The sequence below is a fragment of the Simochromis diagramma genome, unplaced genomic scaffold (assembly GCF_900408965.1).
Source record: "Simochromis diagramma unplaced genomic scaffold, fSimDia1.1 OVJJ01000365.1, whole genome shotgun sequence".
Classification (NCBI taxonomy): domain Eukaryota; kingdom Metazoa; phylum Chordata; class Actinopteri; order Cichliformes; family Cichlidae; genus Simochromis; species Simochromis diagramma.
In genome coordinates, this window is record NW_024387230.1 from 357,556 (window position 1) to 429,097 (window position 71,542).

At 39.5% G+C, this 71,542-nt stretch overlaps 4 protein-coding genes and 1 long non-coding RNA gene across 7 annotated transcripts in view; 3 read left to right on the forward strand and 2 right to left on the reverse strand.

Moving 5' to 3' along the window:
• The first annotated feature begins 9,034 nt into the window (after positions 1-9,034).
• On the forward strand, positions 9,035-11,450 carry LOC120746879 (ladderlectin-like). 2 transcript variants are annotated; one of them, XM_040052389.1, is made up of 7 exons: positions 9,035-9,102; positions 9,183-9,247; positions 9,357-9,392; positions 10,304-10,413; positions 10,512-10,640; positions 10,876-10,981; positions 11,070-11,450. In XM_040052389.1, the coding sequence occupies exons 2-7, from the start codon at positions 9,190-9,192 to the stop codon at positions 11,150-11,152; spliced, it is 522 nt and encodes a 173-aa protein (XP_039908323.1). In that variant the 5' UTR covers positions 9,035-9,102; positions 9,183-9,189; the 3' UTR covers positions 11,153-11,450. The 2 variants fall into 2 exon arrangements, with proteins under 2 accessions (XP_039908323.1, XP_039908324.1); XM_040052390.1 differs by lacking the exon at positions 9,357-9,392 and having other exon boundaries at positions 9,042-9,102.
• A 6,774-nt stretch (positions 11,451-18,224) lies between these two features.
• LOC120746876 (type-2 ice-structuring protein-like) lies at positions 18,225-22,213 on the reverse strand. The gene is made up of 8 exons (XM_040052386.1): positions 22,191-22,213; positions 21,002-21,075; positions 20,827-20,914; positions 20,569-20,631; positions 20,186-20,292; positions 19,943-20,077; positions 19,741-19,849; positions 18,225-18,562 (listed from the first exon to the last, which is right to left on the reverse strand). Exons 3-8 carry the CDS (start codon positions 20,885-20,887, stop codon positions 18,486-18,488), a joined length of 552 nt encoding a protein of 183 aa, XP_039908320.1. The 5' UTR covers positions 20,888-20,914; positions 21,002-21,075; positions 22,191-22,213; the 3' UTR covers positions 18,225-18,485.
• A 5,863-nt stretch (positions 22,214-28,076) lies between these two features.
• LOC120746814 lies at positions 28,077-31,399 on the forward strand. The gene is made up of 5 exons (XR_005698941.1): positions 28,077-29,409; positions 29,932-29,971; positions 30,119-30,165; positions 30,478-30,522; positions 31,368-31,399. It is a non-coding gene; the product is annotated as an uncharacterized LOC120746814 (long non-coding RNA).
• A 13,094-nt stretch (positions 31,400-44,493) lies between these two features.
• On the forward strand, positions 44,494-51,742 carry LOC120746874 (ladderlectin-like). The gene is made up of 6 exons (XM_040052383.1): positions 44,494-44,534; positions 44,626-44,720; positions 44,959-45,041; positions 49,062-49,196; positions 49,278-49,392; positions 49,884-51,742. The coding sequence occupies exons 2-6, from the start codon at positions 44,666-44,668 to the stop codon at positions 49,949-49,951; spliced, it is 456 nt and encodes a 151-aa protein (XP_039908317.1). The 5' UTR covers positions 44,494-44,534; positions 44,626-44,665; the 3' UTR covers positions 49,952-51,742.
• A 13,263-nt stretch (positions 51,743-65,005) lies between these two features.
• Positions 65,006-71,542, reverse strand: part of LOC120746830 (butyrophilin subfamily 1 member A1-like) — a 9,769-nt gene continuing 3,232 nt past the window's right edge. The window contains exons 3-6 of one of the 2 annotated variants that reach the window (XM_040052329.1): positions 71,261-71,542; positions 70,888-71,037; positions 67,471-68,900; positions 65,006-65,101 (exon numbers count right to left, since the gene is read on the reverse strand). The exon at positions 71,261-71,542 is cut by the window's right edge and continues 6 nt beyond it. In XM_040052329.1, coding sequence (XP_039908263.1) covers positions 67,660-68,900; positions 70,888-71,037; positions 71,261-71,542 — 1,673 coding nt within the window. In that variant the 3' untranslated portion in view covers positions 65,006-65,101; positions 67,471-67,659. Of the gene's footprint in view, positions 65,102-67,470; positions 68,901-70,883; positions 71,038-71,260 lie in introns of those variants that run through there. The other variant, XM_040052330.1, reaches the window with a different exon arrangement.

The window sequence follows — 71,542 nt, forward strand, 5'->3', positions numbered from 1 at the left end:
ATCTTAAACCAGAAATAAAAATCTTGACTTTGGTAGAATGCATTAAATAGTTGTTAACTTAGCTACTGATAAGTTTGTCAACCACAGAGAAACCCTACCTCTTGCACAAGATGTGCAATGCTTTACCAATATTACAAGTCACACAAAAAGCAAGTAAACAAATACTGGCTAAATACTAGCCAACACAAATGTTGAGGTGTTCACAAAATGTTCAGTTTTTTCAATATGGCTACATATCAAAAAAGGGTCCATACCTTGCATTGTAATTTAAAGGAATAACAGCCTGGTGAGCAATTTTGGATAGTTCAATGAAAATGTGCTGAATAGCTTCAAAAGTGTACTTGTATTCCTTTGGAAACGTCTTGATAATTTCTTTAAGCATTGGTTGTTTTGATTTATAAACCGTCTGTCTGCAAGAAATGATTTAAGACTAGTTAGCTGACAAAGATTAAGAAGAAGAAAACATGACAAAAATGCTGTTTGGTAGGCAGTTTGAAGTTTATCAGAATATTGTAACTACAGGTAATGATTTATTACCGAACTCATCGGCACCTTTCAAGCTATCTGATGTATTGTTTCTATGCATCCCTGTTAAATTATTGCTGATATTTGATATCTTAAGTGTGGACCGCCATGTGTGTGATCTGTAGACCCGTCCTTGCAGGTATCTCTAAATAGAAGGTAAACTCAACAGTATTTTAATGTATTCACCGTTAGGAAGGAACACTATCTTCCTCTCTCCTTTTGGCATTTAAGTTTTGATCGACGTCTGCTAATGTGCCATACTGTTGAATGTACCTTTGAATTTCTTTTTGTCATTGTGTGTTTTAAATTCAACACCAAATATTCCACATTGTTAGTAGATCCAACATTTTATTTATTCACCTTTCAATTTTACTTTTTTTTTTTTTTAGTAATGCTTCAGAATACCAAGCACTCCTCGCAGTATCGCTCATCTTCAGAATCAGAATCTAGTTAATCTAATCTAATGTTAGGGTATTTAGTGTTATGTCTAACATGTAAATTTATCAGGGAAAAGGATTATCATTTGTCACATTCAGATACATAAGTTGTTAGCAGTAGAGCGGGTCACCTACTAACTGGAAGGTTGTTGGTTCGATCCCAGTCTGCTCCAGTCTGCATGCCAAATATCCTTGGGTAGGATACTCACCCCAAGTTGCTCTCCGATGCATTCATCGGAGTTTGAATGTGTATGAATGTTAGTTAGGTAGCACTGAAAACCTAGAAGTGTGATTGGGTGAATGAACAAGTTGTATAAAGCACTTTGAGTGCTCAGATGGAGTAGAACCAGTCCATTTACCATAGAAGACAATAAACAGAGGTAAAATTCACCAAGATGTATTTACCAGTCGCGATAGGAAAAGCTGCTCAGATTTGTCATGAACAAATTTGGGTGCCTTCCTGAAACACTACCCTTCAATGCAGCACAGTTTCAGTTGTCTGATAATAAGAAAACGACACCAACAGACTTTTGATTGTAGCAGCAATTAACAGAATTTCAGCATTTTTGAAGTTAGATTAAACTTAATTTCTCAGATGAACAGGATCAATGTCTGGGGGTATCAGATGGATAATTTTACTATTACATTTCAGGCTGATTGTGACTGACTGTCATCAGTCTTAAACATTTTAAATAATAAACTACCTGATAAATGTGCATATTTTTTGAAAAAAATAGCTTTTTAAAAGAGAAAACTACCTACTCCTAAAGTCTATTCAAGAGTTCATCCATGTCTTAGCATGGTACAGGTTCAACAGAAGGCTGATCTAAATTACCCAACAGGCCTGTGGTGGTGACATGAAAGAACTCCATACATATCTGTAGACACAAAAGCACCACAGAAAACAAACAAACAAACTAAAAATTTCACATATGTCCAATAATGATAAATCATTGGACCAAACCATGTCTTTGACCTGTTTTATTGTTTTCCAAAAATAATTTCAACTTCTGATATGTCTGACCACAGAACAGTTTTCAATTTGGCCTCAATTTAACTATTGAGCCAAATTATTTGCCTTTCTGGATTATGTACACATATAGATTTTTTTTTTTGCATGAGTTTTAACCAGCAATTGTGGATCGCCTAGTGAAATCTGCTGACACTATTTTCCTTGTAAGTAATCCTCCAATACAGTGAACAGAATGTTTTCAATGTAGCACTGCCTGACAGCCCAAAGATCATGTCTATGCAGTTTTTTTTTGTTTGTTTTTTTGGCCTTTGTCTTGAGCACAGAGATTTCTCTAGATTCTTAAAATCTATTGATGATAAACATAACTGTAGATGATGAGAGACTCAATCTATTTGTATTATTACATTGAGAAAAAAATTTCTAATATGATTTACTTTTAAGAAAATTGCCTCTCTAAGTTACTATTATTATAGAATATATCATGTTACTACCCTGTTGCCAATTAATCCAATTAGCTGCCAGCTGTTTTTTGTAGTACCACTGACTTTTCGAGCTAGATGTGTTGCTATTAAATTTAAGACAATTTGTTGTTTTTCATATAATGTTAAGTTTTCTCAGTTCAAGCATTTTTGTATGTTTCCTGTGCTTTGTTATGCATAAAATCTGGATTCATGAGTTTGGAAATCATTCAATTATTGCATTATGTGTATTTATTTATATAATCAAATTTTTTTTCTGTAATTAAACTTCCTTGGAACTGGGGCTGTCTAGACAAATGTCTAGACAATGTTGTTTTGTAACTTCTGTTTTGTTTGACAAAAGGAATTTCATCATAGATTTCATCATACTTTTTTTCAAAAGTTCTGCCTTTTACTTAAAAGTTTTATTAATTCTTCTATGACAGTAGTAGTTCTCATACTTATCAATTTCTCATATCTTAAATAACATTAAAAGTGAAATAACAAGCTATGCAATCCAAATTCAACATTTTAAAAACAACTTCAGGTATTCTGTCTGGTTCACTTTCATGAATGAATAAGGGAGTAGGCCTCATCTGGCCATGAAACTGCTTTTAAGGTAATTGTCCAATGAAATACGAACATGGGAGAAAATGGGAGACTGTGTATAAAAATGACTGTGACTGTGTTTTATCTCTTGAGTTAAAGCTAAAGTCTGTACTTCAGTCACATATTGATTTTTCGATGTACAATCCACTGTGGTAGTGTGCAGAGACAAAATGACAAGTGTTAAGTTTGTGTCTCTGTATCTACGCTTCGTGTTGTCTCTTTTGCTCTTTTGTTTATAGTTTAGTGTGCTTAGGTTGTGTGCCTAGTTTTGCTTCCCTTGTCTCGTCCTGCCTAATTAGGCCCAGCTGTTTTTCCCTTCTGTCTCCCATTTTCTCATAACTCTGCTGTGTAATTTAGCCCTCTGTCATCACCTGCTTATTATCGTGTCGTACCCTTACATTAGTGAGAGTACGACAAGCATTATGTGTTTCCTCCATGCTCCTGGTTCTAAGTGTAACTTTTTAGTTTCTTAGTCTCTAGTCTCTTAGTTCTTTGTTTCCAAGTTTAGTTTCCTTGTTTCCAGTTATTATGTTCTGTTGCCTGTATTTTGGCATCTGAGTTTTCACAGCACAATAGAAACTGCCTCTTCTTGTTCATCCCTCTTTTTTCCGAGTCTTGCGTTTGGGTCCTTTATCACAGTGAATCATGACACTTTCTGCTCCTGTGCAGAGCTGGTTTTAGAATTTAAATTTGTCTCTTGCCACATCTGCAAGGACAGAAACACCAAATTAAAAGACTTGCACTTCAGTAACCCCTCATTGATAATGAACTACACACTAAAGTAGCAAAGTCCAATATTTATGTGCTAAAACCAACTACGGCCGTTTGGCAGCTTAAGTTAAAATTTATGGTTAAGTTTTCCACTGGTGATTTTTTTTTTTTAGCAGACTCTTTGTATTTGTTTTGTTGTTGTTGTTTTTTTTTTTTCCTGAGTTTGTTTAAAATGTTCAGGCTAAAAAGCAGTCTAATTATTGTTAATTGTTCACAAAGTTACATGAACAGTACTCTGTACAACTTACATCCTTCAAGAGAAATAATTTAAAGCGCTAATATTTGCTGTCAAATACCCAAGCAGCACAAACACCAGTTATGACACCTATGTTGGTGACCATGATGCAGCAGCAGATTGAGCCAGGACTGGAAACTTTTTCCATCATCTCATCTTTGCAGATCTCCATTTAAAAAGCACCAATTACTCAAAGATAAATATTAGCCTGGATAATCTGATAGTATATAAGGCTTTTTTTATAAAGTAACAGCTAATGTCAGCTGAAAAACATGTAAGAGTAAAACTTCAGATCCTGATGTGTGTGAGGACATGGAAGGATTAGCTTTATTTCAGATTTGAGAGACACACTTTATATTTCATAGCTTGTGATGGTTCTGTTCTCTTTGTTATTACAGAAGCTGGTCTCAGATTCAGACCTCAGGACTTACAACAGTAACTGCAGCTGTTTTACTGATAAAGTTAAAGACAAACAGTCAAAGCGATTAAGCATCCATGTAACTGTGACTATATATCAGCAATAGTAGTTCAAACAGTATCTCAGTTTGGTGTTTCAAAAAGCTGCTGATCTCAGATCTTCACGGCTTGTTTTAAATACTGAACGTGCATGAAGAAGACACAACGTTCTCTCTAGCAGCATTAAATAAAACTTTATTTAGGTCAAAGGTCTTCACATGTATGTTGAACTAAAAACTATAATCTGGAATTATTTCACACGTTTTTTTGCCAATAGTGTGTTATTTACCATAACGTAATTCAGAGTCATTCACACCAGAATAACCAGAGAGGATAATATATATTGAATATATATCTTTCTGCAGGACTGAATCCTCTGAGGATTATCTGAGTACTTCTGAAATTACAAAGAGGATAGGTCTCTATCACGCTGTTCATGAAATCTTAGGTTATTCATCTTCTGGGGCAGGTCTACAGTGGAGCTTTGATGAGTTCCCAGTAAGGGAGTTGGTGGTGAAGATCTTGAGTCCTGTGTGATGCCTGCGACAAACTTCAGGCTTTCCTGATGTTTCTGAAACGATGCCTCTCTCAATGGGTCAACATGACAGCTGTGATGAAAGAAAGGGAGGAAGTTTCTCCAAACCTCTAGACTCAAGAATCCCAGCTTGGTCTTAATGGTCTCCCTCACTAGTTTCCCCCCATAGTGGATATAGCTGTTGGTTATCAGAATCAGAATACTTTATTGATCCCTAAGGGAAATTATTTTGGTTACAGTGCTCCAGTATAAACAGTAACACGGACAGACAATACACTAAGTACGGAATAGCACAATATATACAATGTATGCATGCATATGCACATATATACACATGTAAGTCACTTATTGATAAATAGCTGAATAAGAAAGAAGAGCATGTGCAAAAAGGGCGTAGCTATTGCAGTATACAGTGTGTTAGGTGGAGGAGTTGTAGAGGGAGATGGCCACAGGCAGGAAAGATTTCCTGTGTCGTTCAGTGGTGCTTTTCGGTAATCTCAGTCTCTCACTGAACATGCTCCTGTGACTGACCGGCATGTCGTGGAGTGGGTGGAAGGTATTATCCCACATTGTCTTTATCTTGGACAACATCCGCCTCTCCGACACCACCTTAAGGGAGTCCAGCTCCATCCCCACAACATTGCTGGCCTTACGGATCAGTTTATTAAGTCTGTTGGCATCTGCGACCCTCAGCCTGCTCCCCCAGCATGCAACAGCATAGAGGATCGCACTGGCCACAACAGAATCATAGAAAATCCTGAGCATTCTTCAGCAGATGTTGAAGGACCTCAGTCGCTTCAAAAAATAGAGACGACTCTGGCCCTTCCTGTAAAGTGCTGTGGTGTTTTTAGCCCAGTCCAGTTTATTGTCAATGTGTACTCCAAGGTATTTATAGTCCTCCACAATGTCCACATTGATCCCCTGGATTGAAACAGGGGTCAAGTGTTTCCTGACATTCCTGAAGTCCACTATCAATTCCTTGGTCTTTGCCACGTTGAGCTGCAGATGATTCTGCTCACACCACGTGACAAAGGAGTCGACCACAGCCTGGTACTCTGTCTCATCATCCCTGCTGATGCATCCAACCACCGCAGAGTCATCAGAAAACTTCTGAAGATGGCAGGCCTCTGTGCAGTGGCTGAAGTCTGTGGTGTAGAGGGTGAAGAGGAAGGGGGAGAAGACAGTCCCTTGTGGTGCCCCTGTGTTGCTGATTACCTTGTCAGACACACACTGTGGGAGACGTACATATTGTGGTCTTCCTGTCAGGTAATCAACAATCCAGGACACCAGAGAAGCATCCACCTGCATCGCTGCTAACGTATCACCCAGGAGGGTCGGCCTGATGGTATTGAAAGCACTGGAAAAGTCAAAAAACATGACCCTCACAGTGCTCGCCGGCTGGTCCAGATGGGTATAGGCACGATTGAGGTGTCAGGACTCTCACAAGAGACAACAGCGCTATGTGAAGAGAGAGGGAGGTACAGTGGTGTTGTTCTGGATTCCAGGCTGACTACAGGTGAGGTTTTTTTTTTTTGGGGGGGGGGGGGGGGTGAGAGCAGTCACTGCAGTTTCGAATCTGTTGAAGAACAAATTCAACTCATTAGCTCTATTCTCACCTCCCTTACCTCCCCTGCTGTTGGTTGGCCTGAATCCAGTGATGGTCTTCATGCCATTCGAAACCTCTCTCATGCTGCTTTGCTGGAGTTTCCACTCCAGCTTCCTCCTGTAATTGTCCTTAGCCTCTCTGATCTTGTCCTTCAGAAACACCTGAACCCTTCTCACCTCTTTACCTTAGTCACCCACAACGTGTTATTTGGGAAACAATGAACAGTCTGAGCTGGAACAATTGAGTCTGTGCAGAAAGTTATGTAGTCTGTGATACACTCAGTAAGCCCATTGATGTCCTCGGCGTGAGGCTCACAGAGTATCTCCCAGTCGGTCACCTCGAAACAGCCCTGTAGTTCCGCCAAGGCCTCCTCTGACCACCTCCTAATAAGATAAGATAAGATAAGACTTTATTGATCCCACAAAGGGGAAATTTTTGCGTCACCTCAGCTGAGGTACAGATATATGAAGGAAATACAAAAATACAAATAAGTACAATCAATGAAAAAAGTAAGATAATACACTATATACAATGGTAGCATACACAGTATGTGATTATGGATATAGTTGGAAATATGGAAGACATAAACTATATAGCTTGGAAGGTCATGGAAGGTCCATTATGCATGAAGTGGTGACTGTGGATGTTCACAGTGTCCAGTGACTTATGACATCGTGATTGAGGAGTTATAGAGTCTAACTGCTGTTGGGATGAATGATCTGCGAAAGCGCTCCTTCCTGCAGCGAGGGTGTTTCAGTCTCTGACTAAAGAAGCTGCTCAGCCCACTCACATACTCACGCAGTGGGTGATGTGGGTAATGCTCCTCGTGGTGACAGGTTCCCTCCTCACCCTTCCCTCCCTCCCTCCTTCCCTTGGCACATAGTGGGGGGTGAGGTGAATCAGGTTGTGATCTGACCTTCCAAGTGGGGGGAGGGAGGAGGAGCTGTATGCATCCTTAGCATTAGCATACAGTAGGTCTAAGATTCTCTCCCCCCTGGTGGGACAGTCTACATACTGTTTAAATGCTGGTAATGTATTGTCCATGTAACATGGTTGAAGTCACCCGAGATCAGAATGAAGGCACTTGGGTGCTGAGTGGGTACTGTCACATGCAGCTCTGGGGTTAGCCGAGGGAGGAACGTAAACAGCCAGCAATCTGACGTGAGTAAATTCCCTGGGCAAATGATACGGCCCGAATCCAACAGCACACAGTTCAATATCCGGGCAACAAAACCTTTCTTTTATTGTTATGTATAACAAAAACAGCAAGCCCACCTCCTTTCTTCTTACCACTACTGATGCTGTCCCTGTCTGCCCGAACAGTATGGAAGCCTTCCAAGGATGTGTTATCGTTGGGAATGTCCTGGTGCATCCATGATTTAGTGAAAGACATAAGACTACACTCCCGGTATTCCCTCTGACTCCGTACAAGCGCTGAGAGCTCATCAATTTTATTTATTAACGATCGCACATTTCCCATACGATAGACGGCAGACACGGTTTATACCTCCTCCTTGCTTCTAGCCTCCGCTGTCTCACCGTCTCCTTCTTTCTTCTCTTCTGTCCTTGACCTCTGCATCCCCGATGTGTTTTTCTCCAAATTTCAGCTGGTACGTCTGCAGGTCTGGCCAGCGAGTAAACAGTCCATGCAGTATATAGGTGTTGTCCCGTTCCTCGACAAAAGTAGCACTTCTGCGTCCACCAGCAGAACAGAAACTCTCTCAATCCACATGATTGAGGGAAAGATAATAAACAGATAAAAGTACAAGTAAGGAAAAAAAGCTAAACTAATGAGAAAAAGCAGGACTAACTGTAACAGGCTACATGCTGGTTGGCGCATGCGCACTATTATACTATAGTATAATAGACCTTACTACTATAATAATGTGGACTCTATTAAATGAAAAGAATAAATTACACATCTATGAAACCTGCAGCTACTGTCTTTATTTAAAGTTGTAAGTATTTAAAGTCCATGTTACCAGGCTGTAGAGTTCTCTGTTAGTGTAATGGATTTAAAACTCTTTAAATCTTCAATTTTATCTCAAAGGACAACATGATATTTCTTCCAGTTTATATTTAACTAACTGCAACAATATTTTCAGTCACAATTACGTTATCAAGGGGTGGCAATACATTCTTAACTTTTAGAACAGGAGGAAGACGTTATGCATAGTATCTTTTTAAATGCTGATAATGACACTAATTACAATGTATTTTAATATCCTTGATCCTTGTACTCTTTGAAACCTCTCTGTTGACTATCAGTAAATATCTGAAACCAAGTCAGCATGAAATCAAATTAGGGATGAGGCAATTGGGTTTTTGTTTGTTTGGTTGTTGTTGTTTTTGGTTAAGAAATAAGTTATTTCCTGATTTTGCAAGTATACAAATGTAAGAGTATATAAACACTAGTCTCGGAGCTGTTCATCACCTCTATGGTGGAAGGCTGAAGCTAGTGGCTCACACTGAAAAGAAAGAAGACCTTCTACAAAAGGTCTGGTACAAACTCTTAAATGATCTTATCTCCTTTATTTAAAGAATTGACAGTAGTTATTGTCTTCTGTTTTTTCACAGAGACACCATGAAGCTCCTGGTTCTGGCTACACTTCTTTGTGGATTGATGGTTCTGACCACTGCTAGTGAGTATTGCAGTATAATGTAAAGTATGTAAATATATGTCAGTATGTACGTGTTTAAATAATTCGTCACCATCTAATGTTTTAATTTGTTCATTTCTGCCACATGAAGATGTCGGCAGTGGTGCAGGAGGTTTAATTCCAACAGGTCAGTGAACATTTCCATATTTTCACCAAAGTTAATCACATTTATAAAAAAAAAAAAAGGAAAGCAATTGTGTTATGCATGATGAGTTTATAATAAGGAGGATATCTTTTAAGGAAACGCAGGTCAACAAAAAATATTTTAAAATATATAATTATATATAATACAGCAAGAGAGAGGAAGAGATATTATGAAATTTAAATTGCACATAGAAATAGAGTCCCAAAAAAAGAAAATAAAAACAGTCACAAGCCAGTTCAAAGACCTTTTAGATACATTAAAGTTGTTCATTTAGTATAAGTTGTATAACTATAAATACCATATTGGTTTGTCATTTTTCGGTTTAACAATTGCCTAAGTTTGAGCACAAGTCACATACCAGAAATGCCAGCCTAATATCAGCCTCATATCAGCCCTTCTGGCTATCAAAAAGTCGAAAGTTTAAATCCAAAGGTGACCATACTTTGCCACCATGCCCCCTCAGCTTTACCAGGACCAGAGATACTTGCAGATTCAGTTGCTAAAACACATTTCCATTGACTTTTTTTAAGTGATCATGTTTTGTTCTGTTCAGTTCTCTTTGTTATTGATTTTATGATTATTCCTATATTTATAATTTTTGATGAAACTTTGTGTTTGGAAATTTTACTGCCTATTACTAGAGTGAAAAGATTAATAACTACTAAAAGAAGATTGCAGCTGCATACATATAATTACAATTTATAACTGTAAGGGAATCAAAATGCCCTGCACATTTTCAGTCACTTAAACTACATAATATTTAATTGTCGAGATGGTATTTGTTTGTTTGTTTGTTTGTTTTTTTCAATATTGCATATGTCATGATTGAAAATAAAACAAAATATAATATCAGCTGGAGACACATGTACATACAGCTATTTATTTGTCACTAGCAAGGAGTTACCGGTTCAACATGTCCTCTGGTTGTCCTCATGGTTGGTCTTATTTCAATCATCGCTGTTTTGTCTACGTTCCAAGATCCATGAGTTGGGGTCAAGCTGAGGTAAGTTTCTCTGATTTGTATTGTCTTCAAAACTTGATTAAAACACATCTAGCCTAGTTGTGACTTTGAAAACCTCTCTGTGTAACTCTTTACTGAAGAGAAACTGCAAGTCAATGGGTGGACACCTTGCATCTGTGCACAGCAGCAGCGAGTACCGTCACATTCAGAAGCTCACTAGTGATCATGACTACATCGAAACTTGGATTGGAGGAACTTATGAATTCGAGGTACCTTTTTTTTATCAATACCTTTCTGTTTCTCTTAATGACAGATATGTCATTAATGAAAATACAGAAGCCACTGACAGATAAAAGCAGCTTAAATAATATTATGAATAATATGGGAGATTTGCCAGCTGGTTACATTCGTTATGTCAATTAAATAAAGCTGATTTGACAAGACTTTGGCTAGGCATGATCTTTAGGCCCGCCTGAACTGATGCTACCAATCTCTGTCTTCTAGGAAAAACTTTGGCTGTGGAGTGATGGGAGCTCTTTTCACTATACACACTGGTGCCCAGGAGAGCCTAGTGGTGGCAACCAGAATTGTCTCCAGATAAATTATACCCGTAATTCAGAGCTTAATATTTAACATGAATACTTAATATGTGAATGATTTTAAATGAATTTACTAATTTCTGTTTTTGAACTTTGCAGCTTCCAAGTGTTGGGATGATCTGTGGTGTGACTTACGTCGGCCATCTGTCTGTGCCAAGAAAAAATCAACACTCCTCGGCTGACACTGAAGCATGAAACTCCCATAAAAACACAAACTGATGTATAATAGTGTTTGTGTTATGCTTGCTCCTTCTTCTTTCATTTTCCAGTTACATTTTTTTCCCTTTCTTGGTAGCACCCAATCTAAACATCACAATTACAAATCAACAAAAGCTACATTGTCTTTTAGGCCTTGTGTCTTTAACAAGTGCAGACTAATTGTGTTACCACAGCATTGATCTTACAAAACTGTTGCTTCTTCTGTTTATCTCTTTATTTTTGCTGTTTTATGCAACATTAAAGCTATCAGTCAAGCATCTATCTGTGTTACATCTCTTGTGTTAAGGCATATACATATTTAGCAGTAGGGATGGGTATCGTTTAGGTTTTATCCGATACCGGTGCCAAATTGGTACTTTTGAAACGGTGCCGGTGCTTAAACGGTGCTCGAACCGGTGCTTAAAGAATGGAGAACACAAAATTGGTCCATAAACCTCTCATGTTCAGCTGGTTTTTGTAAAAAGATAACAATGTTAGCCTTTTCTGCAGCTATGGGGCATATATGGTATCACTCTTGGCTGGAAGCAGTGCTTAAACAATGGAAAAACCACAAACTTTGTCCAAAAACCTCTCATGTTTAACTGTTTCCCACTTTTTCTTTGGTCATTTTAGCCTTTTTGGCCAGGGTGAAGAGAGTATCTGCCATCAAACAAGAAGACAGCCGCATGTAGCTATGATGATGTTTGCTAGTTCACCTTACCTGCATTAATGTAATAACGTGTTTAGCCTACTCAACGTAAATTACACACGAACAACATCAAACTACTCACGCAGAGAAGAACGGCTGCTGCTGCATCATCATCCTCATCATTTCTGCTACACTGGCAGGGCTAGGGGCCAGGACTCTATTCTTCGGGTTTTTGGGGGATGTTGCTAACTCCGGGCCCGATAACAGGCAACCCACCCGCAGTAGATGTGCTCGGTGTGAGGTCTCGCAGCAAGCTATCAAATACGGCGCATTTCTCGGCTTTTAAAAAAAACGCTATGCGTCGCCAGGTGTTTCATTGGATTTGAGGTGTTACCTCCTTTGACAGTATCACAGTATCAGCTTAAAGCACTTGTTGCAGGCTGCTGAGTTTGCATATTTTGCTGTGAAGTACAGCCAGACTTTTGACCGCTTCGCCTTGGACATTTTTAATCTGTAGCTCTGCTCTAACAGAACGTACGTACCTGGCCCCGCCTACTATCCTCGGAAACGTAAAATGATTGGCTAGAAGTGTATCACAGCTCAGGAAAAAAAGCACCGAAATAAAGCACCGAAATGTGCGCTGCTTTTCGGTCTGGTTACTACCGTTTATGTCAGAACCGGTGCCATCATGGCACCGGACACCGGTACCCATCCCTATTTAGCAGTCATAATATGCATGTATTAAAACTGGGGAATTTAATATTTATCTGCATTTGCTGGTTCTATTATCAGTCTTAATTAGATGTCCTTCTACTCGAAGACTTTGGACAATTAAAAAAATATGTTGTCATAGGCATGACAGTTTGATCACCTTTTTGACCACTTTGTGGCTTCTATCAACAGTATTCCTAATAGAACAGCCACTTTTTAGGTGTCTCTGTACAGTTGAAGTAAGGTGAAACAAATATGAGTCTCTTCCTCTCTCTCTTCAAAAAAAAAAAAAAAAAAAATCCCCTCGCTTCTGTGGATGGTCTTTATCCTTCAAGCTCGGGTTCTCTACCAGATGCCTGGGAGCTTGAAAGTATCTCAGCTGTTCCTAGGAATGGGCTCTTCTGGACAGAGATTTCTGATGTTGTTCCTGGGATTTGCTGGAGCCACTTGGCTAGTTTGGAAGTCGTTGCTCCGAGTGCTCCGATTATCACTGGGACCACTGTTACCTTCACCCTCCACATCTTCTCGAGCTCTTGGTATTTCTCCAGCTTCTCATATTCCTTCATCTTCATGTCTGTGTCATTCGATTCACTACATCTATCACTACGGCAGTCTTCTTCTGTTCGTCTACCACCACTATATCCGGTTGGTTAGCCACCACCATTTTGTCCGTCTCTATCTGGAAGTCTCACAGGATCTTAGCTCGGTCATTCTCCACCACCCTAGGGCGCGTCTCCTATTTTGACCTCGGGACTTCAAGGCCCTACTGTATCCAGGCCACTAGGGTATACTATGCTGGCCATTTGGTTATGACGTTCCATGTATGCCCTGCCTGCTAGCATCTTGTATCCTGCTGTTATGTGCTGCATTGTCTCAGGGGCATCTCTGTCTCTCTCTCTCTGTGCAAGCTTCAATATCTGTGAGCACACCCCACTTTTCAGTTATTTATTTGTAAAAACTGTTTGGAGTCATGTATGATTTTCGTTCCATTTCTCACATGTACACCACTTTGTGTTGGTCTTTCACGTGGAATTCCAATAAAATTGATTCATGTTTGTCGCTGTAATGTGACGTAATGTGGAAAAGTTCAAGGGGGCCGAATACTTTTGCAAGCCACTGTGTGTGTGTGTGTGTGCATGCATGTGCACGCGAGTGCGTGTGTTTGTGTTTGGGGGTGCATTTGTGTGACCTCCTGCTCACCAAAAGGGTAATGAAGGCAGGAAGTTTACTAAACAAGAAAACAGAACCTTCACATAAGATGTACCTATAATAAAACACTACAGCCTCTCCCAACGACTTGCTCTGCTCCTAATCTACAGCTGCGTTGGAACAGAAATCGAGGGATGGAGAGAGCGTGCCAAGCTCCAACGGTGACAGCGCAAAGGGAGATCAGCGTTGGAATTATGACTCTGTAAACGGCACAGACACCAGGAGCCATGACCGTGACTGAGAATGACCACCAAATGCTGCTTCACTTTGCCATGCAAAGTACTTTGACACTCTGGAGAAGGCCTTTCCTCTGTATCATTGTTGTTGCCATTTGCATGTGAGAGCTTAGATTGTGGGGAAGATTAAAGATGAACAAAGGGTGGTGGGAGAACAGTGAAGTGAGGATACACAGTGTGAAACTCCTTTAAGTGTACAACAATGTTAATGTGATATACAGAATGTCAGGAAAGAAATTCTGGTATTAATGTGATTCTTTGATTTAAGAATCAAAGGGTGGGATTGTATAGGAATTTCTTTTACTTATGTATTAATCACATTATTTTATTGTATAATGCCTTGGTGCCACTGGATTTTAACATGTCTGACACCCATACTGTAAGACAAATGGTGGGGGTGTAGTAAGGAAGTTGGGGGAAGCAGACCACGCCACAGGAAGAGTCTTTTGTCTCTTTGAGGACTCTGGGAGGTAGCAAGGGAGTGTGAACCTTAAGCTGTGAAACAGCTGTGTACTGCCTTTCGTTCCTGGAGAAGGTATTTAACTGAGAGCCATGCTAGGCTCAGAGAGCCTCTGCTGACCTGCCCCGCGGTCATGCAGGCTCTCCACAAGCTTGGTTGTCTGTTGTCTTTGTGTGTTTGGATTAAAGAATGTTAGCTACTGCTCACCGCTCGTCTGCAGGCTTTATTTCATGGAAAACTTCCACAACACCATCTAACCAGATGAACAGAAATAATGTTTTGGCATAAGAATATTTGTTTTGTTTGTTTTTAAATTCCCCACAAAAGGTATACATCAGCTCTCTCATTGGTAATCCTGAGTGACTGACAGAAAGATGCAGAGTACATAGTTGTACATAACTGTATGCAACACTGTCAGTTTACACGCTACTGCTGCATGTACTTTGGTTAAGGGAGGAGTGATTGTAAGAAGCCAGTAGTATGTTGTACTATGAAAAAATATAAACATCAATATAAACATTGTAAGTTTGATGGGGAACTGCATGAAATGTCAGTTACAGTGGGATATGTTGTTATGGTGAGTACTGTGTGTATGTGTGTGTTTGTAGAAACACAGCTCCGTGCTGTGATGATGATTAAGTTACAGTGAGTGCTAATGTAATCGCCACAGACTGTTGATTATAAATCATGCAGTTATGCAACACATATTTTTTGTTTTTTGTTTCTGAGTGAGTTGGGGAGTATATCAAAAGCTTGAAGGCTTATTTAATTTTTTTTTCTATATGTTAATACTTTCTACATTGTAGATGCATACTGAAAACATCAAATATATAAAGCAAGATATATAAAATTATGTAACAAAGAAAAAAAAGTATAAATAACTCTGCATATGTCTTATATTTTAGATTCCTAAAGTAGCCACTTTTTGTTTTGTTGAAAATGTGTCAAACCTTGGCCTTATCTTAGTGAGCTTCATGATGTTGTCACCTGAAATGGTTTTCACTTCACAGGTGTGACTTGTCAGGGTACATTGGTGGAATTGCTTGCCTTCTTAATCGGGTTGTACGGGTTGGGACCATCAGTTGTGTTGTGCAGAAGTCAGGTAGGTACGCAGCTGACAGCCCTATTTGACAACTTTTATAATTCATATTATACATCGAAACTGGCTCACACGAGCACCGCCCCAGCAAAGGAAGACCAAGCGTCACCTCTGCTGCTGAGGATAAGTTCAATCAGAATCAGAATCTGATAAACTGGATTAATTCCAGCCATTTGCAATTAACTCATTCACTGCCATTGACGGCTATAGACGTCAATTGAAAGCATACGTTTGAAAATGGCTGGCAGTGAATGAGTTAAATTGCATGCTCATCCAAATGAGCTAAACCAGTGCATGATGGTGTTTAATCACCAAAACTGGAGAAGGGGTAGAGAGGGGATGGCCTAGGATATGAAGCAGGAAATGACTGTTGTGTATTCCGTTTACTGCAACAAAGAAACTGTATTCTGATTATCACCCATTTAAGCAGTAACTGTAACGGAATATAGTTACTCGTATTTTGTATCTTAAATACCTAACTCCATTACATGTATTTCGTTACTCCACAACAGAGATGGGCAGTAACACATTACAAGTAACGTGTTACTGTAATCTGATTACCTTTTTCAAGTAACAAGTAAAGTAAGGGATTACTATTGCAAAAAAGGTAATTAGATTACTGTTTCTTTCCTGTAAGCACACTGCATTACTGCGTTACTAAAACCATGATTTTTTTTGCGAGTGTGTCTCGTGACAACAGCTGTGTGCAGATCAACAATGGATAATATATCGAGTGCGGGAGAGAGTATGAGCGTGCAGCGTTTAAAGCGTGGAAGTACTGACCTTACTTTTGACTCCGTAAAAGGTGACAAAAACATTAGCGTCCGCTGTTCACTGCATGGGAAGAAAACTTCTTTTTACAGCGAAAAAAACCCCTAAACTTCCGAGCAAGCACCGAGTGCGCTACGACGTAATGGGAAATCCACAGAGAAACTTGCGGATTCTTCCACCGACCGCTGCGACACACCTGCACCAGGGCAAACATTCGCCTGCTTTACAGGTGAAAATAGAGCAACAGGACCGCTGAGTCTTTCATTTTATTTATTTTCTGCTGCGTTTTACTTGCATCTATTTGAAAGACTGAGTGTAAACACAAAAAATATTTTATGTGCTGTAATGTGCAGAAAATAGGTTTAAATGTTAAACAAATTTTCTCCAGTCAGAGAATGTTGCATATAATTTGATTTTTGCTTTATGCATGAAGTTAAAAGATTAAAACAAGTTTTAAAAAGAAACTTTTCCATTAGATTACATTTTGTATGATGGATTATGCAGAAAAAGTAGAATTGGGCTGAAAGATCTATCACTTTATCACTTATTCAGGTTGTAAATCATGTTTTTAAAAGTAACTAAGTAATTAATTACTTTTGAAAATAAGCAATGAGTAAAGTAATGGGATTCCTTTTTTGGGGAGTAATCAGTAATTAGTTACCGATTACTTCATGACCAATGGTCAAGTAACTTGACCAACACTGCTCCCCAACACTGCCGTGGTGTTCACCTGGCATAGAATTTCTCTCAATACCAGCTCCATAACTAAGAAGGCCCAACAGCATCTAAAAAATTCCAGTGGAAGCTGAGAACAGTCCATCTCCCTCCATTCTTTCTCACCACCTTCTACAGAGGGACTATTGAGAGTGTCTTGAGCCGTTGCATCACTGTCTAGTAGGGTAACCACACCATATCGTTTAGCAATACCCTACAAAGGATAGTGAGAACGGATGAGAAGATTATTGGAGCCTCCCTTCCCTCCATGACAGACATTTATCACACTTTAAATAAACTCATTTTCAGTGGTGCAGTTACTCAAAGTATAATTTTGGAAGTTTCCAGTATCACCATCAGGTGTCACTATGACAATATTGGTCACAGGGAAAGGTCAGCAGTTTTCAGTCCTTGATAACTCAAGATTTAACTGAGGGATAGAAAACAAAAAAAACCATGAGCAGTGATGACAGGACTTGGTGGCGATTATGACTCATTTTATAAAGCACATGTAAAGCATAGGAGGGTAATATAAATATTAGAGTGCATAGCCACAAAAACTCTCTTTCCATGTGCTACCATAAAAATGATGTTTCACAAGAGCAATGAATTACATTATAGCTGGAATCGTTTTATTTGAGTCAGTTCTGATGGACATTTTTTTTTTTTTTTTTAACATTCGAAAATGTAGTTTTTCCTCTTCACTATCACTCCTGCAAGCCTTACTCTAAAAACTATCCATTCACTTCCGCTTGGGGGCGATCATGGCTCAAGAGTTGGGAGTTCGCCTTGTAATCGGAAGGTTGCCGGTTCGAAGCCCCAGCTCGGACAGTCTCGGTCGTTGTGTCCTTGGGCAAGACACTTCACCCGTTGCCTACTGGTGGTGGTCAGAGGGCCTGGTGGCGCCAGTGTCGGCAGCCTCGCCTCTGTCAGTGCGCCCCAGGGTGGCTGTGGCTACAATGTAGCTTGCCATCACCAGTGTGTGAATGTGTGTGTGAATGGGTGGATGACTGGTTGTGTAAAGCGCTTTGGGGTCCATAGGGACTAGTAAAGCGCTATACAAATACAGGCCATTTATCCTTTTCAGGGTCGCAGGGGGCGCTGGAGCCTATCCCAGCTGTATAGGTGTACACTAAAATTACTTACTTCATGTTGTGCTTTGAATATAGTAGAACTATAGCTGTAACATGGAGCAACAGACCACCAGTTTCTTTCAATGCTTTAGTGTTTTAATTTACATAAGAATATGAAATACAGTCCACTTTCCAAAACAAATGTGTACATTGTGTGAAAGCATTCTTTTATTTTTAAAGACTTTCCAAACATAAAATCCTTCTGCAGTTTATTGTATGTGTCGTTTGATCCCTTATGCTGTAGCAACAGAACAGAAATACCAAGAAAGACTCAATAGCTGAAAAACACGTCAGTGTTTTTACTGATGAAGTGTAGGTTTGCATTAGTGATGAGATCACATGATAAGGCTACCACAGATAGATGGGAGCTTAGTCTCACACTTCATGTCATCCAAGCATCCTGCCTTTCCTTCTGCAAGAAACACACAAAAAATAAAACAGGAATCGGTCTCAAACAGTGACACTATGACTCAACGATCCTCTTTCATCAAAATTTATAAAATGTAACAAAAACTTTCTGAAATGAGGGGACAATTTTCAGCAAAAAAATGAGTGTAGCTAGTTGCTAAGACACAACTAAATACAATATTTGTCAACTTATTTTAATTAATTACATTTGGCTATATCATCATTGATGCATGTGTACACAGTTAAAAGCAGAGGACAGTTCTGTGGATTCAGAGGAATATGCAGCAGTGTTCACCAGCTACATCAGCACATGCATTGACAATATTGTCATGCTACAAAACGTATCCAAACCAGAAGCCACGGTTGAACTGTGAGGTACATGCCATGCTACATGCACGCTCCGCTGCATTCGCCTCTAGTGATGCAGATAGAAACAAAAAGGCCAGATATGATCTGCGTAGATACATCATGGAAACCAAGAGGCAGTACAGGCTGAAGCTGGAAGGATACTACAACAACAGGAAGGCTTTCCAGCGTGTCATTAAAAAGGCACACTTCATCAGTAGAGTGCCCCTCCCACCACTACAGGACATTTACAACAGTCGGGTCAGGAAAAGGGCTCACAACATCATCAAGGACCACACACACGCCCACAACACACTGTTCACACTCCTGCCAACTGGCAGACGCTACAGGAGTGTGAAAGCAACGACAATCCGACTAAAGAACAGCTTCTATCCACAGGCCAGCAGTCTACTGAATCACTAACTAGTTGTTGTTGATTATCTTTGACCTGAAAAATTGCTATTTTGTACATATACAATCAATACAATACAACTTCATACAATATAAACATGTTAATATTGCATACTCTGTAACTATCACCACTGTGACAGTGTTGCAACTACTTGCACTTTATTCTAAATTCCGTCTACACCCACAGATAAGCTACAAAGCCCTTGTTTTACTTTATTATCTTCTGTGCTATGTTCTACGCTCAGAGTTAAGTTTACTCTTTATTTTAGTTAGTTGATTATTTAGTTGTGTGAAGGGAACCTGCAAAGTAAGAATTTCATTGCTCTGCATCACCACTTGTGTTTTGCGGTGTGTATGACAACAAACTTCTTGAATCTAGCAGGTTTTTTTTCTTTTTTTTTGATGGGGGTTGGGGGGTAGACTTACCACCAAAAGTTATCTGCAAACAGTGGTGCTTATGTTTAGCTTCCTGTCCTCTGCAAAACTCAGCAAAAGCAGACACGCCCATATAATCACTCCAGGACCAGGAAGGATTCTGTTAAAGCAAAATTTAAAAAAAAAAAATTGCTAATTCATATTAATTAAAAATGCAATTGTTTCATAAACTGCTAGACACCATGCTATTTACCGCTGGAGTATTATGACCTCCAACCCAAAACTGTCCATAGCCACGTCCAGCACGTTGCACCTCCTTTTGAATCTCGTAAGCTTGACTGGCACTATACACAGATGCAAGCTGTCCTCCACGAGACTGACAGTTTCTCTACAGCGCAGACAAACAGACAGAATTAAGTGACCAAGAAATTTTACATCATTAATGTACTCCAAGCTTTCATAGTATACTTAGTGTAAAAATCAATATCTTTGTTACTTGAGCCTCAGCCCAGGTCATGTATCTTGGAACAAAGAGGAGGCACTGTTGACTGTGCATACTCCATCCATCAGGGCAAGATGGAACCCAGCCACCAAAAGGGTCCTCTGAGGACAAATGGACAAGAAATGTTGATATTGAGCTGCCAGTGAATAGTTAATCTGTTGTCACTCTTCATTTTTTGGCTTTTACGGGAAAAAACTAAAATAAATAAATATTGTTATATTGCATCTGTTGTAAATGGTTTCATTCACCAAATGTCTGCATCTGCATGGGCTGAAAATGTTTTTGGTTGCAGTTACTAATGTAGAGCATGTGCTGTTCTAATTTTTTACAGGTGGATCATCGAGATATTCATCCTAAAATAACCATCTTACATTCACCTGGTACAGGAGGAGCATCTGTCAAGGGTATATTACTGTAAACTGGAACAGTTGCAGGGACAGCTTCAGCCACAGACAAGAAATAAACAAGAGAGTTAACACAGTATCATAAATTCAGTACCACAAAGATAAAATGCTCATGAACAATTAACACTTAAAAAAATCAGACTGATTGAAACATCTAAAATCTGCTATTCTTCAATCACGTTTTGTATGTAAAATCTAAAAATATCTACACATTTGCCTTTAAATACTCACAAGAAACTTGGGCAAGAGCCATCATGGTGCACACAAGCAGAGGCACAGTAAGCGCCTTCATCACGGAGCCTTAACCTCTGATAAAGACCTAAAGGGGGTTTCATTTGCATTGGGTTTACAAACCAGTGGTGAGAACATTAATTTTAATGAAAAGAAAAAACTTTTGCAATGTTACCTTCTGTTCTTCTTTCTTGGTCTCAGTCTGCAGATCCTGTGTGGGGAGCTGAAGACTGCTGGTCTTAAATATGCCTGTTCACAGGGGGGGAAACAACGAAAGAGGTCATACATACTCATAACACACAAAGAAAGAAAAGCAAATATAAATTTAGCATGAAAAATGAACCGGGGCTTTTACTGGCACATAAACGCCCTTATCCTGTGTCAATGAACTGCCGGAAGATCACATGATTTTTCTCCAGCACAAGCAAAGTTCAGTTTATAATGTTCATGTTTATTCAAGGATTTATCAGTAAAGAAATTTGATAGATTTGTGTTTGAATATGAGACATGACCCAGCACCAGCCCTACCATCCACAAAGAGGCTTTATTATTTAATCCTGTGATGTCTGTAACTCTTTGTTAAAAAAGCAGCAGTTAGACACCCTGCATGTCTGTTTACTTTATCTTTGACCTTTTCCTCCAACTCCATTCTCTTAAATGTTTTCTCCCTCTTTTCTATTTCTACCCTGTCTTTCGCTAGTCTGGCTTATTATTGCAATCAACCAGAAAACCACTCTGATAACAGTGCACATCAAAAACAAACTATGAGCATGTACTGTGTATTTCTCTCCACTGTGAATTACACACAATATGTTTGTAGCCAATGCTTATAATAACAGACAGTCACAGTCATGACTTGCATGTGTTTAAGGTCCCCGTGTTGCATAAACTGTACTTGACAGCTTTTCTGAGTACCCTGTGTCACCCTATCCAGAAAAACTTCTCCACCCATATTTGCATATCCAGTATTTGATATGAGGGTGTCTGTTGGACAGTGTAGCAGGATGCAGCAACAGTGCCAAACAGCATTATAGTAAACAGTTACCCTCAAAACTGCAGATGATCTTTGGCGGAATGATTTGAAAAAGTTTATTTAATTGTTTCGAGGTTTAATTCACCGTGTTGGTTAAAGTTGATTTTTAGAAATAACATCTGACGATTACTCCCATTAAAATATAATCTCTTAGAGTAGAGTTATCTACTGTGAAAAGCAACTCCTTACCTTGCATTATCAAAAATAAACATGTCTTTGCATTTAGGTTGTGAACACAGATTAGGTTCAGCAGAATATGTGTAACCTATGACACATTTGGAAATCATTTAAATAAATTGAACCAGAGAGTAAAACTTGTAAAATAAATGACCTTGAGGATGCTACTATTTACAACAGATGTGTATACACAAATATTTATTTATTTTAGAACATCCTGTTCCCAGTCGCTCCAGCACCAGGTTTCTTTTTCTGTTCTTGGAAACACAAGCAGAGGAACTCTGTCACTGCCATGTATTACTGGAGCAAACACAGCATCTCACATCTTCACTCTCTATCACACACACACAGTAAGTGAAGAATGATTAAAGACCCCACTTGTGTGTGTATAGCCTGGAAATAACTAATTTTCAGTTCAAACATGCAATATTCTTATACACAGTCTTCAAATCTTAATGGATATGTATGAACATAGGGTTATATATGCTTCTAAAAGTATGTACTTTTTAGTACATATCAGTATGTGTTTATATATTGTATTTTTATTGTATTTATGTCAGTAAATGTCAGTATCAAATGTTAGCTAGATGTCAGTAAAGTGCAGATAACAGGTCAGATTTCTTAGCCCTCCAGATTAAAAGTGTAAAGTCCTAGTTATAGTGGCTGCTATAAGACATATATGTTTTAGTCAGCCAAGAGACACAAAAACAGTGCTGTGTAACATTACAGATTTTAGTATTGATCTGATACCAAGAAAATACAGAGGCAGTATTGTTGATGCCAGTACCAATACTGATACTCTTAACCAAAAAAAAGGCAGCTTGTACAGGAGAGCACTGTGTCATGATTTTTATTTCTATTTGGAAATTATGAACATATTTTAATGGCCACTAAAATCCTTCATTTTGAATTACAAGCTTCCAGGCAAACGTGGTCTGGTAGTTTGTGGCTGTAGTAGGAACATTGTTGAGCATCTGTGAGTAACGATGTCACTAGGGAAGCAACAACCGCCTGCTCTTCAGTGACTTACCGTATCAAAGTAGAAATTGCGATATAACCACACAAAGGTTCTTTCTCTAACTTCGAGTGGTTTAAATTCCTTCAATCTTACTACACTCTTGGTGTCTTCTCTCAGTATAGCAATCAACAATTGTTTCTATTAGGAGATCAGGTTCTAATCTAATCTTACTACATTATTAAAATAATTTAAGATGTTTATGTTTTTTTGGCATTCTTGTTTTCTTTAATTTTCTTAAACAAAAGTTAAAAAGAAAAGGTTTGCATCATGTTTGAGGTTGATGTCTTAAAATATCACATCAATAATGCAAAAATAAGGCTCTGGCTAGACAGCAGGGCTCTAACTGTTTAAGCCTTCAAAAAAAAAAGAAAAGAAAAAGAAATCATCCGTAACAGTAAACCTGAGAGTCTGATTTACTCATATTAATGTTCAAACTAGAAACAAAAAACAAACAAACAACCCCCCCCCCCCACAAATTTTACATTATGTGGCCTTGTAGCAACCAGCAAAACATGTGTTAAACATGTACTATAGCGTAACCTTGTGGAAAAACTGGAAATAGTTAAATCAGAAGCGAGCCCATTTAAGCTGTACTGATGTGTAACCCTACTGAAGGTTTATTAGCAAGAAAAGTCCCAGTAGGCCAGTATAAGATGATCTAGGATTGGCAGGAAGCCAAGGTATAAACATCAATAAGGAAGGACCACACCAGGGTAAACAGTGCACAAATTGTTATATTTGACACATAGCAGCTGCAAATAAATGTACTTAAAACAATAAAATAAAATGCTAAATATTCCCCCCCTCAAAAAAAGAATAACAAACTAAATTAAAGTGCGCACATACAGCTTTTCTCTGAGTCATATGTATGAATGAATAATGTCTGATGACTGATGGATCATTGGGACCTGTTCTGTTTGTTTAACTGTTGTCCTACCGCTGAAAAAAGAAAGTTTGTAGTCTTGCAGGTATCTGAAACTTTGATGGGAACGAAGCTCTGGATCCAATAAAACCTCAGCAAATCCTATCCACTTTTATCTTAATATAATAACTATAATATTGGCCATATCATATTTACACTGACTTTAGTCTCATGAACAACATTAACTAACTGTTATTTACTAGCTAATCTTAAATGACTGTTCAGTACAGAAATGAAGCCCAACAATCATGTTTTACAGTCCTGTGGTCTCAGCCTCAGATACTTATTAAATCACACAAAGCTTGTGTAGAAACAAACAAACAAATGAACAAAATATGTTCTCCTTCATTTCTGTCAACCACACGTTTCCAGCTATCATGGTTGCTAGGCGACCTGGGCAGCGCGACGGAGGCTAGACCGTCCCATTTCACAAGCCTCGCACTTCAGGCCTTAGCGGTCTTTGAGTACGCGGCCCTTGCGGACCGTTGAGGCTGCGTACTTTAAGGCTGCAGACCCTGAATTGGGATACAGCCTGTGTCTGAACTTCTCTGTGCCATAATGGTTCTGAGAACTACTCACATTTCTGTTATGGTGAACAGAAGAAAAGCACTTCAGTGTCCTTTATGATGTCCAGCTAAATTTGTAGCAAAACAGTTATGTATTTTATATCTGAAGTGAACTGAACAAACGAAAACAAATATTGAATCACTCCAAAGAAGTGAGGCATCAGCCACTTCCGGGTAGGGTGTAGTTTCAGCTCTAGAAGAGCAGTCAGCCATGTGTTGCGACCCCTGGCCTCATGTCGGTCCGCCTTCCTGTATGGAAAATCAAGTATGCCAGGAATCACAGGTGATTGGCTGGCCAGGGACTTATGCCCGCCAAACTTCATGCAGATTGGAGTGTGCCAGTCCACACACACCAATGGCTGCTGCTGCATCCTCGGACGCAGTGGACCAATGATGTGGCTGCCTGCTTTTACCTGGTGTAACAACCCTTATTGTGTTATAGCACCACTGGGGGGGAGTCTCCTAGGGGTGTGTGTGAGTATAGCTTGGCAGCCATTACATGCTGCTCGTGTTCTGTTCTCAGGATAGACCTCACCATTGTAACGGCCTGGCGCCGGCGACTACCGATCCCTGCACATGTATGTACGGACAGTGTAGAGCCGTGGAGACCTGGCTTGTGGTCTTATGTTGCTACAAGGAATAAAGGTTTGTTGTTTAATTTGGCTTCGAGTTATCTGGCTAACCTCCAAACCACATGCCCGCGGGACCTGCTAGCCGCTCCTTCCTCGCCAGACTGCTGTTACACTGGGAGCACAAAAAGCTGAGGATTCTTCAGTCGTGGAGGAGTCTTTGGTTTGAACAGACTGTGTAGGTTGTCCCTCCTGCCTCTGCCTTTGTGCTGGTGGCTTTTGAATCTCTGTTTTTGAGTTGCTGCCTGTGAGATGATTAGTGTTCTATTAGTGTTCTTGTGTTATTTGAATATATTAGTTGTTTGTTTTTTTGTTTATTTAAATTGCCTCAATGCCTAGTGCAGACCTTCCCAAAGTGTGGGGCCTGCCCCTTAGGGGGGGGCGCAGAGCCATGGCAGGGGGGGGAAAAAACAAAAAGGCTTGGACACTGCGGGGCGCCTACAGAAACGCAAGATGAAGCATTGCTGAATATGTTTTCAAACCAACTTCGTTCCAAGCCAAAGACTAGAAAATAAGGTGAAGCATATCTTCCCTTTGGCTTCACCTGCACAAGTGTCGAGGTACTGTAGGTCTCCCCTGCATAACTGCTTTTCCCTTCCTTTCCCTGCGTCGAGAGCAGCGCTGGGCTCTTCAAATCACGGACGAACAGTATCCCACATTCTTGATTTTTAGTTCACAAACACTTGTTGTAATGACTAACTACTCCTGACATTTTGGAGATGTTAGCTCTGTATAAAGTGAAGTTACAGCGGGATACAAATAACATCAGGCTGATCCTGCCACGATTTGTTCCCCCTGTCTAAATCACGGACTAACAGTATCCCACAGTTGTTCATGTTTTTGAACCCATTTTGCACAGAGAGGCATTTTTTGAAAATGTATTGATAGCAGTGTTGAATATTATTGCATAGGAAAAAAAACAACTACAGTAAAATAATTACACCGTGACGCCCCATACGGTAAAAAAATACATTTTTCCTGGCCAAAATATATTTCAAATATATGGTAAATATATTTTGTATTTGTGATGCTCCAAAAAATATATATTTTTGAAATTGAAAATATATTTCTTTCAAACCAAAATACATTTCAAAACATATTTTAGGGTGAAGAAAATACATTTCCAACCTTACAGTAGAATGTATATCAAAATATCCTTTATTTAAAATATATTTAGTGCAATAATGATGATAATGATAACAATACTAAAAGTAACATGTTTTATGCACATCTGCAAAAAACAGTTGGATTCAAACAAAACAGAGTCAAAGGTCTATCACGAATTAGGTTGTTTATTCATTTGCTTACAGTATTTCACATTACACAATATCTCACTATAATGTAGCGTTCATTGACTTTGAAATTATCTGTCAGTGATACAGTAAACAAGATACAACAACTGCTATGTACACTAGTTTTTGACAATATATACAATATACAAAGGAACACACTCCACTTTTTTGGAAATAGGCTCAATCTCCATCTCCCTCAGAGTTAAAAATGCAGTGTCTTCTTTCTAGATCCGTACGTTAATAGGACTCTGGAGCGTGATCTTATGGGATTGGGGCATAGCCAGGATTTTTGGTTGAGGCGCCATATTAGCAGGCCAAACAAATGCTTGCTGTGTGGTCGGTTGTAATGTTAGATTGCACTACCGACAAAGGAATAAGCTTGAAAACAGGCTCTCTTTTCATTGTTTCCTCACCTGGAAGCATCACGAGGGAGCTTATGTGTTGGATGTTACCAAAAGAAGGCGTCTAGCCTGGATAGCAGCTGCGAGACGAGCTGATATTCAGTTCTCTACCAGCCACAGATATCTGTTGGCGTGCTCCAGTATTTTCATTCAGGTAAGTTCTAAATAAGTTCATATTATTCTTTATAGCCTGTTAATTTTATTTTCAATGCGCTCTGAGATCATAGCACAAACTTAGAACAAACATGCAGAACTACCTTCTATTTAGAGTTGCTGATTATTTGGCATTATTGCAGCAAACCAGCCTATGAAATGAATGAAACAAATCCTGACTGGGTTCCAACACTACACATGGGGCACTACGAAATCTTTGTTTCAAACTACATGCTACATACCACCATGCCAATCAGATTACTTCTTCCATGTGTGGGTAAAAAGGTGACCTTCCTGGATAAGATGGCAAAGGTTTGCTGCGTTTTGGTGAACATGTGCCCCAGTGTGGTAGTAAAACCAGGGAAAAATGCTCTTGTTAAATACTCTTAAGTCTTGTGCTGTTTATGTAGTGATAAGTTTTCAAAAGAGACCGTAAATTACAGAATGCTCCTAGTGGGTGATATTATATAAATGCTGTCATGATTTTATGTGAACATTTTGTCATTTGTAAACTATACATAACATTGATTCTACATTGTAGAACATCACATCAGTTACAAAGTGCTTTTAATTAAAAATAGGCAAACATTTCTTTGTTTCTTTATTCAACTACATATTCAGTACAAGTACATATTCAGTAAATGCAAAGTATTTACATGGCCCCCTAAATTAAAACATTATGGGTTATTCAGAACAGAACTATGCTTGGAAAAATATTGTCCCATCAGTTGATCCAACTCCTCCACAGGTGGAACTTTTCTTTTTTGAGGATGGCTTCTTTTACCTGTCACAATGAATGGTCTGTTTATGTTTTGATTGAGAGCCTTTTTTTGGGCAGCTGAAGAGGAGAAGTCTATCTTATGGCCAACCTCTGGCTGTATCTTGGTCATATTACCAGGCAAAACCCATTATGCAGGTTCATCTGTAACAGTCCTTGTGCCACAAATCCTCACTGTTGCTTCTACATTAAACAGAAGAGCAGTGACATGGCTGCAAGTCTCCACGACTCCAGCCATACAGCTGCAGTGGGTGGCTTCAACCTTCCCTGTGATGCTCACAATGACCTGTGGCTGCGATGCTGCAATTCAGTCTATAAGAGTGCAGGACCTGAAACACACACAGACAAAGTTCATTTAAAGACAAGAACTTTAATAAGCCAAGGCCGACACAAATGTGTTTTATTTACTTTCAAATCCATTTATCATAAATGTAACAAATAAAGTGTTTTTATGTATCCATCTATAGAACGCTGCATGTTATATTCTAAATCTGCATGTTTCTTTTCAGAAACCTATCAGCAAAAAATGAACCTAAAGTATGTAATGCAAGGATGTAATCACTTTCAAGAGGGAGAAAACATAAAGTTCGACTTTAAGTGACAATGGACACCTAATATGACAAGCAGATTCTGCAGGTCATTAATCAATGTATAAAACTAAAACAGAATGTATTTTTAGTGACACAGGACACAAACAAGGAAGCAAGATGTGTAATTAGGATTATTTATAATAAATATGAATTAATTAAGGCAATTTCTTTAACCATAAAGAATAACTAAATCCTTCAGGACAATGTCACATCAATGCACTGAACTTACCATGTTATCCCTCTAACAGAGCCTCTACATGTTCTCACTGTAATTTCCCCCTCACGAATGAATTTTTGCTAGCACTAATGTGAATGTTCGGGGGAAATCAAACGCATTTTACTCACAGTACTCAAGCTGACTTACCTTTGCTTGAATGACGGCGTACTCACAACGTGGAGGCTTAAAAATAGCCAAATCTTGTACCCAGTCCTTGGTGAATTGGATGTGCGCCTCCAGAGATTTATAATTGCGAAATTGGTGCGCCGTGTATGCTCTGACTCCACAGACAAGGTATGAGAGTAGATCATGCTAAGTCAATAGCGGTTTGGTCTTCAGGGTTTCTACTCCACGGCTATATTTCATACGGTTCCACATTTCAACAATCAAGTACCGTCTCTTTGCATCTGGACACAATCTGTCTCTATACCGTCATTTTCTTTTGAGCTACGTTTCAGAATGGTTCGTAGCAATCTTGTTTTGATTCGTGGCCTGCCAAGATGGTGCTGTGCTCCCACAATGCATTGCGACATTACGTCTCTGAGGCGCGAAATCCGACAGCAAGAGGAACGGCCGGTGTTAGAACACCGGATACAGGAGACGGGAAGAAACAAGCCGATTATGTTCACGTTAATTAAGTGGTTGGAAGATGTAAAATCCTCAATTCTGCCAACTGAACATATACGAGATTTTAATGAGGATGAATAATTAGCCGGCATGGAGGAAACGGACCTTTATTTCGTGGAGTGGCGACAAGAAGCCAAGGCGGGTGGCCAGTCTAAGAAGCCTCCATCATCAAGCTAGCAGGTGCCTTTTCCCATATAACATTACTTTATTCCCGCTTATTTGGAACGGAAGCGTAGAGCTGCCACCCAGGCAAAAGAGAAATATAAGTATATCACGTTATAACGTGAAAAGTTTATCGTTCTAACAATATACTATCATGTTTGAACAACATGTTTGAACAACATTGCACAAAAAATGTACATAATTATCACGTCCGTACAATATTGTGCGAACGTGACAATTATGTATATTATAATAACGTGATATTATATTATACAAACATGAAAACCATAATGTTAGAACAATAAACATTTCACGTTATAACGTGATATAGCTCTATTTTTCTTTTGCCTGGGTGGCAGCTCCACACTTCCATAATTTGGTAATCAAAATATGTAACTTAATTAATTATATTGTGACGTACTTTTGCCTTTTCTTATTATTCTGCCTTCTCAGAAAGGGAAGAAATACAAATAAAACTGTTTACACTTGTTATATACAATAACTATCAAAACCTATTCACATTTAATTTGGCTTTCACAGAAATCCCACCTCTCCTTCTGGCTACAGAGTACTTACCAAGGTTAGAAACAAAGAACAGTTATGCTTTATTAATGTTTGCTAATTACAATGTTCCACATTTCCTTGCTTTTTAAGTAATTTTTAGGCTTTTTAGAGTTTTTGTTTTTTTTTTTTTTTTAGCAGTAATGTTTCTGCCTATTTATTTCAGCCCATGAAATCAAATGCAGATCTTCCTGATGTGAGATTTACATAAATGTAAGTAATTTTGTTTGTCATTGTCATTAATGTTGTTGCTGTTGTTGTTTTTGTGCAGTTTGCAATCATATAAACCTAGCAAGCATCAGTCAGCACAGTGACTAACCTAAACAGATTCTTGCTTTATTCACATATATTATATATAATTATATATACCTGCACATTGTACCTAGGGTTGCAGCCACTTGGCCCCACCCCATTGTTGTGACAGCCCTGATTGTACTTATACACTGCATCTGAACAGGGAACAGTCTGCCACATTAATGTATTTTTAAGTGACTTGTTTGTAATACATGAATTTGTTTTTTACAGATGTCAAAGTCTCAACCTCATGCTGCCCTCCCCCATCCTCCTAAAGTAAGTATTTGTTGTTGTAGTTTTTTATGTGGTGTCTGTGTCACATGCTAATCATAATTATTGAAATAACTGTTTTCTAACAGATTTTCCAAAACACTAGTTATGTTTGTTGTCATTCAGACCAATACTACTGCTTAGACATTGCTTAGTGGTCATGCATGTTTGACAAGCTCGTTATGATACCAAACCAGTAGGCCTATCACAATAATCGATATATCAACTTAACACACAATACATGTACATGACCTCAATAATTGTTGATGATGTAATTTATCTGCCATTATATTTACAAAAATAAAATATAATGATAACAAAACAATAACATTAAATAACATTGTTTTCTATTTGTTAGAAAATTTACTATTTATTCAAGTTTTTAAGGTATCTAATATTTTGATTCCTAATTTCAATGATCTAAATACTTTAAGAATTAGATGTTGGTTTGTCAATTGAAAGTGTGTAGATCTTGCATTATTATGGTGTTATATTATGATTATACATTCAAAGACATAAAATGGTCTTAAAATGACAATGGCATAACTTGTCACAATTGTTTATGTGGCAATATACCGACCAACAAAAAGTCGTTATCGTAACAGGCCTTCAAAACACACAGTTTTATGATTGATAAATTCAAAAAATAAATACATTTAATTTCTCTGAGATTCTCTAATATTCAGTTACAGTTCACAACACAGCTACCTGTACATGCAGTATTATACTGTAAATATAAATCTCTGCATTTAGCATCCTACTAGAAGAGTCACAGTTACTGCCTTTTTTTTTTTTTTTTTTTTTTACAAATACCTGTACTATTACTAACACATTTACTGTTTTACTTTTAGCCTGTGGATACAAATGCAGATTTCCTTAATGTAAGTTGTGCATTTTAATTACATCATGTTATTTTTATTTTTATTATTATTTATTTATTTATTTTATTTTACATTCAAATATTTCAAGCTTCTTGGTTAAAGAAGCTTGATTGCTAGTAGGTAAAGAATAGTTCACCTATAATTCATATTCCCAATTAATTTCTCACCTCTGATTGAATGCCTTTATTTGTTTTCCTTTTTTGACTATAACAAAACATTGTTATATGACTATAACAAAATATGTGCTAAAATACATTTCAAAATATATAAATATATTTTAAAATGTATTTTAGCACATATATTTTTTGGCCATTTTTTGTATATTTTGAAACATATTTCAAAATGTATTTTAAAATATATTTTTTTACCGTATGGGGCCTCTGCCTTTCTAAATGGAGGGACAGTAACTGCGTGTGTGTATATGTGTAAGCCTGTAAAACCTGCAGATAGTAAGATTAACAGTATTTTGTCTCTATCTGCTATTCTGCAATTCATCTCATGTAAACAATAACGTGGCGCACAACGTGGCGCACAACGTGGCGCACAACGTGACGTGAAAAAGGCACATACCTTTGACGTTGCGTGATGAACTCTGTATTCCTCGTTCACACATAGTCACGTCGGACTAGGTCGCTAGATACAGACTGGCCCTACATACTGTACCTAGACACATCACATTCTTTTCTCAACAAGCGGTGAGCATGGAAAGAAAGAACGTTGCACCGTATCACGTATAATTTGATTCACGTATACGTTTTTGTGAACGCCATTGTACACGAAGAGATCTTCACGGGTGGGGGGGCAAAACGATCTGGTCGATATGCCCCCGAAGGCCGTCAAGGCGCTACCGGCAGAGGATGACAGCTATGTCAGTGTTAGCACGCTGAACGCTATGCTGGAAGAGGAATGGGAGTTTTACAAAGATCTGATTCACTAACAGCAAGATAACTTTAAGACATTTGTCCAATTAATCATGGATGGAACTAACAAAAGGTTGGACAGCATTCTAAGGGATGTACAGGATGTTAAATCCAGCCTGCAATTCACGGATGGGGTTGTCACCGAGCTGCAAACTGAAGAGAGGTGCATTAAAAGCAAACTAAAAGAGTTTGAATCGGCGGTCAGCAGCATACGCGAGGAACACAGAGAATTAACAACCAAGATGGACTATTTAGAAAATCAATCGAGAAGGAACAACATTGTGGTGGATGGATTAATAGATGAAAAAGCAGAAACATGGGAAAGATCAGAGGAGAAAGTCCGACATATGCTGAAGAACAAGCTGGGCCTGGATAGTGACAGCATTCAAATTGAACGCGCTCACAGAGTCGAAAATACAATACATAAAAATACAAGGAAAATGGACGAGCCAGGCAGCTTGTGGTCAGACTACAAAGATTTAAAGATAAACAATTAATTTTCTCATCTGCCTAAAAACTGAAAGGTACCAATCTTTACATCAACGAGGATTTTTCAGAGTCCATCAGGAAGAAGAGGAAAGAACTGTTACCACAGCTGAGAGCGGCCAGAGACAGAGGTGATATTGCCGTCCTGAAATATGACAAATTAATTGTTAAACCGAGGTCACAGAATGCCGGAATTAATATTTAGACTTCAGCAATGTTGCCATTTGTAGCTGTTGAGATCGATCGGTCTGCAAATGTCGGATCCTATACTTATTCCCGGATTCTCCAGTAAAGATTTTTCAGTGGCTCATGTCAATATTTGTAGCCTTAAATATAAGATTCAGGAAATTCAGTCACTGTTGTCAACAAATACGATAAGTGTGCTGGCTATTTCCGAGACACATTTAGATGCTGCCTTTGAGAATAATGAATTTGAAATAAACGGCTATAAGTTGCATAGGAAGGACAGAAACAGATTTGGAGGGGGCGTAGCCCTATACATTAATGATAATATGGCAAGCAAACTACGTATGGACTTAATGTTTGACGACCTGGAAATTGTGTGGGTTCAGTTACACCCGCTCTATGGCAGGCCTGTATTAGCAGGTTGCTGCTACAGACCCCCAAGTAGTAATATGTTGTATGTAGATCGAATCTGTGAAATGCTGGAAAGAGTAACTGAGGAAAACAAAGACATGTTCTTATTAGGAGACTTTAATATCAATTGGTCAGCTCCTTCTTGTCCTCTAAGGAAAAAAATAAGTTCATCAGCGTCGGCTTGTTGCCTGTCTCAGATGATCACCATTCCTACCTGGGTCACGGTCAACACAGGAGGTCATAGAGATAGATATCAGACACAAAATAACACTGGATGTCCTTGAGTTCCAGATGCTGATAAAGTTGGGGAAACAACCTGCAATAGCAGTGGGTTACCAGTGCACAAAGCTGTTACTGGATAAGAACTGTCTGTAACAATTTTATTTCTTTATTTTTACAACCTTTTTATTTTCTTCTGAGTGCTTACTTTATCATTCAGCTTAAAAGAACCCCAAAGATAATCTGTGTTCTGGGTTGGTTAATTTAGCCAGGCTACACAATTTGGTACCAGGAGTGGGGTATCTGCAAAAGTGGCAGCTCAGCGATTTTGTTTTTTATGGGTTATTTTACGGTGCAAAAAAAAATAACTGTAGTGGTGGTCACCCGCGGCGCGAGGGATTGGAAAGGACCTGAAAGGACCTGCTAGCCATTGGGGCAGGGGGGCTGGGAGGAGATGTTGGCTGTCCGATTGGCCTCCCTGCTGCTGCGGAGCCTGGGACGGTCTGCTTGCCTCCACCCCGGGGGGAAGGGTAACATCTCTTGGGTCTGGGTTCTGTTTCCCCCTCTGGGGGGGGTACCTGGACCCGGGGTATAGAGTATGTTTGGGGAGTGTGATTGTGTGTACATGTCCATTTATGTCAATCCTTATGTTGGGTGAGTGCTGAGTGTTTGTATATGTGTGCATGAGGGTGGGAATGCATGTTTGTGTCTGTGTGTGCCTGTTTGTCTGTGTCTATATATCAGGTCGGGTCTTAGACTCCACCTCTCTGGGAACTCCCAGGCCCTCCAAGGTCTATCTCCCCTCACCAGGGGTCGGTGCATTGGTGGTTCTTGGTGTCCGGGGCTGGGCACTCAGGTATGTACCAGCTCACTCCCGGTGGCCACCTGGCGGGGCCTGGCGCCTGTTGCTCGGTCAGGCCTCCTCCGGGGTGCGGGGGGCCCTCAGGCCTCCGGCCTCTGGGCCTGCGGCTCGGTTCACTCTGGCACAGCTGGCTGCCGGCAGAACCGGCAGCCAGCTGTGCCACTCCCATAAGAGTGGCACGGATGCCTCTCCGGTGGTCCTCCTTGGGCTCTCGCACTCTGAGGCCTCTGGATGTCTGGGGCCTGGATCTCCTCCATGCCTGCTTCATGCCCTGGGGGACGGGGCTATGGCTCGCTACATCCTCTTGCAGACCATTTCATGTGGAAACCATTTGAATACAAGTGCGCTGATCCACACAGGTATGCACACGGGTGTTCACTGTTCGTAGACTTAAATTACACCTTTCTTGGCTGCTACTTCAAAGCACATTGTGCGCTGTCTGTCCTGCGTGCTGCACAACAACATTGAATATTTAGTATTTACTGCTGTTTACACTTAGCTAGATTAATGTGATGGTGTTGTGTTTAGTATGTTGCTTTGGTTTTTTTTTTTTTTTTTGCTTGTTTTCTATTCTTCTTCTCTCAACAGGTGATCCAGGAGATTTTTTTTCTCCCCCCCCTTTCTCACTGTCCCTCTCCCCTTCTGTTTTTCTTTTCCTTCCTCTTTCTGTAACATCTGGAAATAAAATATAATAAATAATAAAAACAAAGGTCGATCAAATGGACCGATACGGCAATGCCACGATGATCCATTTGGCAAAGTAAATCCATTGGGTATCCTTGTTGGTCTTCAGACAACAATTCTGATGGCTAAAGAACCAAATGGGACAGGCAAAAAAAAAAGAAAAAAAAAAGGAAAGGACCTGACGATTGGGGCCATACCAGAGGTGTGCAGAGGAGCAGTGGACAGTCTGTCCAGAAGAAGGCGATTTCGATCGAGGGAAGGATTCTTTCCAGAGGAGAAGAGGACATCAGTGGCACCTAGCTGAATAGACTGCTAAGGCAATTTCTGCATCCTGACCAAAGACTAATCTGGACACAGACATTTCATTATGTCAGACACAAACAGTGACGATGACCAGGGTTTGGCGGGGGCCACCGCAAGGGACCCTGTCACTGAGCTTCAGGCAAAATTGTCAGAACTGAGTAAAAAACATGACCAGGCTATGGCCAGGATAACTGCTTTGAGTGACGGGTCAAGTAGGTCATATGTATATCTGCCGCGAGAGCGACCTATTCAACCCTTTAGTGGGGATGCAACCGTAGATGGACGTTCTGTAGAGGAGTTTATTGATGAAGTACAGAGGGGTATCAGAACTAGAGGCTTGGGTAATGATGATCAGGTTGACTTCATTTTTTCCCTCCTCAGGGGTTCTGCACTTGAAGAGATCAAGTTATGTACTGGGGGAGAGCAGATTGAACTCGAAGAAATTTTTTGTTTTCTCAGAGAAGCCTATGGTGAGAGGCGCAGTGTAGCACAGTTACTGCAAACCTTTTTTAGCCGTTTCCAGCTAGAAGGTGAAGATTTCTTTGAGTACTCACACACTCTGTCCCAGATCCTCCGCTTAGCCCTTAAACAAAGGCCTGATGCAGTACGAGACACAAAGATGGCAGTTAGAGACCAGTTTGTGGAGGGAGTAAGAGACTCCACTCTGCGAAGGGAGCTTCGCAAGATGGTGAGGGAAAAGCCAGAGTCTACGCTTTTTGATGTACGTCAGGAAGCAATTGCTTGGTCTATGGAAGAAAAACCTAGTGGCACCAAAGTTGCCAGGAGCAGGCCCATATTAAGTGACAGTGCGGTTGCAAGGGATCAGAGCACCCGTGAAGCTCCAGATAGGTCATCTGCAACTCTAGATGAAATCCTTAAGGTGGTTTCTGAGCAGGGCAAGGCTATTGGGGAGTTACTCAGTGTGGTTCGGGAGAGTGTTACATCCGGAGAAAGGGCCCCTAAATGTGGGATTCCCAGATCAAAGTTCCAGTTCACTGATGATGGGAAGCCCATCTGTTTCAAGTGTAAGGGAGTTGGACACATTGCTAGGGAGTGCAAAACCCTTAAGCAAGGAGCTTCTCCAGTTTCTGTTCCTGGACCTGTTCAGGGAAACTAGCTACCTCGGTTGCCGAGAGCCGGACAATTCGAGGAGAGACTACTGGCTCAAAGACCCTAACTCATGAGAGATTTTTTGACAGAGCAGTTGGTAAATGTCCTGAAGTTGAAATTGAGGTGGGAGGGATTAAGGCTAGAACCCTTTTGGATACAGGGAGCCAGGTTAGCACCATCTCAGAGGCATTTTTCTGACAACACCTAATGGGTGAAGATGATGATGTAACCCCTACAGCTAAATAGCTTAAATTGACTGCAGCTAACTCATTGCCAATTCCTTATATAGGTTACATTGAGCTGGATGTGCAGGTCATGGGGTTAACAGTGCAGGAGTGTGGGTTTTTGGTAGTCAGGGACCCCGCCCCAGAACCCAGAGGGCCACAGGACCAAGAGCTAATGTCAGCTAAAGTTAAGGTGCAGGAAAATGATGTGGAACAGCAGGTGGGAAAAGGTGCCAGCAGACTAGAGGGATCCCCCCCTGTTCTTGTTGGAATGAACATAATAAAGAGATGTAAGGAGCTAGCCATTGCTAGTTTTGATTCAACTCTCGGAAGAGAGTTAAATGCTGCTTGGGGAGAAGCTTTTCAGAGGGTGCAAGCCTGCGAAGTATTAGCGAGGTCATCCACCGCCCGGTTAGCTGGTACAAATACTGTACACGTGCCAGCATCATCCGTGGCCACAGTATTTGCTAGAGGGCTTGGGAAAGTTTCAGATGACCAGACCTTAATGTTACTTGAGCCAACCAACACGCTCGTTCCCAGCGGTTTGGTTGTTGTTCATACTCTTGTTGAAACTGACAGGCACGTGTTTCCAGTTCAAGTTGTGAACTTCTCTCAGGAAGATGTGTGGTTGGCTCCCCGGATCAGACTTGGTGTACTTACTGTAGTGGAGTGTGTTGAAAATGCAGCTGAGGTGCAGTTTAATCGTATTTCTGCTGACCACGAGGAAGTGTCACTGAATAAGAAAGGGGCTAAAGAATCTGATGGTGAACTGAAATTGCTGATAGAGCAGCTGAGTATTAGTGGCTCCCAAGAGGAACCGACCAAATTAGCTGCACTTTTGGCTCAGTATGCAGATGTTTTTGCTTTCAAAGATGAAGATCTAGGTTATACAGAGAAGATCAGTCATGAGATACACCTAGTCAATGATGTCCCTGTCACCCAGGCCTACTGACGGATACCTCCAACACAGTACAAAGAGGTGCGAGAACACATAACCCAGCTTCTGAAAAAGGGTGTGATCAAAGAAAGCACTAGTGCCTATGCATCGCCCATTGTGCTGGTGAGGAAGACAGCCAACAGCTTGAGGTTATGTGTTGATTACAGGCGGCTAAATGCCAAGACCAGACGTGATGCCTTTCCTTTGCCCCATATAGATGAATCCTTTGATGCATTACATGGTGCAAGGTTTTTCTCGACTATCGACCTGGCAAGTGGCTATCATCAAGTGGCAGTTCACGAAAGGGACAGGCACAAGACTGCTTTTACAACCCCATTTGGGTTGTTTGAATATACCAGATTGCCCTTTGGTGCGTGTAATGGTCCAGCCACTTTCCAAAGACTCATGCAGGCCACTATGAGTGACTTAATCCTTCAGATTATGCTCGTGTACCTAGATGACATATTAGTCTACTCATCAACTTTTGAAGACCATTTGGCACGTCTTCAGACAGTGTTGCAGAGACTCAGGGAAACTGGGCTGAAGGTTAAGGTGGAGAAATGTCATTTTCTCCAATCTAGTGTACGCTTTTTGGGTCACCAGATCTCAGCTGAAGCTGTTTTCTCACTGCCATTTGTTGTTGAGACAGATGCCAGCAGTTTAGGACTGGGAGCAGTTCTTTATCAGGTGCAGGGTGGCAGGAAACGTGTTATAGCATACGCCAGCCGAAGGTTGAGAAATGCAGAGAGAAATGACAGAAATTATAGCAGCATGAAATTAGAGCTCCTCGCCCTTAAATGGGCTGTGTCTGAGAAGTTTAGGGGGTATCTCTTAGGCTCCAAATTCACAGTTGTGACAGATAACAACCCCCTCTGCCACCTGAACTCAGCAAAGCTGGGAGCCATCGAACAGCGCTGGGTTGCCCAGTTAGCGCCATTTGACTTTGAGGTGCAGTATCGTCCTGGTCGGTGTAACACAGCAGCTGATACCCTCTCTAGGCAGCCATTAGCAGGGGAGCCCCAGCCTGCAGGAGATGAGGAGGAGTTTGATGGATGCATATCCATCTGTAACCTAGTCAGCAGAGGGACAACGCTAGGCCTGGACTTAGTAAGTGCAGGTGTAAAATGTTGTCAGGTGAGGCAGGCCCGGGTCACAGCAGTTGAGCAAGACACCCATTTTACTGATTCCAAAGGGAATACACCCACTCTGCCAGGGTATTCTAAGGAAGAGTTGCGACAGTTTCAGAGCTCTGACCCTACTATCAAGTCCTTTAGGCAGTTTTGGGACAAAAAGAAGAAACCCACACACCAGCAGAGGAAAGGTTTGGCTAAGTCTGTGATTTCTCTGCTCCGGCAGTGGTCACGTATCATAGAGTTTGAGGGATTGTTGTATCGGGTCATTGAGGATGGACATTTGGCCCAAGATTCATGCCCCTGTCAAGCCCTTTTTGGCCACTAGACCTCTTGAAGTGGTTGCAGTAGATTTTAGCATGTTGGAGCCAGCCTCAGATGGACGGGAAAATGTGTTGGTGGTTACAGATGTTTTCACCAAGTTCACACAAGCTTTCCCCATACGCGACCAGAAAGCTGATACAACCGCTAAGATTTTGCTCAGAGAGTGGTTCATGAGGTATGGTGTACCAGAGAGGTTACATTCTGATCAGGGCAGAAATTTTGAAAGTGATGTGATACAGGAACTGTGCAAGTTATATGGGGTTAAAAAAAGCCATACTACACCACATCATCCCCAAGGTAATGCACAATATTATGCATATTATTAAATGCATATTATATTATATTATTATTATAATGCATATTATTAAAATTTGGGCTATAATGGTTGTATTGATGTATAGCAACTTGAAATGCTCCCAAAAATGGCTCCACAGCATGTAAAAATATAATATAAGCTCTGGCGGACTTGGTTCTATGGTAGGTCTTAAAGGGTTAAGCCCAACACTTGGCTGCACTCCGTAAACTCACCATCAGATGCAATTAATTTTTTATTCGGGTAATGTCTTAAAATGTTATGCTATAGTATGTATGTGTCAGGGCTCTGTGTGCGGGCAAGCGGAGAGGAGGATCCAAACGCAGGACTCAGACACAAACGTGAAACTCAAAATCCTCAGCTTTATTGCTGGTACAAAAACAAAACCTGAAGTGAACACGGAATATGGAGAACAAAAACACACAGGCATGATCTGAGGGTACGACACGACAGGGAGCACAGGAAAACACAGGGCTTAAATACACAGATGGCAGTAATCAAAGGATGAGAGACAGGAGGGGAACACACCTGGGAGAAATCACAGCTGACGAGACAGGGGAAACGTAAACTGAGCACACTCACATATGACACAGACCTTCACAATAAAACAGGAAACTCCGACACATGGAACCAGACAAGACATTGAACTAAACAGACAGATTCACAAACAGATGGGGTGACACCATAGACAGACAGATACAGACGCAGACTCAGAGGCAGACCGAATACAACACGTAGAACTCAAACAACAATCATGATAATAAACTGGAAAATGCTAATAATAAACTTAAAGTGCTGGGTCACCGACCCAGGACCATGACAGTATGTATGTATGTATGTATGTATGTAGGCTCCTGGGTGTGTGCTTGGAATGCCTATTAATATTAAGGTCAGGAATAATCAAGAAACTAGTGTTTCAGGGCAGGAATACTTGAATGCCGACAAGGCTTCAAGAAGATTTCTGCTAATCACGTTTTATGTTGTTGTTGTTATTTTTGTTTGTTTTCCCAAAGTTTATTAATGACTGATTTTCAACCAGATGTAGGTTTAGCATTTTTTATAAATAACATTGTGGTATCATTGTGCAATCTTTAAATGTATTTGAATTTTGTCATTTACGGAAAGTTGGGTCTGCAGAACACTTGCAAATCATTAACCTGTAGATTACACACTGTCCAAAACCCAGATTGTTTTTAGGTGTTGCCAGACTTTACAGGAAGGACACAGATAACGGTTGTTTTTTGGACTGTTTGTTGGTTCATCTTTGATAAATTGGCAGCTACACCAAGCTCAAAAATCTTTAGATTTAAGCTTCAACCCTGGTAACTGGATATACATATTGCACTGTGAACCACTAAACATATTTTTTTTAAACTATGCAATATCTTCATCTTCTTCATGATCAGATGAAATACACATAAGACATGAGTCCTGAATGTGTCAAGAAAGGTGGAATGGAAGATCAGGTCCACATGCATGTAAACTAATGACAGGACTGCTCTTACTATGGTAAAGTCAGAAAGTAATATTACTATAACTAATGTGATATGATTAAATATGTGATTAATACACGTTACCGTCCATTATATCTGAGAGAGGATAAAACAACTTAAGGTTCAAGGTTCTTTATTTGTCAAATGCATAGTTATACAAGTATAACACACAGTGAAATGTAGCCCGACATGCTCCTCGACATGTGCAAAGATGGGAGGGGGGGGTAGAGGAAGAACATTATATATATATGTATACATTGGGTGAATGTGCAGTAGTAGCAGCAAGCAGGTGAATTCTGTACATTAATATGAATAGACATCTGACTATTTTACAGAATAAACAATATAAACATGTTTAAAATTACAGGAATTTGGAATGTACAATTACTTAACGTCTATATGTATGTATGTATGTGTATATTAAATATACACATGAATTTATATTGAATATATTGTGTTTGCCTTGCGACCCTGGATTTGATAAGCACAAGAGAATGGAAGGATACTCTGACACACCCACTGGGCTGAGGAAAGAAGACAAGTGTAGTTACATTTTGAGGGTAAAATAATCACTTAAGGGTAAACTTGTGGTCACAGTGGCAGGTGAAAGAGAAATTGAAAGTGTTGAGCAACAATCCTACTAATAATAAATAAAATTGCTGATGCCAATAACATATACTAGGAACATTGCAAACTAAAAATAAATTGCAATCAGGGCTGGACTGGGACAAAAAATCAGCCCGGGCATTTTGACTAGAGACCGGCCCACCAGGTATTATCGGAAAAGCCATAAAGCCTTTAAATGAAAACAAATCAAATCAAATCAAATCAAAATCAAATCACTTTTATTGTCACATCACATGTGCAGGTACATTGGTACAGCACATGTGAGTGAAATTCTTGTGTGCGAGCTTCACAAGAGTTGTGCAAAATACAATAATGTAAACAAGCAAAATACAAGAATGGCTACATCTGAAACTAATAAATATATGTACAATATATAATAGTATATGCATTTCTGTCACAACAGCGTGTGTTGTGACAGTGATGTAAACTGTCCTGTTGGTATATGTATGATTTCTATGCATTTTACATCAGATAAAAACTTTGGTTGTAAGATTCAGATAATTTTTTATTAAAAGTGAGACATTTTAAATGAGAATAAGAAAGAAAAGTATTTCCTTGTGCCCCCCTTTCCCTGTTAATGCCCTACCTGGCCCCCTGGCAACACTTTGCTAGACCCGCCCCTGCACAGTTACCAGCTGTCAGCTACATAGAAAAGGATCCTGGTGTTATTTGTCTCTCAGAAACAGTTCATAACTTCCCTTCAACTCATTCATGTCACCTAAAAGGTAAACCTGTTTCTCCATCACCTGTTCAGCTCTGATGATTCAGTAAGGACATCTCCTGGTTTCATCTTCATGTTTCCCTCTCACCAGATAACCAAACCGATATCATGACCAGCAGCTTAACAGCTGTGGCTCCAGCAAACATCAGCTGATACTAGAAGGTAATATTAAATAAATTCTAATAACAGTTGATCAAGCTTAAACGTGCTGCTGTTGTTTAACGCGACATCCGCTGGTTTCCTCTTTCTGGCGCAAAGTGGGCGATAAACAAACAAGAGAGAAAAGCCGATCAGCTGATCATTGATCAGTTTCATGATTGAAGTGGCAACAGGAGAGGGAGGGAGAGAAAAGAAGAAAAGAAAAGGCAGCTGAAAGTGTAAAGACACAGAATAAGTGTACCTTCCTGTCTTTTTTTCATTCTAGCTGAAGTACGAGACAAACTGTGTTCCTTCTCAGCTCAATATGAAACACGTAATATTTTTTCTGAATACAGGGCGATTCCATTTTTATGGGATGTTTGGCCACTCTACTAACTAACCTTAAGAATAAAATAAAGTTTACTATCAGTAACATCATAACACCCACCCAGCTGTATAGAAACTCCGTCATGCTAGCTAGTAGCAGTACGAGTTATTGTAACTGAGTGTAAAAAGTCAGCACAACAAAATAAACTCCAGCTAAACTTGGTTTATATCTGACCCACATATAGTTCAGTTCAGTTCACCTGACACTCGGACCTGCGGCCGCCTCGGGTCTCTCCTCCTGCCTCCCCTTTCCCTCATCCACCTGCTGGCCTCTGTAGAAGCTCCACCATTGCCACCACCAAACAATTGAGGTTTTTTTTACACATCTGGCAGCATCTGGCCAATCCGCCATCTTTCATCTTTTATACCGTTACTAAATAAAAAAAAAAAAGTCATTGGCCCGCAAAAAACGAAAAATCACCATCGGCCCAGTCCAGCTATGATTGCAATAATAACCTGTCTGACCTTTAAGATTCTTGGCAAAATACCATCAAAATCAATGTTCATTGTTGATATCGGGAACAGAGAGAGGAAATGGGTTAAGAAAAAGAATACTAATATTAAATAAAAAAATATGATTAAAAAAAACAACAAACAAAAAACAAGCTTTAGCATTATTAGCTTAGAATAATGATCTTAATTTTGATCACTGGATATCTTTTTTTTTTTTTTTTTACATTTTGGGAACCTTTCTTCCTTTCTTGGTTCTTGTTTTTTTGTTTTTTTTGTTTAATGAAATTTGAAATTTAAATGAAGAAGTAAAATAGTTTTGTTGAAAACTGTGCTTTCTACCTCCTTACTGTGCATAGCAATAAACTGAATTCCCTATTGTAGACACATTCCGAAGCTCCATGTGAGAGGACCTAAAGTTGATATAGAGTAGGGCTCCAACGATTCATCGAGTAATTCAAATAATTTAAATATAAAAAGTTCTTAACACAAATTATTTGCTTCAAAGCGTTGTATAACGGCTTTGTGTTAATGCCAGTCTGCCAGTGTGTTAGACAACGTAAAAGCGAGTACTGGAGGTGTCGGAATCTGTTTACACACAACATGAAGCACAAAGAGGTAACAAGCTCAGGTTGAGTGAAAGAAAACGTGTTTCTAGCTTTCAAAACACCAGCACTTTTCCCTGTAATCACTATTAAAACCTTTACTTAGAAAAAGCCAGTGAGAGGCCTTCTTCAAACCACCTGATCAACAAACCCTGACAGAAAAGCAGACTTTGTAGCTGCTCCATCCACCGCTATTTGTTTTATATAGCAAAAAGAATCTGCAGTAAGCCTCCACAAGTCATATTAAAATATGCAGATAATCTATATCCTAATTAAAAAATAACGATTTCTTATTGTTTATGGTTCTGAGCATATTCTGTGTGTCATTATCAAATTTGGGATTAAACAAGATGTGAATTGAGGAAACATAGAAGGAAGACCTTGAGTTTCTGTGATTCACATGTTTACTTTTGAAAAACCAACAGTGTGGGATGTGCTGCCCTTTGATTTGTTGACCAATAAACTGATAAAAAAAAGGGTCATACACAGATGAGAAGACTTATCTAAACACAGATATGGAGATAAGTTAGTGTATATAAGATCCTTTTTTTTCTCTGGTCCAACAGATTCACACAGGAGAGCCACCGAGTGAATCCTTCTTCTGCAGGTTTACTGTGACTCTTTGCCCCAATTTTCTCCTTCACACTTTAACTCCCTCCATGATCATTAATAACTTTTCTGTATTTGTTCTTTTTAAGCTCACTGATCATATTCTTTGTCTCCGTCGTCTTCAAAAAGATGTTGACTGTGTCTCTGATTGTTTGTGCCTTAATTGCTCTGGCCAGAGCTGATGGTGAGTACAGGTGTTTAAGCTAATGTGCAAAACTCTTGACATAGGATTAAATCCTCACAAATTGGCTGTGCTCTCGTCAGGAAAAAAAAATAATTGAAAGAGTAAAACACTTCATGTGAACAGAGTCAAAGTAAATATGCAGAGAAAAGCAAGGAGGGAGCCTTATCATGATGACACAATATCATACAATTACTCACAATTCTCTGCTTGTTTTCACTAATTTTTCACCCATCTGCAGCTACTTGCCCTGATAATTGGAGTGAGTTTGGAGGTCGCTGTTTCCATTACGTTTCAGTACAGATGACCTGGGCTGAGGCTGAGGTAAGACAGAGGATTGTGATTCACTCAAAAATGTTGACACTGTGCTTAGTCTTTGGACACAAAATTGCCGCTTTAAGCCAACAGTTAGTTTGCTTACCCCAGTTACCCCAAGATAAATAGAGTCATATTCTGATGTTGGTATTTTCATGAACGCAGCTCTGCACTGAAAACTGCTTTCTAAACAGGCATATTTAGTGTAGAATTTGCTTGTCAGATCGTTCCATCTGACAAATATGCAGGAGTAATTTCAAGTAGAAATTACTCCTACATATTTTTACATTTCCCTCTCTTTAAATTGTGATATAACAAAGATTGAAGATGTATTAATGACAATTTCAGTAACATACTCTGGGCTTCATATTTTTAAAAAGGGGATTAAACGGTATTCTAAAAATCAGTTACATGTATTATGATTAATTTTATTAAAGAACAAAACACATCAATAGCATTCAGTAAGAAGGTTTTACAGATAGGTAGAGCTGTGGGGTAGCTTCTTGTCTGTAGAAAACTCTTTGATCATTAAGATGTGACGATAGTTTCAAAGTAATATAAATGAAGAGCGGCAACAAAGACTGAAATGAGAAATATATTACTATTTTATAAAATATCTCAATGCTATGATTTAGCTAAAATGATAGAATCACTGAACAAATTTAAAAGGTATAAATATATAATGCAGCAAGCCTGTAAACGAAAGTGCCACCACACTGCTCCTCTTCATGGATATACAAGATATTACCACCAATTTTCCTTATAGCCACTGTGGGACATTACTATTCATGGTTGCATCGTCCACGTCACAGGCAAGGAATATCATTACTGCCAAGAATCAGCTGAGAGTCAATCAGGAATTGTTCAGGCTTCCACGATGGTCCTGCCATTTTAATTGTTTCGGGTCACTTTTGCCGGTCCAAGCCCGGGTAAAGGAGCAGGGATGGAATTGTGACATTAAAAAAAAACAATAATTGCTAAAAGAAATTTAATTTGTAGTTCTAAATAAACTATTTAGGACGTTTTTTACTCACTTTATGTCCCTTCCACGATGTTATTTCTCTCTCCAACAGCGTAGGTTACAATTAGATTAGCATGATCAATTATGCAAATTAGGCGATGACGTCATTTAGCGACTTCTAGCGACTTTTAGGACAACCAATAGCGATTTTCCTTACTGAGGAGTTGGCAACACTGGTAAAGACACAGAATAACTCCAGCTTTGTGTCTTTTTCATTGTAGCTGAATTACGGGACAAACTGTTCCTTTTCACCTCAATAAGAAACGCGTAATATTTTCTCTGAATACCAGACAGGACGGTTGGCAACTCTAATAACTTATGAACAAAATAAAGTTCAACATCATTAACTTCATAGCACCCACCCAGCTGTATAGAAACTCCGTCATGCTAGCTAGCACGCAGTACGGAAAAGGTCAGAATAACGAAAATAAACTCCACCTAAACTTGGTTTATATCTGACCCAGAGAGACTGCAGGTCATAACTTCTTACCTGAAGTTCAGTTCACACTTGGACCGGCGGCCGCCTCGGGTCTCTTTTCCTTCTGCGTCCCTTTTCCTTCATCCACCAGCTGGCTTCCACCACTTGCTAATGTTACTGAATCTGTGGAAGCTCCGCGATAGCCACCACACGAAGTAACGAGTAACGACCCTATCTAAATCCCAGTAACGACTAACGCGTTCCTGATTTTGGCATAATAACTAGTTACCGTGCTCGTTACCACAATAATAACGTAGTTACTGTAACGCGTTACTTAATAACGCGTTAGTCCCAACACTGTATGTATGTTAGATCGTATTGCAGCATTAAGTACTGTTCATCATATTTTAATAAAGATACAAGTATGCACCTTTGATATTAAAGAAAATTCTCTGCACTTTGAATTTTATCAATAATCAGTTATACATTATTGAGCTATGAAACCTTGTGAAAATACTTAATTAATAACAATAGGCTTATCATCAAGACATAAAGACCCCAATGAATTTGAAAGTTCTGCTTTTGTCTATAAGACAAAACTTATAGACAAAAAGTTTTTTACTTGCCCTAAAAATCTTAGAAACATACAATCTAACCAGATATTTACTCTGAATGACATTGCCTTGGCGTCCAGTAACTCTGTAGGATCTCATGTAGGATATGATAAGGGTATGTTTACACACACAGTAAGCAAATGTGTAGGACTTAATTGTGCAATATCGTTAACATTACAAACACCCTTATCTCAGAGTGATGTTGAGTAGCTAGTCCATGATTTTATTTTTTATTTTTTTTACTTCTTGGGTTTAGAAGAGGCTATTCTGAAAACTCCTGAAAAACCTTCAGTTGATCCAAAACACTGCAGCAGTAGTACTAACATGAACTAGAAAGAGACACCACATTTCTCCCATATTAGTTTATTTTCGTTGGTCCCCTTTTAAATCAAGAATTGATTTTAAAATCATTCTACTCGCAAGACCTAGAAAGAGGACACGTTACATCTCAAAACTTCTTAGCACCATTTTATCCATATTACTAACATGGAGGCAGAGCCTTCTACTTTCTATACATCTAAAAACCACAAACCAGGCGAGAAATTTGGGTGTAGTGATGGATGCAGACCTAAACTTAGAAAAACACATTAAGACAATAACAAAGTCAGCTTACTATCACCTCAAGAATATTTCAAGGATAAAAGATCTGATGTCTCAACGGGACCTGGAAAAACTAGTCCATGCATTCATCTTTAGTAGGCTTGATTACTGTAACAGCATCTTTACAGGTCTACCTAAAACATCAGTCAGACAACTACAGCTCATTCAGAACTCTGCTGCTCGAGTCCTCACTAAGACCAAAAAAGTGGACCACATCAGTCCAGCTCTGAGGTCTTTACACTGGCTGCCTGTCCGTCAGAGGATAGATTTTAAAGTTCTGATGCTGGTCTATAAAGCTCTGAATGGTTTAGGACCAAAATACATCAGTGACCTCCTGACCCAGTATGAACCTTCCAGATCCCTCAGGTCATCTGGATCCGGTCTTTTATCAGTTCCCAGAGTCAGAACCAGACACGGAGAAGCTGCATTCAGCTTTTATGCTCCTTATATCTGGAACAAACTCCCAGAAAGCCTCAGATCAGCTGAAACACTCAGTTTATTTAAATCCAGGTTGAAGACTCACCTATTCTCAGCTGCATTTGAATAAAGCACCAAATCCACACTTTTAAGCTTAAATTTCAAAACTTACATTAACTACTGATTTTATATACTGTTTTGTTTGTTTGTTTGTTTGTTAAGTGGGTTTAGAGCTCTGGGTAGCTCCCCAGCTGGGTCTAGACTGGGTCTAGAGAGTTAGTTTGTTTGTTTGCTTGTTTTAATCAATTTTAAATCATGCTTTTTATTTGTTTTTGTTTCTAATGTCTCTGTAAAGCACTTTGAATCACCTTGTTGTTGAATTGTGCTATACAAATAAACTTGCCTTGCCTTGCCTTTCACTTAGCTATGAGTTCTCTAGAGCTTTGTTTGCTGTGCTTTTTTCTTTTGCTAAAAACATTCTGATAAAAGCTAAAGTACTAATTCAACTTCTTTAGTCAAATAAAAGTGAAAAAGTACAGGCTCTGAATGTACTCAAAGTAAGAAGGTAAAAAGTAACTCTTTGAAGAACATTTCCACTAAATATTTTTTTTTCTGCAAAGCTAACTTAATCTTCTGTTATAATAATAAAAAATAATGTTAGTATATGTACTTTGTTACTTCCACCTCTGCAAATAAACACTCCTTACAGAGTAACTGTGACTTTTTTTTAAGCTTTGACATGCTAGTAGTGTACAAATAGCTTACTGCCAGTGAACTTGCTAAAGAGCTCCCAATAAATGCAACCAGATTGAAAGTGTGAAAAATTACATCTATGATTGAGTTGCCAAATTGCAGATAAGTCCCTTTGGTCCAGATATTTATTTCAAGTAGCCACGTTTTTCTCCAGCAACCATCTCCTTTTGAGTTTCTGTGTGTCTTTTTGTTCATCTCCACTGTAGAAAAACTGTCAGGCCATGAAAGCAAACCTCGCATCGGTAAACAATGCTGAAGATAATCAAAACATTCAGAAGGTGATAAGAGCTGCATCGTTGAATGCCACACGAACATGGATTGGAGGCACTGATTGCCAGATGGTAATTTATCCAAATAAAAGCTGATCTTAATGAGAGAAGGACACTTTGAACTTTTAAATCTCTGTTTTATTTCATCTTTAGAATGATCTCTGGCTCTGGAGCGATGGCAGTCAATTTTTATTTTCAGCATGGAAACCAGGGCAACCAGACAATTGGGAAAGTAACGAGGCTTGTATAGAGATAAATCATGGAGGAGGTAATTCCCTAAAACATTATTTACTGAAATGTCTGAGCTGTCTGAATAAACATTGTAATGTGGCAAGTCATAAATGATAACTAGCTGTTTAAATCCTAAAGGGGACTTTACTAGTGCATTCCACAGTCTCTCAGATTCCCCAGCACTTGAGAGACTTCAAAACATCAAGTAAAGCTAAAACTCAGATGATATTGATAACGACAGCAGGTTAATTCCATATATATTAGTACAAGTAAAAGGTTTGAATAGTGACGCTAGGTGGATGCCAACCTAGGGGCTGTAGCCGCTAGGTTTCACTTCTACTATACAGAGATAATGAACTGGACCTCTTGACTATGTTGAGTTTATAGACTTTACGATTGTCTGTTTATTAATAATACTAAAATCAACATTTATTACATTTGCATTACTTTCTTTAAAACAAAGAAAGTAATTGCCAGTTTCAGGTCTACAGTTGCTCTAACTGTCTCCTGTGTTTTTTCTGGTCACAGAAGGAGGCAAATGGAATGATGTACAGTGTTCCTCTCAACGTCCATCCCTGTGTGCCCTTACTCTGTAAATGATGCTGAGCCGATGCAAAGAGTTGCTGCACCCACCAGATTTTGTGTCATCAGCTTCCAGTATTAGAAGGCCTTTTTTTGTTTTCTGGTTCACTGTAACAGCAAACAGGAACTGGATTTCCTATTAGTCCTATACATTCTATAATGTTAAAGTGAGACCATGTGGACAAACATGCTACATGTTTCCTTCTGCAGTAATAAATAAATAATGACTAAAGATAAAACATTATTTTAATTCTGTTTTTCTTCCAAAGTAAGAGTAGACCTCTTGGGGATGACATTACAAAAGCAAAGTATTTTGTATGAAGACTCGTAACTGGCATTCAGCAGGGCAACATAGCAGGTGATGAACTGGGTCATACTGGTCTTTTAACACTTTTTTCTTTTTTTTGGCTTTCCTGCATTATCATAGAAACAAGAGTTTCTTCTTTCTTTATAGTGCCATGCACAATATCCATTGTAGGAGTAAATTCCAGCAAAGTGCACTTCCTTTTACAGTCGTGCGTATCTGCACATCATTTTTGGCATCCACCAAAGGAAAGGGGAAAAAAAGCCTGTTGCACATTGTGTCAAGAAAGTGTTAATCCTAGAAACATTGCAAAACATTTCCCAGCAAAGTGGGTGATCTGTGACTTCTGTGCAACCAACTATCCCAGATTGCATTTCGTCCAAAACTCAGATGCACCATTGGTGGAGGATAGCGGCTAATACTATGAGTAAAGTTTGAAATATTACTGCTTCTGCAACACAAAATAAACATATTTTCAGGTGAGACTGTAAATGTGTAAATTTCAAATATCTGCTTGATTTATCAAGACATCACATATTTGCAAAATATGTCTTGTTTATTTCAGTGTTTTACTTGTTCCAGAACAAATCTGTTTTGTTGAGATTACAGTTAAATGAAAACGTCCAGGCATGAAGCTTAAGTCTTACTTGGAGAGCTGTTAGTATATTTTGAAATCAATTTTTCACTCGTTGTTATCTCCTGATGTAAAAATGCGCTGTTCTTATTTTAAAAGCTGACTCTGAATTAAATTCAACAGAAATATTTTAATCCAGGAGTAAAACATTTTTACGGGGAGCAAAAATGGCATGTTACTATATGGAGAACCTGAAGACTGCTCCAGAAATGATCATGTAATGTTATCTGCACATTTAGCACTTTAGCATCTCCTAGTGGTTAGCTTGGATAGTGTGGTCAAGTGATTTTTTTTCTGGGTTGCTTTCCTTTAGAGACACATGAGTAGGAGGAGGCATGAGGCCATTTTAGTACTGGCAATTGCACAGTGGCTGTATCCAGTTCACGGTCTGCAGCCTTAACAGTCCACAAGGGCCACATACTCAAAGACTGCTAAGGCCTGAAGTGAGAGGCTTGTGAAATGGGACGGTCTAAACAACACGTTCTCACTCCCAACTCGTCAAATGTGTGACGCATGGTCAGGCTCCCTCTGCTTCACTTATGGACGCGCAGGGTACCCCCCTCACGTCGAGAATTGACCTGCAGGGTCCTCTCATTGAATACTATAGAGCTCCCTAAACGTTGCTTATTGACGACAAGAGATTGCCGCGGAAGAGCCTGTTGTCCGTATATTTATATATTTCCAAAATCACATTGTAGTGACGTATACAGAACACAATAAATTATATAATGTAAACAACTACCTGAGAAACAGCAGATACAGCAGAGAAATTAATTATAGGCTGTTACTTTTGTATCGTTTATTGCATTTATGGAGGGAGTGATGTATGCTGGGTAATGGCACAGCTAGCGACTGGGTGACTTTATTCACCCGCTTCGGCTGTTATCAGTCCATACAATGGGCGTTATTAGCACAAATCAGTCCCATAGATATGGGCCATCTCCTGCTAGATTGTTCAGAAGGTTGTTCTCATCCATCCAGATGGAGGATCACTAACAGGAGCGTGGAAGACTCCAGAATCCACTCTGGCTGGAATCCGGTGGATAAGCAGTGTGTACAGGTAAGACCGTTTAAACGGACAGCATTTATAGAATGACTATTAAAAGTCAGCGAGTGTGAGAGAATGACACTCTAGCTATTCTGCAATTCATCTCATGTAAACAATAACATGGCGCACAGCGTGACGTGAAAAAGGCACATACCTTTGATGTTGCGTGATGAATTCTGTATTCCTCGTCCACACATAAACGCAAAAAAGGAGTTTAAAAATTCTCCGTTTTCGGTGATTCGAAACGACGTTTACGTGTGGACGAAACAGCTGCGTTTTCAAAAACACCCGTGTAGGTGCAGCATAAAAGAGTTAGTAGTTTATTTTATTACTACCTGTAATTTATTGCAGATTACTTGTATTTGATTAATTGTTTACTAAATGTTTGAGGTGTGAAATAAACTGCAATGGAGCAAAATATGGGTGTGTGTGTTTGGAGGATGTGTGCGTGTTTGGAGGATGTGTGCACGCGCGCGGGGGGATGGCGCGAGCATTTTTCTTGTAAAACAAAGGGGGGCCTAGCAAAAAAAGTTTGGGAACCACTGGCCTAGTGAGTCATTTCAATAACAGTTTTCAGTTGTGGTAATAAACCTTGAGTTTTTTTAATCTGGGCTCCCTTATGTTACCTCCCCTATCACCTAGCAGAGTCGGGGCGTAACACAATGTAAGGTGAACAATGTTTTAATTAACTGTCTTTATCACTAAGGATTATCATGATTATGATAAGGAAGAACATACTGATAAACATTGTTACCACTTTCTACCTGATACAGTATCAGCTAACAAAATCAAGATGCCTATGCCCGGCTCCTCATAGTGGATTTGGGTCTAAACTTTTACATGACCATTGAATGTCAGCTGGTGCTGGATGTGCTGAGGAGCTGACGTCGCTTTCCTGCATAATTACATCAACTACCTAACGTGTTAAACTTCAGAGATGGAACAGTAACGTTTGTGAAATTATATCTCATTATCAAGGATATCTATATTGAGTCCTCTTAAACTGAAATTGTTTCCTTAGTGCTCATGAGTTTGCTATGCATCGTCTTGCTTATGTAATATTTAGTTATATATAGTCATAATATATAGTTATCTTTTGTTCACTGCTTACCTTTGTTAGGGTTTTTTCCCCTTGAAATCTGTCTTCATGTTTTCTATTCTGTGTGTAACATTCGTTGGTGCAATTCTGGCTTTGGTCATATTTTGAGTTCTCTTTGTGCTTTACTTTAGTATGTTATACTTTGTTCTTGTATATGTATACAGACTGTTCACACTTCTGCCCTCGGGACGGAGGCTCAGAAGTGTGAAATCCAGAACATCCAGACTCAACAACTCCTCCTTCCCCACTGCCATCAGACTCTTGTACAGCTGACCTAGTTTTGAACAGTAATAATAATTTTTTGCACATCAGGTTACCCTGCATATAAAGCCAGCATATTAAGCTATAGCTCTTTTGCACACATCTCTGTTTCACACTTTAATATTTTGTCCCCTTTTCTGTCTGCTTCATTTATTTATTTGTACTATTTGTATTTACCTGTTCTATTTCTATGCCACATCTGGCCCGATTATGGTTTGGTTTTTGTGGCCCAGGCTCATAGAAAACTGGACTGGATATCCATCCAGGTTGTACACTCAGAGCTCCTGATGACCTCTATACTGTCAGCAGCAGAGTGACTGTGGAGACTGCAGGTAATCTTACTGCTGTGTCTCTTCAGACTCCAACCAATGAACATCAACCATAGCAAAGAGACACATATACATGTTCCAGCTAAAGTTCATGCATATCCTAATGTAAATTCTTTGGAAAACCTGGACAAGTTTGGTCAAATTATATATGAGCTATTGTACATTAAAATTAAATTTCAATTCACTCAGTTTTGTTTTTATAGCACCAAATCAGAACATCAGCTGCCTCAAGGTGCTTTTTATTGCTTTTTAAGGTAGAGACACCTGTGGAAGAGAGCATGAGATTAATAATGACAAATGATGAAATGCAGATTGGTAGTGAGTGATAAAGGTGAGTGAAGAACAAAGACTAAGTGCATGATTGGAAGCACCCAGCAGCCTAGAACTATTGCAAGCTGTTGCCACTTCAGATGATTTCTCCATGGTCATCGGTCCTTGTGAACTACACTTCTACAGAGTCCTCTATGTTGCATTGTGCATAGTATTTCTTGCTATAGTGACATATTTTGGCTTTTGGTCTTCATCAACTGCAACTTTAAAATGATGTTTTTGGTCTGGGCTCCCCCATGAAGGAACCTTTTAAAAACAAGCGTGTCCATGCTCACAGGTGTACACACGGGTGCTAACACACACAAACTACACCCTTTTTGGCTCCTACCTCAAAGCACACTGTGTTCTGTTGATCTTATGTGCTGCACAATAATGTTTAATATTTAGTATTTACTGTTATATTCCCATATATCATCATGATGTTGTTTATTCTATTGCTCTAGTCTTCTTCTGCTTGTTTTCTCTTTTTTTCTTTCTCAACAGGTGATCCAGGTGATTGACATATGTATTTTTTGTCTGCTTATTTTGTTGGTTTTTGTTTTTTGCCCTTTATCACCGTCCCTCTTCTCCGCTGTTTTTCTTTCCCTCTTTCTTTCCCCCCTTTCTTTTCCCCAGTCAAGTCTGTCCCGTATTTAGCAAGTGAAAATAAAATAAAATAAACAATAAAAGGTGAATCAAATAGACCAATATGGCAAGGCTGGGATGGTCAATTTGGTAAAGTAAATCCGTTGGGCATCTTTCTTTGCCTTTAGACAATAATTCTGATGGCAAAAGAGCCAAACGGGACAGGCAAAAAAAAATTAAAAAAGATCTAAAAATAGACTGTGGACCATCGTATTTTATTTCTGTCAATGTTCCAACAGCTCCAATGAATACTGTTTCAGCGCCATCTGAGAATGTAGGTACGAAAATACTTCAATAAAAGGAAACAGAATACAACTAAATAAATACAATTAAACATATTCACACTTTTACATGTATTTGTATTTTCTTGTTTCTCTGTTGTCGTTTTTCACAATTAAAGAACAGTTTAGGCATCTAATCACTTGTTCTTTTATTTAAATGTAACTACAAGGGAACGTGTAATATTTTAATGTGGTTGTACTCTAACAATGATACCATTCGACAGAAGTAACATGGTATAAATGATTGAAGCAGGTTTAAATTGTACGACTTAAAAAATTCTGCACAGGTATACATGTCAAAATAGATTATACATATGATTTACAATGATGAGTACTTTCAAATTATATATATTTCTTATTATTTTGACAATTGTAGCAGTTAAGTAAAGGGTTTTTTTTGTTGTTGTTTTTTTGGCTTGCTTTGTTTTAACTGCTCCTGTCATATTTCCTGTCAGGTCCTCAAGATGACCTTTACTCTGACATTGTAATCGCACTGTCTTTCCTTTGGTTGGAATGGATGACCATGAACAGGCTGGTAAACGTGTCTCAAAACTTCTACATTTCACTCATATGAAGCAATTTTCATCTCTGGCTAAATTTGACTGTTTTTTAGATGAATGTGTGATATTTAATAATGGTGATTATGTATAAATTTGATTTGAATGATTCACACTAACAGTTACATTGTTCTCCCATTTGTCATAAGTCTGTATTTCAGTAGTTATTATTGCATAAATAGATTAACTACAATGCTTAAATTATGGAAAATGTCATTTTGGATGGCACTGACATGTTTGTGTGTATCTGTCTGTGTGTGCAGGTACAACTTCAAGCCAGGACACAGACTGTACAAATTGTTGCATCTGTTGCAGTTTTAACACATTTCTGCGACACTGCTGTGATTCTTTATCCATTTTACCTGCTGCTTTTTGTGAATTATGCTTGTCATTTGCCTGTGACGCATGCCTGGACTAATTTCTCTGTTCTTTATTTTAAGTTAGGACATCCCAGAACTATAAAGTTTTGACTCTTTGGATATTATGGAGATTACGCCTACTGTGCACTTTTCCATTGCTTTCAAGAAGACGACATATTGCTGACTTTCCCTATACTTTGCCCATTTTTTCCTTTATCCTATATAATGTTTAGGTGATGTCTGTTATTTTCAAAATTACTTTCTAAACCGGGATGTCAGTGTGAAGTGAATGGCTGTCTCTTTTGCCTGTGAACTGTTTGCGATAAATTCTGAGTCTTACCAAAAAACAGAAAACAAATGGATCTTTTTTTAAATAGATTGTTCATATTCAACAATACTATAAAGTACATAGTCAAGGTGGTATCACACTGAAAGTGTCATTCATTCATTTATTCACAAAGACTCTGAGATTTAATGCTTATTTATTATTATTATTATTATTATTATTGTTATTATTATTATTGTTGTTGTTGTTATTATTATTATTACATTTTACATTCCAAGTGGAATGTAAAACAAAGTGTCAGGAGAGAAAACCATTGACTAAGCCTCCAGATAAATTAACTGTGCAGTCAAAGGAATTTATTTTACAATATCAAACTGGTCCCACAAATTTGTCACTTTTATCTTATCTCTCCTAAATTCATCTAGCAAAAACAGCACTAATCCAGCAGCCATTCACTTTTCAGTGGCCAAATGGCAAGGGGTACCTGCCGCTGGAGTTACACATGAGGTTCCTCAAATGATCAGAATGCTGTTGAGTTTTGGCAATCAGGTGTGGGAGACCTAGAACGATCATGATTACCGGTATGATCAGTATACTTCTACTGGGTCAGCACTGGAACATACATAAAGAAAAGAAAACTCACTTGTGGCTATAGGTGGCTCTTTCCTCCTTGCTTGCTAAGGATTATTTGGTACATGTGTTGTGCTGTCCTGGAGCATTTAATTTGTTTGTGCAAAGTTTGTGGTGGGAGTAAGAGGACTAGGTAAGTCTGGGGTACCCTGTACATTTCCACACGTAGGATGTTTTCTGTTAAATACTCTAGGTAAGGAGGTTGGGGCCACACATACAATACAATTTTATTTATATAGCACATTTAAAAACCAGAGGTACGCCAAAGTGCTTCACAGAATCAATTAAGAGCAATAAGAGATACAAATACAAACATACTGACAGGTAGGTGGGAGACATAACTATCCAATATACACCAGGCACGGTAGGCAGACAGTAGGCACAAGCCAAAAGGCTGAAGGTTAAATCATTATAAATGATTTAACCTTCAGCCTTATTTTTTAAATCATTATAAGCTTTAATCAGAGCAAAACGATAAAATACAGTACCCTTACAAATGCGGGCTGTAGGAAGCCGGGAAGGCTAGGCTAAATTAACACATTTTAATCAAGATTTAAAAGACTGAATTGAATCAGACGTGCAAATAGCTCAAGGTAGATATATCCAGGTATACCTCTGGTCTTAAGCTGTGATCTCGTTCGCGCCAGGAGCATTTGGCCTGCTGATGTAAGCACTCTCCCGAGGATATAAAAGCTGAGGAGATCAGTAAGATAGCTGGGGACGGTATGTTTATAATTTTAAAAGTGAACAATAAGATTTTAAAATCAATGCGATATTTAATGGTTAGCCAGTGCCGGTCAGAGAGAACTGGAGTAACAGACCAGTAACCTACCAGTCCCAGTTAAGAGACGTGCAGCAGCAATTTTGAACGAGCTGCAGTCTGTGAACATGGGCAGACTGGAGACCAGTATAAAGGGAAATAGAGTAATCTAATCTAGATGTAACAAAGACATGAATACGTTTTTGAAGGTCCTTATGTGGTATGTAGGGCTTGGTCATAGAGATTAGACATAATTGAAAGAAACTAGATTTAACTACAGAGGACAAATGTTTGTCCAGCTTGAAGGGACTGTCCAAGACAACACCCAAGTTCCTCACAGCAAAGGCCCTAAATATATCGGTGAGTTCAGCCTGACCAATGGGACTATTGAAGATTACAATTTCCGTCTTCTTATCATTGAGAATGAAAGAATTGCTCAGTATCCAGAAGTGCTGCAATGATGATATGACATCCTCAGCCAGTTCAAAATAGATTTGAATGTCATAAAAATGAAAAGAAATACTGTATTTTTCAAACATTCGGCCCAAGGGTAACAAGTATAAAGAGAACAGCATAGGACCCAGCACAGACCCCAGACTGAAGTTTTTCCCCGATGTTGTTTGCATCCAAATAAGTTTGAAGTTGTATTGTTTGTGAGTTGATGATTGGGGCATTTTTCCTTGTCTTTGTTTTCCTCCTTAGTAAAGCTCAGCTACGTTCTGGTTTTGTGTTACTCCTCCTGCCAGCTAGAGGGGTGTAACATTAGTAATTCCCAATTGTATTATGCCTAGGTGGATGGGAGTAAATATATGTGACTGTGTGAACATTGTTCAGTTATACCTGACAATGGCTACTATAATTCTGTGAAAAATCATTTTTTTAACCAATCTTTTCTCCTGGCATTGATTCAGATGTCCACAACTTTCTAAATTACCAGTTTTGATACATATCAGAAAGTTACACAAGTAACACAATATATCAAGATTAATTGTTCATTACTTGTTTCATCTGAAAAAAAAAATACAATGGATAATGTTCATCTTGGTCTTTAGAAAGACTAGCTGGTAACTGTCATGATCCCTGTGTCTGCCCAGCCGGCTCAAATAGGCTACAGGTATTTGTTATTGTTTTTATCCCCCACTCTCTCTCTCCTGTCTCTTTCTCACCTGGACAGAGCTCACTGTGGGCTCCGCTTTTAGCCAACACACCTGCAAGAGATTGCTCACCTGTGGCTCACTAACCTGCCTCTCCCAGCCACAATTTAAGACAGTGGCTCAGTCCTTCTTGTTGCTGGTACATTACTCTCGTTAGTCTTCCCTGGCTCTAAAACTGTGTTGCCTTTGTGGTTTTTCTAGTTACGATTGTCTCATCTGTCTTATCTAGATTCCCTGGTCCTGTCCTTGTTCCCGGTGCCTGCATTAGTTGAATGCAAGTGTGAATCGCAAGAGTGGAGTGAAGTGGAGCATGGCAGAAGAGGATCGTGTGTCAAATTCCCCTCACCATTCCCCGTGGAGCCTTGGACCCCCTTTCCTTCCCTCACCTCTTGTATATAGTCACAGCAATGAGTGTTATGAAACAAAAAAGAACGAAAAACAAGAATAGACTGTCCACTTTCACTCTATGATGCAAGTGGTTCATGGTTTGCTAGCTGAACTGAAACTAGAAGATCCACCTGTTAGCTGCAGCATTAAGGTCGATAGAGCACTCTCTAAATGAGGACTGTGTGGAGGACTGCTTGTTTGACACAGGTGCACTGTTGATTCATGTCCCAAAGAATCTGGGGGAAAAGCAGCCTAGGTACTTCTGTTGCATGAGGAGTAATAAGTAACTGAGTTAATGATAGAATGACTTTGAATTGAACTTTGAATGAGGCGATCGTGGCTCAAGAGTTTGGAGTTCGCGCAAACAGGTGTAGGATTAGAGCTCTGGGTAGCTCCCCAACTGGGTCTAGACTGGGTCTAGAGAGTATTTTAAATTCAGGGAATTTAAAATAGAAAGTAGCTCGTCCACAGAAGGACTGGTAGCTCCCCTTACGATAAGGGTTCAGATCGCGCGAACAGGTGTGAAATGTGTGTATTTAGTTAGTTTGTTTGCTTGTTTTAATCAATTTTAAATCATGCTTTTTATTTGTTTTTGTTTCTAATGTCTCTGTAAAGCACTTTGAATCACCTTGTTGTTGAATTGTGCTATACAAATAAATTTGCCTTGCCTTGCCTTGCCTTGTAATCGGAAGGTTGCTGATTCGAGCCCCGGCTTGGACAGTCTCGGTCGTTGTGTCCTTGGGCAAGACACTTCACCCGTTGCCTACTGGTGGTGGTCAGAGGGCCTGGTGGCGCCAGTGTTCGGCAGCCTCGCCTCTGTCAGTGCGCCTCAGGGTGGCTGTGGCTACAATGTAGCTTGCCATCACCAGTGTGTGTGAATGGGTGGATGACTGGTTGTGTAAAGCGCTTTTGGGTCCTTAGGGACTAGTAAGATGCTATACAGGCCATTTACCATTTGAATTTTAAAAATTGTTTCCTCTGTGAAGATCTGGCTCTTACTCCACATTGTTTGTCCTCCATTTTCCACAGAATCCTGGGGAAGTGACGTCCCATTACGCTTTTTATTGACTTTGTTAACACAATTATAACAGAAAACAATGCTTTCTATTATTGTAATGAATTTGGGCTTGGAGGCTTAAAATCCTTAAACCTCAATCCATTGCTACTAATGCAATTTAAAGATGAGTCAACTGAAACATTTGAAGTGTAGATTCCTCAGTGTGTGTAAGGAAAAGCCATTTGCAGGCTTGCAACAGTTATATGTTTAACAGTTAACAGTTTATATGTTTTAAATTTGATAAATAATTAAGCATGGTACAATTTGTTAAATATATTATGTCGAAGACTTAACGGTAGTCTTACTAATAATGTATTGCTCTCAAACCGCCCAACAGAAGGCCAACAATGTATTGTATCCATCGCTGTAATTTTAAGATGCGTACATGTTGAAAGATGCAGGAATCATTCACAAAGGATTTACAGAACACTGTTAAAAGCAATACATATGGAAATTATAACAGAGTATAACTTAAAAATACATAGAATTTCTACTTAATGGAATGACCTGACAAGCTAGAACATATCCATTTAGTTTCTTTAGGTCCGCTCAGACAGAAAAAAAAAGTTTTCAGTGCAGAGATGTATATAAAAACACAGCAATACCAATACCGATACTTTTCAATAAATAAGGCAGATGTGTCATTGAATTGCTAAATAAAACACTAAAAGTGTTTTTTGTGATGTTTCCTTTTTTATTATTAAATAGTTAAAACCCAAGACATAATTAGGATAAAGAATTTATTTATAAATAAATAAAAAAATGCTTTATTATTGTGGCAGGTCGTGGTCTGCGATGTTGCTGCAGGTGAGATGGACTTACCTTCACGGCATCTACAATCATGCCTCGCGGCCTTAAAACCTGTTCTCTGCTTGTGCTGTTGTTGTTTTTGGTGTTGATGTGTACTGGCAGCAGGAGAGCTGCAGCCGTTGAATGTACGGTTACAGCAACCGTGTGATTACTGTAACGGTGGACAGCGCGCGGCTCGGGGTAAGCCGGAGGCTGGCGCGCCAGCAGGACCTGCCAAGCTGGAGACTGAGGTCAAGGTGCGCGGGGGTCCTGCCATGCCCGAGGGTGGCGTGCTGTCCGCTTCGTCTTCCTCCAACAGATCCCGGCACGCTGCATGGTCCTGCGTGCCGGCCATCTGCCCAGTTGCCTGTGAGCCCCAGCTCACTTCCATGCCGCCGTTGCTTGCCAGATGAGTGGCCACCAGGCCAGCTCCGGGGCTTCTGCTGGAGGCGCGGGCGACCGCCAGAGTGGACACTTGCCCGTTGCTGGGCCAGGGCATGGGGTGCCGATGGCCCGGGCCAATTCCCTTGCCTGCTCACGATGGGGGTATGTGGCGGGGCGTGTTCTGCGATGCCACTGCAGGTTTGGTGGTGGTGATGTGTATGACTGGCAGTGGGAGAGCTGCAGCCGTTGAATGTACTGTTACAGCGACTGTGTGATTATTGTAAGAATAAATGATGCTGCAAATCATGAAAATCTTTAAATAAAACAAATACTGTTGATAAACTATAATACAAAAATTACAATTAAAATTCTCAACAATAAAAACAACTGGTAAAAATATAATTAATATGTAAACAACTTAACAACCCCCAAAGTGTCTAAGTCATGTGAGTGTCAGCGCAACACCAAAACATAAGAGTGGGGGAGAGGGAGCAAAGTGTTCCTGCTCTTCGCTGACACAGGAGCGGTGAGTCCAGGGATCTGGCTGTTTCGTCTTTGCTGAAAGCACAGTGTTTTGAACGAGCCGTACTCAAAGTAAAGAATCGCTCTCACCAGACCAGTATCGATCCGATGCCGACTTGGTATCGATACTATCAATATTTTGAATGACCCGCCCACCACTAGGAAAAACTTACATTTATGGAATTTGGGTAGTAGTGTAGATGCCACATCTTCCAGTGTTACATTTTAAGGAAGGCACCATCCTCAGTCTTGTCACACATTCCCAAAGAAATAATTCCACAAAACTCTGTCGAAGCAGCTGAGAAAAGTTACACACCCATGCATAATCCATCAACACTCGCCTAAACAAATTTTAATTTAATTTGCAAGGTTAAAACAGAGCTTGAAAAAATATTCCTCTCTCAGATACAACTATCAGACTAAAAATTTGTAAAAAAAAAAAAAAAGGCAGCGAAGGACCAAAGAACGACTTTGAAAATCCTTCATAAAATATATAGAAAGGATGAGTACATTAACATGTATGCACAATATTAGGGTTTAAAGAAATCTGAAGAATAATTTAAAATATTAAGTTGCAACCAAATAGAAAAAAATATATAAGCAATCTTAACAAGTAACAACCAAGCAAACAATAAGCTGAATGGAAAATTAAGTTCTATATGTCTTAGAATTGTTCTCAATTATTTTTCTTTTAAATTGTATTTATTTGATTAGATTGAAGTGGACAAATAAAGAACTGTTTATTAGAAATAGAGGCTAGTCAAACAACGAGGAACCATTTACTACTTCAGTGACAGAGAGTGAAAGAGGGCAGTATACCCATTACTTCTTAACATAAAACTCATTGTTTCAGCTACAGGCAACAATAAAGTGACCCCATTAAACTGAATTTTAGCTTTAGCGGCCTTATTTCCCCCTGAGTTATTGGTTCTGTTACTAGTTAGCTAACACAAACTAATGCGAGTCTATTACCAGCAACCAACCAAACCACTGACATAGCGTTCTGTACTAGCACAAGCAGCTGTGTGCTCTCCCGCGGACGGTAATCACAATCACTGTCTAGCACAACACCTGGAGCTAAAGGGGCAAAACAATCGCATGAGTGCTGCTGTTTGACTGAGGAAGAATAAAGTAGTCGTGGTAATCCAGTCACATGACCACTTAAAGACAAAGCAACAAGGTGATAAATACCAGTTTATAAATTGTGTTGATAGGCCACGTAAAACCAGAGTCATGATAAACAATATATACGCGGCGCTTTTTCCTCAATGGTTTCGTCACGTTTACTAAGGACAGCGCAGCGAGCACTCTCTGCTTATGAGAGAGAGAAAGAAAAACAGGGCAAGTTTTAGGAGTGATGGCGAGAGAGAGAGAGAGCAGAAAAAGAGAGAGAGCGAGTTTTGAGATGTGAGAGATTTGTGACGTTTAGCATGTTTGGGGTGTGTAGTCAGTGTGTAGTGTTGTGGATAGTTTTGTGTTGTGTCTCAGAACAATGAGGTGACTGCTGTCTCCAGGTAGAAACAGGAGTTATACACCTGCTGCTGTCAGACCTGCAGGTATCAGGCTGTGATTTTCTCCTTTATAGTGGACAGAAATTATTTTTTTGGAGTGGCACAAATAATTTGTGTGGCATCTTATTGAATGCAGAACAGCTGATTGTTCTGTAAATAGTTATTTACAAAATCAAGGTAAAAGGTAAATGGATGCAAATAACTTTGTTGTTTGCAAAACTTGTGCATATGATTTTAAAATTGACAATTTATATTTGCATTTAAAGTTATGAAATATGATTCATTAAACATGTTTGTTGCTGTTACAGTAAAAATATAACTTTTTCTACTCAGATCATATGTTTTTTGTCTGATTTTAGATCAATTGTGTTAATACAGTATGCCAAAATGAAAACACAACTGTAAATTCAGACACATGAGGTTGTGCTGAAAAGAATGATACCAAACAAGGCGAAGTAGATAGATTTTAAAGGTAAAATGTGGAGAGAAAATCACAGAGTACATGCAGAACTGAAGAATATGATATGAACAGAAGACATATTATCTTTAAATATGTTTTGATGCATTAGCAGATATATTTATTCAAAAAAATATCAACATGAAATAAATTAATTTTAAAGTTGAATATTTCCAAGTCACATAACCTTCAAATTGACTTTCTCTTTGCAGCAGAGGTTTTGAGTTTGAGCAGCTGCTCTTTTGTTCCTGAATGTTAATCCACCTCCATCTGATCCTGCTGGTTTTCCTCTCTCTGTTGTTCTGCCTCCAGTTTCTCTCTCTGTGTCTCCTTCTGTGCCATAAACACAGAATAAAGATTGTTTACTTCACCACTGTTTTCCTCTGCTCTCTTTTTCTCAGTTTCTGACTCTTTCATGTCCACATTTCTCTCCATCTGTCTTTTTTCTACAAGCTGCTCTTGTTGTGTCTCTTTTTCTCTCCATGGTTCCTGATCACTGCTCAGATGAAAAGAAAAATTAAAGGACTTTGCTTCTCCTAATAGCATGGTCTCCTCTTTATGTTCTTCTGAATATTCTTCAGCCTCCATCTGATCTTCATCATTTTCTTTCAGACATTCTTGTAGTTCTGTTTGAACTGGCAGCTTCTGATGATCTTTGGTCCATTGCATGGGTTCATACGATTGTGATGTTGCAGCATATTGACTGTGAGCTGCATCATGAACATTCATATGATCATCATTTTGTTTTTTCACATACTTTTTTGGCTTTTTAAAATTCTGATGCTTGCTTGCTCTTCTTTCTTCCTCAACTTTCTGTTTCTTGACTGGCAGTGTGCAGACCTCATTCAGTTTCAGTGCATTTGGACGATTTCTACTCTGGTTATTCTTTTGATCAAAATCACATGTTCGTTGCATCGGCTCCTCCTCCTGTTTTTCTTCCACACAGACTCCTCTCTCTGTGAGACTGACAGATTCTTCTAGCTGCTGTTTTTCATTTACGTTCACTTGTTGCTCCGCCTGCAGCTCTCCTTCATGTGGGAGTTGGAGTTTTTCTCTCTCCTTGTCCTTCTTCTTTGTTTCCTCAGATCTGAGCCCTTCATTAACCTCCAGCTCCTTTCCCTGAGCTCCTTCTTTCCTCTCTGCTCCTCTCAGTTTCTCTGGCTGCTCTCTGATTTGTTCTGGGCTCTGTTGACATGTTTCCTCTGGTTGTTTCTTGTGGTTTTGTCCTTGTATTTTCAGATGTGTATCCAGTGGAACTTGGACTGATAAAATCATGCTTTCTGTCTGACCCCTCTGTTCCTCTGGTTGGTTTTTATTGTCTTTCCTTATTTTCAGTTCTCCCTCATCTTTCTCTCTTTCCCTTCGTGTCTCTGATTGAAGCCTCCTCTGGTTTTCCTCTCTCTGTTGTTCTGCCTCCAGTTTTTCTCTCTGTGTCTCCTTCTGTGCCATAAACACAGAATAAAGATTGTTTACTTCACCACTGTTTTCCTCTGCTCTCTTTTTCTCAGTTTCTGACTCTTTCATGTCCACATTTCTCTCCATCTGTCTTTTTTCTACAAGCTGCTCTTGTTGTGTCTCTTTTTCTCTCCATGTTCCTGATCACTGCTCAGATGAAAAGAAAAATTAAAGGACTTTCCTTCTCCTAATAGCATGGGCTCCTCTTTATGTTCTTCTGAATATTCTTCAGCCTCCATCTGATCTTCATCCTTTTCTTTCAGACATTCTTGTGGTTCTGTTTGAACTGGCAGCTTCTGATGATCTTTGGTCCATTGCATGGGTTCATACGATTGTGATGTTGCAGCATATTGACTGTGAGGAAAATTGTCAACGTCCATAAACTGATCATTTTGTTTGTTCACGCACTCTTTTACCTTTTGGGAATTTTGATGCTTCCTTGCTTGCATTTTCTCTTCCTTGACTGGCAGTGTGCAGACCTCATGCAGTTTTCTGCTCTGGATGTCGACCTCCATCAGCTCCTCCTCCCGGCTTTCTTGTAGACAATTTTTTGTTCTTTGATTCTTCCTCTCATTTTTTTCTTCCTTGCTATATTGGTTTTTATTGTCTTTCCTTATTTTCAGTTCTCCCTCATCTTTCTCTCTTTCCCTTCGTGTCTGTGGTTGAAGCTTCCTCTGGTTTTCCTCTCTCTGTTGTTCTGCCTCCAGTTTTTCTCTCTGTGTCTCCTTCTGTGCCATAAACACAGAATAAAGATTGTTTACTTCACCACTGTTTTCCTCTGCTCTCTTTTTCTCAGTTTCTGACTCTTTCATGTCCACATTTCTCTCCATCTGTCTTTTTTCTACAAGCTGCTCTTGCTGCTGTTCATAGATTTCAGTTCAGCATTCAACACTATAATCCCCCAACAGCTCACTCAAAAAACTGGTCCAGCTGGGGCTCAACACCTCACTGTGCAACTGGCTGTTGGATTTCCTCACCGGAAGACCTCAAGCAGTACGGGTCGGCAGTAATACATCCAGCACCATCATTTTAAACACGGGGGCCCCGCAGGGATGTGTGCTGAGCCCCCTCCTCTTCACTCTGCTGACCCATGACTGCACTCCATCATACAGCTCCAACCTCTTCATCAAGTTTGCGGACGACACAACGGTGGTGGGTCTCATTAGCAACAGGGATGAGACCGACTACAGAAGTGAAGTGAGACGCCTGGCCACGTGGTGTGCTGACAACAATCTTTCTCTGAATGTGGAGAAGACGAAGGAGATTGTTGTGGACTTCAGGAGAATGCACACCCAACATGCTCCTCTGACCATTGACGGAGCGTCTGTGGAGAGAGTGAGCAGCACCAAGTTCTTGGGTGTGCACATCACAGAGGATCTCTCCTGGACGTACAACACCACAGCACTGGCCAAGAAATCACAGCAGCGTCTCTTCTTTCTCCGCAAACTAAGAAGAGCAGGAGCACCAGCCCCCATCATGTACACTTTCTACAGAGGCACCATCGAGAGCATCCTGTCGAGCTGCATCACTGTGTGGTTTGGAGCCTGCAATGCGTCCTGTCATAGAACCCTCCAACGCATAGTGAGGGCTGCAGAGAGGATCATTGGTGTCTCTCTCCCCTCCCTCCAGGACATTTACAGCACCCGTCTCACTAAAAAAGCCCTTTGCATAGCGGCTGATCCCACGCACCCAATGCAAAGCTTCTTCAAGCTGCTGCCGTCAGGGAGGAGACTGCGGAGTCTCCAGGCCAGGACCAGCAGACTGAAGGACAGCTTCATCCATCAGGCTGTCAGGAAGCTTAACTCCCTCCCGATTCTGCCCCCTCTCCCCTCTTCTCCTCCATGGTCTCACTGAACTCTGTCACATACACACACACACACACACACACACACACACACACACACACACACACACACACACACACACACACACACACACACACACACACACTCTCTGACTCACTCACTGGCCTGCACCAGTTACCAGTCACTTTGTGGAGCATTGGACTGCCATTACCTCATAAGACTTTGTTGTTACACTATCTCTTACCGCATACTACTAAATATCCATTTGCACTATTTGCCTATTTGCACTACTCTGCCTCCTTACTTGAATATTGTATATTGTATATTGCATAGTTTTTTTTTGTTATACGTAAAATTGTATTGTATTTATTTAAATTTTTACTTTTTAATTATTTTATTTGCATTTTTTAATCACTAGGGTTTGAGAGTAACGAAATTTCTATTCTCTGTATGTCCTGTACATGTGGCAGAATTGACAAATAAAGTTGACTTGACTTGACTTGACTTGACTTGTTGTGTCTCTTTTTCTCTCCATGGTTCCTGATCACTGCTCAGATGAAAAGAAAAATTAAAGGACTTTGCTTCTCCTAGAAGCATGGGCTCCTCTTTATGTTCTTCTCTAAATGGTGAAAACTGAAGTCCTAAATCAGTTTTTCGTGCTTGCATCTTTTTCTTTCTTTCACTTTCAGCCACCTCAGCTTACATTCCCCTTCCTGGCATCTCCTTTTCTTCATCTGTTTCTTGTTCTGTTGTAGACTGAGACACTTTTTCAGTCATAATAAACTGATTTATCCTGTCCACTCCTGTCCTCTGTGTTTTTATGTCATCTTTATTTCTCAGCTCTCTGATGTCCACATTATGTGTTTCATGTCTTCCTCTCCTGCTCTGCTCTTCAAACTGAGGCTCATTCACAGTCACAGCAGATGTTTTTGTTCCTGGACTGTTGGTGTTGCTTCTTTGCTCTGTTTCTTTCTGTTTTTGTTTTTTATCATGATCATTTCGTTGTGTCTCTTTTTCCTTTTCTTCTCTTCCTGTCATGTCTTGTGTTTCTACTGCAATCAACGACTCTTTGTCACTAACAGTTAATGGATTTATTCTCTTTTCTTGTGGCCTGTCAGTGTCCCTTGTTTGAACTGTTTCTGTCACAGGCTGATTTTGTTGTGTTTCTCCATCTTTATTTCTCTGCTCTCTGGTGTCCACATTATGTGTTTCATGTCTTCCTCTCCTGCTCTGTTCTTCATGTGTTTCTTGTTTCATTTCAAACTGAGCCTCAGTTTTAGTCACAGCAGATTTTTTGGTTTCTGAACTGTCAGTGTCCACTTCTTTGCTCTGTTTCTTTTTGGTTTTTTTCATGCCCATTTTCTTTTGTCTCTTTTTCTTTCCACTGTTGTTCACATCACCCTTTTCTTCTCTTCCTGTCATATCCTGTGTTTTGTGTTCCATCTTAATCAAAGACTCTTTGTCATTAACAGTAGACGGATTTATTCCCCTTTCTTGTGGACTCTCAGTGTCCCTACCTTGCTCCCTTTCTGTCTCATGAACATCGTGTTGTGTTTCTCTTTCCGATTTAAAGTTTTTCTCTTCTCTGTTGTCCACATCATCTTCTTCTTCTCTTCCTGTCACTTCCTGTTCTTCTTTTGTTTCTTTTTCTATTGTAATCAAACACTCTTTGTCATTAACAGTAGATGGATTTATTCTCTTTTCTTGTGGACTGTTTATGTTCTTTATTTGTTCTGTTTCTAAAACAAACTCATCTTGTTTGGTTTCTCTGTCATCTTCATGTCTTTGGTCTTCTCTGCTGTCCACATCATCATCTTCTTCTCTTCCTGTCATGAGTGGTTTGCTTTGTTCTTCCACCACTGGCATCCCACTGTTTTTAGAGCTGATCGTGTTTTTCTTCCTGGCCTGTTCAGCTCCATCCTCCTCACTCTTCTTTTTTTCTGTCAAATAAAAGAAGCAGTAGAAATGGATCAAGAACAATATGAAACAAAGTTCTTGTTGTTTTTTGGTAAATGGGTAAAAGTGAGAAAAAATAAATTAATTACACATTAAAGTATTTGAAGCATATTCAATAAATGAGCAGTGGTTGAGATTTAGTGCCATCTAGTGGTGAATTTACAGATTAAAACGAACTGTTAGCCTTGCGGATGCACAGAAACAGCGACAGATATCACCAGTGTTGGGGAGTAACGCAATACATGTACCACCGTTACGTATTTAAAATACACAAAATGAGTAACTGTATTCCGCTACAGTTACCATTTAAAAAGGTGGTATTCAGAATACAGTTACTCTGTTGAAATAAATGGATTACACGGCGGTATTTTCCAGTTTCATATGTTAGGCTATGCCCTCTCTATTTTTGGTAATTCCACGTCGTGGAAAACCAAACAAAACACTCATCAAGAGGCTCTAATGTCTGTGTCTCAATCTCCCAGCCCATGTCACCTCTACTTCCGGCCCGCATAATGACCTGAAGAAATATTTTTAAAAGTGATTGTTCAAAAACTTATTCAATATGAAGGCAATAGGCAGAGTGTTACAGGCACAGCCCTAAAGAATGTAGCCTCATGGTCAGTGTAGCCCAGTTGTAACTAAGCTATTAAGACTCGACTGCAGCCTTTCAATGCCTCTTTCTGTCTCTCGCTAGCAGAGTTGACCCAGACAACAAAGTAAAGCTAGTTTTCGGCTACGAGCCCGACATGAACCCGACGTATTAGCCAGAGGTCCCTTTACTACGGTTCGGAGCCGCGGACCTGTTTTATATACGCGCGGAATAGTTTTCTATACGGGATCGCTGCAAAAAGTGCAGCCTTACCTAATGTCCACCTACTGTTACTCATTTTATATTAAGATTTAAAAATCTAGTTGGTATTGGTATGGCGAGTATCCTTCAGTAATAGTAATAAATCACACAGCAATAGTACATTCATGTAGTTGTAAAAAGCATGATAATATATTAAATAATCCAAAGTTTTCTGTTACGTTACTCTCATTGAGTAACGTAACAGAATACATTACAAAATACTGTTTGGGGCATGTATTCTGTAATCTGTAGTGGAATACATTTTAAAAGTAACCTTCCCAACACTGTGGATAAACATATCTGTATTAATTACTGGCATAGTAAGAATGAAGCACCTGCCAATACCTCACTAATGTGGGAGAAATGTTTCATCACTCATCCAAATGACTTCTTCAGTCTGAGCTGACTGCAGGTTTCCCCAATTTTATAAACAGTACATTTGCAGAATGACTGAAACCAGCCCACTGAAGAAACCCCAAGATTGGGAAAACCTGCAGTCAGCTGAGACTAAAGAAGTCACTTGGATGAGTGACGAAACGTTTCTCCCACAAAACGCTACGTCCAGATAAACAGAATCAACTTTTGGAGATTTACTTTCCTGGGTGATTGAGCATGCATCAACACCAACAGTAGCACTGTTTCCATGAGCACCCTGTTTATCAACAGCTCTGGAGACACTTGTTGTTAATCCAAGCCTCAACAGATCCAGTATGGAAATATGGGACCGGCACTGGGAGTTTTTTGGGGGAACGTTTGCCTCCCGTGGGTTCCTAGTTGTATGTTCCTAGCCAACATACATTCTTACAGCCAACAAATACAATACACTAGAAATGTTGGTGGATTTTGAGTTTCTCTACTAATAAACAATGATGAGCAGACTCTGTGGAACTGAACCATTTTTAGGGTCAAGAAGACAACAATTCTACTCTTCAGGTGATTTTTGTGCTAATAGATCCCTTTAAATCTTTTACACTGGACTCAGAAATATTTTTAGAAGTAACACATAAAATCATTTCTTGATAGATAGATTGACTGATTATATGAGAAATAATAATAATTATTATTATTATTTACGAGGGTAAAACACAATTATTCATCATTTAGAGAAAACAATGACTTACTGAATTTGCCTCTTCTCCACTTCCATACAAAGAAAACTGCACCAATTAGAAGAAGAACAACAGCAACACTGACAGCCGAGGCAACAGTGACATTTGGATTACTGATTGGACGACTGGGTGGACCAGAAGGACTGACCAAGAAGAAATCATCTGAAATTAATAAAACAATTCATAATTCATTGTTTACAATATATATTAGTAAAATATCATTCTTTGATTCATATCTTTAACACTTCTTCTCTCAGACCTTTATGGGTCACCACAGCAGATCATATGTGTACTTCTCTCCCTCTCCCAGCATCCTCCTCTGTCACCTCTCTTACGCACTTGCCATTGCTCGTTGTCGCCCCATTAAATAAAACATTAGATTTACCTGGAACATGTATGTGTGTCTCTCTGCTCTGGTTGGTGTTCCTCTGTTGGACTCTGCAGGTGATGTTGTTGCTGTGTCTCTTCTCCACAGTCACTCTGCTGCTGACAGTATAGAGGTCATCAGGACCTCTGAGGGTCCCTGTAGGTCCAGCAGAGAGGAGGTTTCCCTCACCGTCCAACCACAGCAGCTCAGGCTCTGGATACCAGCCTGCAGACTCACACTGTAACACTACTTTACTGATGGATTTATTGAGGCCTGCAAAACTGATAACAGGTGAGGAGA

Coding starts and splice junctions, on each gene's coding strand:
- LOC120746879 (XM_040052389.1), top strand. CDS start 9,190: ATGAAGCTCCTGGTTCTGGCTACACTTCTTTGTGGATTGATGGTTCTG. Junction 9,393..10,303: donor AGGAGGTTTAATTCCAACAG/GTCAGTGAACAT, acceptor ATTTGTCACTAG/CAAGGAGTTACCGGTTCAAC. Junction 10,982..11,069: donor TCTCCAGATAAATTATACCC/GTAATTCAGAGC, acceptor TGAACTTTGCAG/CTTCCAAGTGTTGGGATGAT.
- LOC120746876 (XM_040052386.1), bottom strand. CDS start 20,887: ATGAAGGCGCTTACTGTGCCTCTGCTTGTGTGCACCATGATGGCTCTT. Junction 20,293..20,568: donor AGATGCTCCTCCTGTACCAG/GTGAATGTAAGA, acceptor ATTTGTCCTCAG/AGGACCCTTTTGGTGGCTGG. Junction 19,850..19,942: donor GAGGTCATAATACTCCAGCG/GTAAATAGCATG, acceptor TTGCTTTAACAG/AATCCTTCCTGGTCCTGGAG.
- LOC120746874 (XM_040052383.1), top strand. CDS start 44,666: ATGTTGACTGTGTCTCTGATTGTTTGTGCCTTAATTGCTCTGGCCAGA. Junction 44,721..44,958: donor TGCTCTGGCCAGAGCTGATG/GTGAGTACAGGT, acceptor ACCCATCTGCAG/CTACTTGCCCTGATAATTGG. Junction 45,042..49,061: donor TGACCTGGGCTGAGGCTGAG/GTAAGACAGAGG, acceptor TCTCCACTGTAG/AAAAACTGTCAGGCCATGAA.